Genomic DNA, 72,089 nt, shown 5'->3' on the forward strand with positions numbered 1-72,089 from the left:
TAGAAAGAGGGGTGCTGCATTAATTTAGGGAGAAACCAGACAGACCAAACATGCTTGTAACATATGGGAAGAGGCACATCAGGCAAGAGTCATTCTGGAAAGATGAGCAGAGGAGGGAGGGTGAAGAGGCAGAATTCTCCCTCCATTTTCTGATCCCTCTGGCTGATCTCACCCAAACAAACTCTTCTTAGAACTTAAGAGCCACAACTGGATGGAAAGCTCATAAAGAAGCTCAGAACAACATGGAGGCATAGGGAGAAAAAGGATGGGGAGAGTGGAAAAAGTTGTCTAACTAAGCTCTGTATCACTTAGGGACCTAAAGAAGCAGCCCTACTCTGCAACTTCCCCAAATGTGAGAAGGCATACTCTCCTCCGTTGGCAGGAAGGTGATGAGCTACCACATAGGATTAGGGGGATGAATACCAGAATAAGTAAGTGTAGATCTGGGCCTGGTACAAAGAAAACATCCAAAGAAGAGGCCTGTGTGAACAACTTTGTACCAAATCCTCAATGCAGCGGTGAGAGACAATGCTTTATCAAAGCCCTTGGTAGTAGACCCTAGTGGTTCAGGGCAGGTAGACTGCACTGATTAATAAACACATAAGACAACTCTGAAAGCCAAAAATTATTGGGGTGGGAAGGGAGTACATGGCAAAACGGTAGAAGAAACTGATTTTTTTTTGGTATGTCTTATTGCGTTAGAAGCCACTTTTAACATAGCTATGTCTTTTTTTCCACCTTGAGGCTTCTTAATAATGTGGACATTTTTTCATTCATAGAGAGCATTTGCCTGAATCAACAAATATATGAACTGTTAATTTAGTTGTCTTGATTTTTTTTATTATTATTATTATTATACTTTAAGTTTTAGGGTACATGTGCACAATGTGCAGATTTGTTACATATGTATACATGTGCCATGTTGGTGTGCTGCACCCATTAACTCATCATTTAGCATCAGGTATATCTCCTAATGCTATCCCTCCCCCTTCCGCGACCCCACAACAGTCCCTGGTGTGTGATATTCCCCTTCCTGTGTCCATGTGTTCTCATTGTTCAATTCCCACCTATGAGTGAGAACATGCGGTGTTTTGTTTTTTGTCCTTGGCAATAGTTTGCTGAGAGTGATGGTTTCCAGCTTCCTCCATGTCCCTACAAAGGACATGAACTCATCATTTTTTATGGCTGCATAGTATTCCATGGTGCATATGTGCCACATTTTCTTAATCCAGTCTATCATTGTTGGACATTTGGGTTGGTTCCAAGTCTTTGCTATTGTGAATAGTGCCACAATAAACATGCGTGTGCATGTGTCTTTATAGCAGCATGATTTATAATCCTTTGGGTATATACCCAGTAATGGGTTGGCTGGGTCAAATGGTATTTCTAGTTCTAGATCCCTGAGGAATCACCACACCGACCTCCACAATGGTTGAACTAGTTTACAGTCCCACCAACAGTGTAAAAGTGTTCCTATTTCTCCACATCCTCTCCAGCACCTGTTGATTCCTGACTTTTTAATGATCGCCATTCTAACTGGTGTGAGATGGTATCTCACTGTGGTTTTGATTTGCATTTCTCTGATGGCCAGTGATGATGAGCATTTTTTTCATGTGTTTTTTTGGCTGCATAAATGTCTTCTTTTGAGAAGTGTCTGTTCATATCCTTCACCCAGTTTTTAATGGGGTTGTTTGATTTTTTCTTGTAAATTTGTCTGAGTTCCTTGTAGATTCTGGATATTAGCCCTTTGTCAGATGAGTAGGTTTCAAAAATTTTCTCCCATTCTGTAGGTTGCTTGTTCACTCTGATAGTAGTTTCTTTTGCTGTGCAGAAGCTCTTTAGTTTAATTAGATCCCCCTTGTCAATTTTGGCTTTTGTTGCCATTGCTTTTGGTGTTTTAGACATGAAGTCCTTGCCCATGCCTATGTCCTGAATGGTATTGCCTAGGTTTTCTTCTACGGTTTTTATGGTTTTAGGTCTAACATGTAAGGCTTTAATCCACCTTGAATTAATTTTTGTATAAGGTGTAAGGAAGGGATCCAGTTTCAGCTTTCTACATATGGCTAGCCAGTTTCCCCAGCACCATTTATTAAATAGGGAATCCTCTACCCATTGCTTGTTTTTGTCAGGTTTGTCAAAGATCAGATGGTTGTAGATATGTGGCATTATTTATGAGGGCTTTGTTCTGTTCTATTGGTCTATATCTCTGTTTTGGTACCAGTACCATGCTGTTTTGGTTACTGTAGCCTTGTAGTATAGTTTGAAGTCAGGTAGCATGAGGCCTCCAGCTTTGTTCTTTTGGCTTAGGATTGACTTGGCGATGCGGGCTATTTTTTGGTTCCATATGAACTTTAAAGTAGTTTTTTCTAATTCTGTGAAGAAAGTCATTGGTAGCTTGATGGGGATGGCATTGAATCTATAAATTACCTTGGGCAGTATGGCCATTTTCACGATATTGATTCTTCCTACCCATGAGCATGGAATGTTCTTCCATTTGTTTGTATCCTCTTTTATTTCATTGAGCAGTGGTTTGTAGTTCTCCTTGAAGAGGTCCTTCACATCCCTTGTAAGTTGGATTCCTAGGTATTTTATTCTCTTTGAAGCAATTGTGAGTGGGAGTTCACTCATGATTTGGCTCTCTGTTTGTCTGTTATTGATGTATAAGAATGCTTGTGATTTTTGCACATTGATTTTGTATCCTAAGACTTTGCTGAAGTTGCTTATCAGCTTAAGGAGATTTTTGGCTGAGATGATGGGCTTTTCTAGATATACAATCATGTCATCTGAAAACAGGGATAATTTGATTTCCTCTTTTCCTAATTGAATGCCCTTTATTTCCTTCTCCTGCCTGATTGCCCTGGCCAGAACTTCCAACACTATGTTGAATAGGAGTGGTGAGAGAGGGCATGCCTGTCTTGTGCCAGTTTTCAAAGGGAATGCTTCCACTTTATGTCCATTCAGCATGATATTGGCTGTGGGTTTGTCATAAATAGCTCTTATTATTTTAAGATACATCCCATCAATACCTAATTTATTGAGAGTTTTTAGCATGAAGGGTTGTTGAATTTTGTCAAAGGCCTTTTCTGCATCTATTGAGATAATCATGTGGTTTTTGTCTTTGGTTCTGTTTATATGCTGGATTACATTTATTGATTTTCATATGTTGAACCAGCCTTGCATCCCAGGGATGAAGACCACTTGATCATGGTGGATAAGCTTTTTGATGTGCTGCTGGATTCTGTTTGCCAGTATTTTATTGAGGATTTTTGCATCAATGTTCATCAAGGATATTGGTCTAAAATTCTCTTTTTTGGTTGTGTCTCTGCCAGGCTTTGGTATCAGGATGATGCTGGCCTCATAAAATGAGTTAGGGAGGATTCCCTCTTTTTCTATTGATTGGAATAGTTTCAGAAGGAATGGTACCAACTCCTCTTTGTACCTCTGGTAGAATGTGGCTGTGAATCCATCTGGTCCTGGACTTTTTTTGGTTGGTAAGCTATTAATTATTGCCTCAATTTCACAGCCTGTGATTGGTCTGTTCAGAGATTCAACTTCTTCCTGGTTTAGTCTTGGGAAAGTGTATGTGTCGAGGAATTTATCCATTTCTTCTAGATTTTCTAGTTTATTTGCGTAGAGATGTTTATAGTATTCTCTAATGGTAGTTTGTATTTCTGTGGGATCGGTGGTGATATCCCCTTTATCATTTTTTATTGCGTCTATTTTATTCTTCTCTCTTTTCTTCTTTATTAGTCTTGCTAGCAGTCTATCAATTTTGTTGATCTTTTCAAAAAACCAGCTCCTGGGTTCATTGATTTTTTGAAGGGTTTTTTATGTCTCTATTTCCTTCAGTTCTGCTCTGATCTTAGTTATTTCTTGCTTTCTGCTAGCTTTTGAATATGATTGCTCTTGCTTCTCTCATTCTTTTAATTGTGATGTTAGGGTGTCAATTTTAGATCTTTCCTGATTTCTCTTGTGGGCATTTGGCGCTATAAATTTCCCTCTACATACTGCTTTGAACGTGTCCTAGAGATTCTGGTATGTTGTGTGTTTGTTCTCATTGGTTTCAAAGAACATCTTTATTTCTGCCTTCATTTCATTATGTACCCAATAGTCATTCAGGAGCAGGTTGTTCAGTTTCCATGTAGTTGAGTGGTTTTGAGCGATTTTCTTAATCCTGAGTTCTAGTTTGATTGCACTGTGGTCTGAGAGACAGTTTGTTGTAATCTCTGTTCTTTTACATTGCTGAGGAGTGCTTTACTTCCAACTATGTGGTCAATTTTGGAATAGGTGTGGTGGGGTGCTGAAAATAATGTATATTCTGTTGATTTGGGGTGGAGACTTCTGTAGATGTCTATTTAGGTCCGCTTGGTGCAGAGCTGAGTTCAATTCCTGGATATCCTTGTTAACTTTCTGTCTCATTGATCTGTCTAATGTTGACAGTGGGGTGTTAAAGTCTCCCATTAGTATTATTGTGTGGGAGTCTAAGTCACTTTGTAGGTCACTAAGGACTTGCTTTATGAATCTGGGTGCTCCTGTATTGGGTGCATATATATTTAGGATAGTTAATTCTTCTCATCGAATTGATCCCTTTACCATTATGTAATGGCTTTCTTTGTCTCTTTTGATCTTTGTTGGTTTAAAGTCTGTTTTATCCGAGACTAGGATTGCAACCCCTGCCTTTTTTTGTTTTCCATTTGCTTGGTAGATCTTCCTCCATCCCTTTATTTTGAGCCTGTGTGTGTCTCTGCACGTGAGATGGGTTTCCTGAATACAGCACACTGATGGGTCTTGACTCTTTATCCAGTTTGCCAGTCTGTGCCTTTTAATTGGAGCATTTAGCCCATTTACATTTAAGGTTAGTATTGTTATGTGTAAATTTGATTCTGTCATTATGATGTTAGCTGGTTATTTTGCTTTGATGCAGTTTCTTCCTAGCCTTGATGGTCTTTACAATTTGGCATGATTTTGCAGTGGCTGGTAGCAGTTGTTCCTTTCCATGTTTAGTGCTTCCTTCAGGAGCTCTTTTAGGGCAGTCCTGGTGGTGACAAAATCTCTTAGCATTTGCTTGTCTGTAAAGTATTTTATTTCTCCTTCACTTATGAAGCTTAGTTTGGCTAGATATGAAATTCTGGGTTGAAATTTTTTTCTTTAAGAATGTTGAATATTGGCCCCCACTCTCTTCTGTCTTGTAGTTTCTGCCGAGAGATCAGCTGTTAGTCTGCTGGGCTTCCCTTTGTGGGTAACCCGACCTTTCTCTCTGGCTGCCCTTAACATTTTTTCCTTCATTTCAATTTTGGTGAATCTGACAATTATGTGTCTTGGAGTTGCTCTTCTCGAGGAGTATCTTTGTGGTGTTCTCTGTATTTCCTGAATTTGAATGTTGGCCTGCCTTGCTAGATTGAGGAAGTTCTCCTGGATAATATCTTGCAGAGTGTTTTCCAACTTGGTTCCATTCTCCCCGTCACTTTCAGGTACACCAATCAGACGTAGATTTGGTCTTTTCACATAGTCCCATATTTCTTGGAGACTTTGTTCATTTCTTTTTATTCTTTTTCTCTAAACTTCTCTTCTCGCTTCATTTATTTCGTCTTCCATCACTGATACCCTTTCTTCCAGTTGATCGCATCAGCTACTGAGGCTTCTGCATTTGTCAGGTAGCTCTTGTGCCTTGGTTTTCAGCTCCGTCAGGTCCTTTAAGGACTTCTCTGCATTGGTTATTCTAGTTATACATTCATCTAATTTTTTTTCAAAGCTTTTAACTTCTTTGCCATTGGTTCTAATTTCCTCCTGTAGCTCGGAGTAGTTTGATCATCTGAAGCCTTCTTCTCTCAACTCGTCAAAGTCATTCTCCATCCAGCTTTGTTCCATTGCTGGTGAGGAGCTGCATTCCTTTGGAGGAGGAGAGGCACTCTGATTTTTAGAGTTTCCAGTTTTTCTGCTCTGTTTTTTTCCCATCTTTGTGGTTTTATCTACCTTTGGTCTTTGATGATGGTGACGTACAGATGGGTTTTTGGTGTGGACGTCCTTTCTGTTTGTTAGTTTTCCTTCTAACAGACAGGACTCTCAGCTGCAGGTCTGTTGGAGTTTGCTAGAGGTCCACTCCAGACCCTGTTTGCCTGGGTATCAGCAGTGGTGGCTGCAGAACAGCGTATATTGGTGAACCGCAAATGCTGCTGCCTGATGGTTCCTCTGGAAGTTTTGTCTCAGAGGAGTACCCGGCTGTGTGAGGTGTCAGTCCACCCCTACTGGGGGGTGCCTCCCAGTTAGGGTACTCGGGGGTCAGGGAACCACTTGAGGAGGCAGTCTGCCCATTCTCAGATCTCAAGCTGTGTGCTGGGAGAACCACTACACTCTTCAAAGCTGTCAGACAGGGACATTTAAGTCTGCAGAGGTTATTGCTGACTTTTGTTTGTCTGTGCCCTGCCCCCAGAGGTGGAGCCTACAGAGGCAGGCAGGCCTCCTTGAGCTGTGGTGGGCTCCACCCAGTTTGAGCTTCCAGGCCACTTTGTTTACCTACTCAAGCCTGAGCAATGGTGGGCGCCCCTCCCCCAGCCTCACTGCCTCCTCACAGTTTGATCTCAGACTGCTGTGCTAGCAATGAGCGAGGCTCCATGCACGTAGGACCCTCCAAGCCAGGTGCGGGATATAATCTCCTGGTGTGCCGTTTGTTAAGCCCATTGGAAAAGCACGGTATTAGGGTGGGAGTGACCCGATTTTCCAGCTGCCGTCTGTCACCCCTTTCTTTGACTAGGAAAGGGAATTCCCTGACCCCTTGCGCTTCCCAGGTGAGGCGATGCCTTGCCCTGCTTCGGCTCATGCACGGTGCACTGCACCCACTCTCCTGCACCCACTGTCTGGCACTACCCAGTGAGATGAACCCGATACCTCAGTTGGAAATGCAGAAATCACCCATCTTCTGTGTCACTCATGCTGGGAGCTGTAGACTGGAGCTGTTCCTATTTGGCCATCAGTTGTCTTGATTTTTATGTTTCCCTGTGGCTTTGCAGAGAGCTGGTCTAATTATTATATATATGTATATAAATAAATAAATTATATATATATTATATATATATTTCACTTCATATATTGTTAATGTCACCTAGTTGAGGCAGTTGTAGCCGCCTTCATTTTAGAGATTAGTGTCTGCTGCCTAAAGCAATCCATAGATTTCCTGAAGCCAAACTGTTGTGATCCTAGAGACCCTTGCAGGGAAGTAAGAGCAAGTTCCCTCTTCCCCATGTACTTTTCCAGAACCACGATGACCTCGGGAACTAGATCTCATAGGAGAGGATGCATCTCTAGGTGGAGGTTACAGTCTGTGAAATTTAACCACAAGGCAGAGGGTGGGCAAGAGATATTTCCTAATGGTCAAGAGCATAGGCACTGGAACATTGTACGTGAGGTCTCTGGACTCATATCAGTATGACCTTAGGAAATTTAGGGATTGCTTCAGGCAGCAGACATTCCTTTTTTATTTTTTTATTTTTATTTTTATTTTTTTGGAGATGGAGTTTCACTCTTGTTGCCCAGGCTAGAGTGCCATGGCACAATCTCAGCTCACTGCAACCTCTGCCTCCTGGGTTCAAGCAATTCTCCTGCCTCAGCCTCCTGAGTAGCTGGGATTACAGGGGTCCGCCACCATGCCTGGCTAATTTTGTGTGTGTGTGTATGTTTTAGTAGAGATGGGGTTTCACCATGTTGGCCAGGCTGATCTTGAACTCCCGACCTCCAGTGATCCACCTGCCACTGTCTCCCAAAGTGCTGAGATTGCAGGCATGAGCCACTGTGCCGGGCCACTAATCTTTAAAATGGAGGTGACCATAACTACTTCAGCAATGTGGCATTAAGAATACATAAAATAAATAATATAAAATAACTAGATCAGTAATTAGCAGGAATAAGTTCTCGATAAATGGCTAATAACAATACTATTGTCACTTCTGTGGTTTTTGTGAACAGAGCTCAGAATTAGGGTAGCAGGTTGACCAAAAGAGCTAATCTTTGCCCAGGAGACAATCCTACCTTACTAAAGGATTCCCTCCTTTCTATTCACTGAAATTTCTGAGCTCTTAATATTGATGAGGCATTACAAAGGTTATAAAGATTATTGAGGCTTGCCTGTTTTTCAATCATCGGAGCTCAAGATTCATGAGGTGAAAAGACACATTAACAAAAATTCTGTGAGACAGAGCAAAGAGTAATTGCATTTGATAGTGTTAAGTACCGTTTTGGTCATTCAAAAAAGGGAATTATTTTACCTGACTGGGGAGTTAGAATAGACTCTATGAAGCAGGGAGGTTTTTGACAGCACTGGAAGAAAGCATGGAGTTTGGATAAACACAGATATGAGTAAGAAGGAAGGATATTTTTTGTTTGAGGAAACAGAAAGTGCAAAGATACATAGATTAGCTTATATATTATAAAAGGGCTGAGAAATGAGGCTGAAAATGTAGGCTAGGAGTACAGGGTAAAAGGTTTTAGGACTTTCTGAATTCTATAGGCAATGGAGAAACATTAGACATCTTTCTTGAGTGGATTGTAAATTATCTGAAGATGGAATATTTGAATATTTCAACATCATAATATAATGATTGGCAAATAGCACTCAGTAATTGTTTGAGTAAATGGTGGATAGTGGATGGATAAATGAAGACATGGATGGATGGATAGATGAATAAATGAATGAAATAATGGTTATGGAAGATGTACACCCAGCTGTCTTGTACTCATCTGCTTGCCAATTAAATCATAACATTTAGTAAATATTAAATAAATTAATTGTTCACAGACTGTGCTATATATTATTTGTGTTTTGAACTTGGAGCAAATTCTCTCTTTACCATAGTAAGCCCAGGAAATACTATCTTGCCCACATTTTGGAGAGATTCATTTTCAATGTACTGTACTCTACCTATTGGAAGTCAGGGATTTTTTTTCTTAGCCATTTTTGTTGAGTCATTGTCTTTATTTTGATAAGAAGGAGCACAGTTCTTTAAAAATTTGGACCCCCAAAGCCAATTTTTATGTTTCCCCAAGCACTGCAATTGAGGCCATTCTGCCTGGCTATTAATACTCTAATGGAACATTGTGCCCTCTTACAGAGGGGAAATCAGACATTGTGCTGAGCTGATTAGAAGTGATGGCATGGAGCTTCTTCCTGAGAACGGAAGTGTTGTAACCTCAAATACCAAGGACTATAAATCTCAGCAATATATAATGGTAATTAGTTTGAAAGGCCTAATCGACACAGAGAATGGAAGCCAAGTGCAGAATACTCAGAACTGGAAGCTCCAAGCCTCTGCCTCCTTCCAGAAGGAGATGTGTCATTTTCTCCCTCAGTGCTGGGAACAGCAATAAAGGATTTCAAAAGTTGAGCCTCGCTAAATGTCCAGGCTAGAAGCCCTGGGTGGTGGTCAATAGGGTCTAAGATTGAAATCTACCTGCAGCACATTAATCTGGGGACCTGGTAGGAACACAGATTCCTAGTTATCATGTTTGACATATTGAATCAGAATCTGTAAATTTGAGCCCAGTAATTAGTGGGAATTTTAACAAGTTTCCAGCTGACTCTTATGCACAATGATGTTTGAGGACCATATTGGCAAACATCAATCCCTATATACTCCATGAGATTTTCCTAAGTCCCCTACCTCTATATTATAATGAAAACATCTCTGATCTTGAAAATGTCCTTCCTTCTTACTCATATCTGTGTTTATCCAAACTCCATGCTTTCTTCCAGTGCTGTCAAAAACCTCCCTGCTTCATAGAGTCTATTCTAACTCCCCAGTCAGGTAAAATAATTCCCTTTTTTGAATGACCAAAATGGTACTTAACACTATCAATATTATATATTATAATGAAAACATCTCTGATCTTGAATTTAGCCACCCCATGCTTAAATTTCCTGTGAGCCACCTACTTAATGAGCAGGCTTCAGGAAAGCTCTGCTTTCTTTCTTTAATTGTATTTTCTTCATTTTGCAAATGAAGAAATTAATGTTCAACAGGCTAGATTCTCATCAGGATCCAAAATGATTCGATAGTATATGAAAATGCTGGGACATGGCAGAGATCCAATAATAGTTGTCACGAGCTTGAAAACCATGTATAACTTCAAAGGGCATTAAAGACAGATTTGGCTATGCACCTCTGAATTTGAAACTAACAAAGTCAAATCTGTTTTGAATATCGACACAATACAATTGAGATACAAAGAGTTGGAAAGAACTTGACTTGATTTCCAGTTTCATTGTTTGTTAGCGACAGAGACTTAGGCAAGTCACTTAGCTTCTTTCAGACTCCAATTTGTCATCTGTAAAATGGGCATATACCACCTGTTTCTCATACCGTGAGAATTAAGGATATTTATGAAATGTAGTTGGCATGTGTATTAGTTTGTTCTCATACTGCTGTTAAAAAATACATGATACTGGGTAATTTATAAAGAAAAGAGGTAAAATTGGCTCACAGTTTCACAGGCTGTACAGGAAGCATGGTGGTATCTGTTTTGGGGGAGGCTTCAGGGAGTTTTTACTCATTTGGGCAGGTAAAGCAGGAGAAGCCATCTTACTTGAAAGGAACAGGACCAAGAGAGAGGAGGGAAATATAACACACTTTTAAACAACCAGATATCATAACTCACACACTATCATGAGAACAGCACCAAGGGGTTGGTGCTAACCCATTCGTGAGAACTTTGCCTTCATGATCAAATCACCTCCCACCAGGACCCACCTACAACACTGGGGATTACAATTTGACATAAGATTTGGTGGGGACACAGATCCAAATCATATCATTCCACCCTTGGCTCTTCCAAACTCCATGTTCTTCTCACATTGCAAAATGTAGTCATGCCTTTCCAATAGTCCTCCAAAGTCTTAACTCATTCCAGCATTAGCTCAAAAGTCCAAAGTCCAAAGTCTCATCGGAGACAAGACTAGTTCTTTCTGCCTGTGAGCCTGGAAAATCAAAAATAAGTTAGTTACTTCCAAGCTACATTGGAGGTATAGGCATTGGGTAAATACACCCTTTCCAAAAGGGAGAGATAGGCCAAAGGAAAGGGGCTACAGTCCCCATGCAAGCCTGAAACCCAGCAAGGCAGCCATTAAACCTTAAATCTCCAAAATAATCCCTTTTGACTCCATGTCTCACATCCAGGCACACTGGTGCAAGGGGTGGGCTCCCAAGGACTTGGGCAGCTCCACCCTTGTGGCTTTGCAGGGTTCAGCCTCCATGGTTTCTCTCATAGGTTGACATTGAGTGCCTGTGGCTTTTCCAGGCACGCCGTGCAAGCTGTCAATGGATCTGTCATGCTGGGGTCTGGAGGATCATGGCCCTCTTCTCACAGCTCCACTAGGCAGTGTCCCAGTGGGGATTCTATGTGGGGGCTCCAACCCCACATTTCCACTTTATACTGCCCTAGTAGAGGTTCTCCATAAAGGTTCCACCCCTGCAACAGGCTTCTGCCTAGACATCCAGGCTTTTCCATGCATTCTCTGAAATCTAGGCAGGTGTTCCCAAGCCTTGACTCTTGCACTCTGTGCACCCATGGGCTTAACACCACATGGAAGCTGCCAAAGCTTACGGCTTGCACCCTCTGAAGTAATGGCCTGAGCTGTACCTGGGACCTTTTTAGTCACAGCTGGAGCTAGAGTGATTGGGATGCAGGGAGCAGTGTCCAGAGGCTGTGCGGGGCTGTGGAGCCCTGGGCCTGGCCCAGGAAACCATTCTTCCCTCCTGAGCCTCTGGGTCTGGGAGAGGCTGCTGTGAAGGTCTCCAAAATGCCTTTGAGGCCTTTTTCCCGTTGTCTTGGCTATTACCACTTGGCTCCTTTTCACTTATGCAAATTTCTGCAGCTGGCTCGAATTCCTCCCCTGAAAAAGGGCTCCTTTTTATCTTACTGCATAGCCAGACTGCAAATTTTCCCGAGTTTTACACTCTGCTTCACTTTTAAATATAAATTCCAGTTTCAGGTCATTTCTTTGCTCATCTATATGAGATAAGTTGTTAGAAGCAGCCAGCTTACTTCTTGAACTCTTTACTGCTTAGATAGTTTTTCCTCCAGATACCCTAAATAATCATTCTCAAGTTCAAGCTTCCACAGATACTTAGGGCAGGGGCACAATGCCTCCAAGTCTTTTGCTAATGTGTAACAAAAGCAACCATTAGTCCAGTTCCCAATCAGTTCCTCATTTCCATCTGAAACCTTCTCAGCCTGGATTCACTGTCCATATCACTATCAGCATTTTCATCACAACCATTTAACAAGTCTCTAGAAAGTCCCAAATTTTCCTTCATCTTCCTGTCTTCTTCTGAGCCTTCCATACTCTTCCAACCTCTGCCCATTACTTAGTTCCAAAGTTGCTTCCACATTTTCAGTTATCTTTATAGCAATGCCCCATTCTGTATTAGTTCATTCTTACACTGCTATAAAGAAATACCTGAGACTGGGTAAATTATTTTTAAAAAGAGGTTTAATTGGCTCATGATTCTCCAGGCTGTACAGAAAGCATGGTGGCATCTGCTTCTCAGGAGGCCTCAGGGAGTTTTACTCATGGTGGAAGGCAAAGCAGGAGCAGGCATCCTATATGCAGGAGTAGGACCAAGAGGGAGAGGGAGGGGCTACATACTTTTAAACAACCAGATCTCAGGATAACTCACTCACTGTCACAAGAACAGCACCAAGGGGGTGGTGCTAACTGATTCATGAGAATTCTAGCCCCCTGCTCCAATCACCTCCTACCAGGCCCTACTTATACCACTTGGGATTACAATTCAACATGAGATTTGTGGGGACACAGATTCAAACCATATCAATATGAATGAATTCTAATAGATAAAACCAGTGATTATGCCACAAGCTGGCTTGAGGTGGGACTACTGTAGCTTCTCTTCACCTTCTTTAGCCACAATCCAATTCTTTGCTGTCGAACAACTGAAGTTTTCTCAATTACATATAATATTTCATGGAAGCTGAGTTTTAGGTTCCCAAGCTACCTTTTTCCAAACAGATGGCTACATAAATCCCTTGCTACACACACCTCAGTAATGAAACTATGGAATCACTACAAATTGTACCTAAGTATTATTTAATACCTATGTGTACAAGTCCAATACTGCATCGCTGTAAAGAAATACCTGAGGCTGTGTAATTTATAAAGAAAATATTGAATTTTCTCATGACTCTGCAGGCTGTACAAGAAGCATGGCATCAGGATCTGCTTCGAGTGAGGGCCTCCTAAAGCTCACAATCATGGCAGAAAGTGAAAGGAGAGCAGGCAGTCACATGGCAAGAGTGGTAGCAAGAGAGAGAGGTGGAGGAGGTGCCAGTCTCTTTTAAATAGCGAGATGTCTCATGAACTGAGAACTCATTCATCACCAAGGGGATGATTCAAAGCCATTCATGAGGGATCCACCCCCACAATCCAATCACCTCCCACCAGCCCACCTACCCAACATTGGGAATCATATTTTGACATGAGATTTGGAGGGAACAAGTATCAAACCATATCACTATGTACACTTGAAGAAGTAGTTAACCTCTCTAAGTTTATCTTTCCTTCTCTGTAAAATGGTTACAGTAATTGTACCTTTATTACGTACCTATATTAGCTAGGATAAGTAATGTTCAATGTTGTAATAGGTAAACCTTGAAATTCGAATAGCATTCTTATCACAGTAAAATATTATTTTTTTCTGATGATTTCTGATTACTAGCTAGGAAAAAGTCACTTAACTTCTCTGTTCCTCAATTTCTTTGTTAGTCAAATAATAATTGGCTGTTTTTAGGAGTTCTTTGTCCGTGCCACTTTTCAATGGCCTGGGCTCCTTCCACTTTGTTGCCTCTACCTTCAACACATTATCTCGAAGTTTACTGTAGAAAGAGAAGAGAGAACATGGGTATGGAATGCAAGAGACTCAAGTGCCTTGACCCAGAAGTGACACACATCCTTTCTGCTCATGTTTTGTTGAACAGAACCATTCACGTTGCCCACCTAGATGCAAGTGGGGGCTGGAAAAAGTCCCTGGCAAGGAAGCTGCTTACCAACAACAACTTTCCATTATGGAAGGAGAGCACAAGTCTCTGTCTCAGCCAACAATTACTGTCTTATTAGGTTGTTGTGAAGACTAAATGAGAAAACAAACATCGAATGCTTAGTACAGAGCCTGGTACATAGAAGATAATCAATAATTGTTAATGGAAACCATCATCTTAAAACTGCAAGTTTAATTTCATTCTTTGAAAACACTGGTGGAATCCTTTGGATACTAATGTATTTATTTTTTATTATTTTTATTATTATTATTATTTTGAGATGGAGTCTCACTCTGTCGCCCAGGCTGGAGTGCAGTGGCACGATGTCTGCTCACTGCAACCTCTGCCTCCTGGGTTCAAGCAATTTTCCGCCTCAGCCTCCCGAGTAGCTGGGATTACAGGTGTGCACCAACATGCCCGACTAATTTTTGTATTTTTAGTAGACACAGGTTTCACCATGTTGGTCAGGCTGGTCTCGAACTCCTGATCTCAGGTGATCTGCCCACCTTGGCCTCTCAAAGTGTTGAGATTATAGGTGTGAGCCACCACGCCAGGCTGGATATTAATTTAAACACCAGATTGGCTATCATGATGCTCTATCTGATTTTTGTTTAATTTTTATTAATTTATTCAAAACACATTTACTGAGTGAACCAGACATTCCCTATGACCAGGCATTATGTAGAATGGAAAGAAAATGAGTATGAACATGCAGAGAATTACATAAGTGGTTATTTAAATTATAATTTTGATGCTACATGAAATGGAAATACAGAATTTTTTTTAAAAAAAGTTTCTATCTAGAGGACTTATTTAGGATGTGGAATTCAATACAGTCTTCTCTGAGACCCGAAGAATAAATGGAAATTAGCCAAGTGAAGTGAGGTACAGGTTTTAGGCAGAAGGAATGAATGTGAGTCTTCTCTTCTTACTAACTCTGTCCATCATTCAGTTTGGACAGCAGACCTGATGGAATATTCCAAAGCATCATCAGCTTAAAAATATAAATGCATTTTAAAATTCTGGTAAATGTCTACAAGGAAAACTCACAACTTACAAAGAACACATAACATCCAAACACTTTAGTAGCCCCAAGGAACTTACAAATGTTTTCATCCACTTACAAACATTCTTCTATTCTTTGGAATTGTCGAACAGTTTTTCTGTACATAACTTTTCTCAGCCTGGTTCAAACCTCTGAGTGTGTTTGAAACAGAAACATTTCTGTGATTTATACTACCCTTGGACAAATATCCAATCGTCACCAGTTCTATCACAGCTCTCAAAATGCAGAAATAGTGTGTGCATGTAGATTGCTAAGCACACACACAACCACACACATGCATTGTATTAGTCTGTTTTCACACTGCTATACAGACCTGCCTGAGACTGGGTAATTTATAAAGGAAAGAGGCTTAATTGACTCACAATTCAGCATGGCTGCGGAGGCCTCAGAAAACATAATCATGGTGGAAGGGGAACAAAGCACCTTCTTCACAAGGTGGCAGGAAGGAGAATGAACGCAGGGGGAACTGCCAAACACTTATAAAACCATCAGATCTCACTACCATGAGAACAGCATGGGGAAAACTACCCCCATGATTCGATTGCCTTTATCTGGTCTTTCCCTTGATGTGTGGAGATTATGAGGATTATAGGAAATTACAATTTCAAGATGAGATTTTGCATGGTGAAACAACCAAACCGTATCATGCATGCACACACGGAGTAGGAAAGTGTCACTGGGGGTGGTAGAGAGTACTAAGTAGACCTAAGGAATTCAGGCCCAGGCTCTGCCACTTACTGGTTGTAGGGTCCAAATTTCTTAGCGTGGCATTCAAAGCCATTCATGATTTGAAACCTACCAAAATTTGACAGCTGAGCTCCTTCGTCCATTCTCCCCTCTGTGTGCCCTTGGTTACAGACAAAGCAAGCCTCTACAGGTCCTTGGTATTTTCTTTATGCATTTTTTTTAATACATGGTGTGGACATCCACTACCTGAGATGCTCTCCATAAGCACAGGCTTCTGTCCTCACCACTGCCACACACACTTCTACTCAACTCCTACTCAGTCTTAAGATGGATATCAGCCTCTTTCATTAATCATTTTCCAAGCTTGATTTGCCTCATACACACTGCACCAAGTAAATTAGGTTCCCATTCTATGTGGCCCTATCCCTGAACTTACCACACTAGTGCTATTTTCTAACCACTTATGTGTCTTCCTCTCTCAGTAATCAATACAATTACCATGGCATGGGCAGACTGTGTGTGTGTGTGTGTGTGTGTGTGTGTGTGTATGTGTATATATATATATATATATATATATATATATATATATAGTTAATCTCGGCACCTAACATTGGGTCTTATACATGATATGGGCATTTAACACAAGGTTGTTAATCAAGGGCCTATTCTAGTCATTTGTCCAGTCCAAACCTCAGTTTTCTCACCTGTTGAAATGAAAAATCATACTTTCCCTATGTAGTTCATCTAGCCTCATACTAAATGAAAAAAATGTATGTAAAATGCTTAGCAAAGATTCTGTCACATGGTAAGGATAAGTGAGTGATTGAGTCAGCAAACATTTGAGTGCCTACTATGCCCTGGATCATGAATGTAAAAATATTTTGCCAGTGATAAGCACTCATAAATAGAATCATACATTTAATAATCACAGTGTGATTGTTACAATATTAAGACAAATGGGTACATATGTTTTTTGCCTGTTTAATTATAATAATGCTAATAATATGAATAACCCTGTTCAAGTTCTTGAAGAATAATGAGAAGAGTAAGAAATGTAGAGCTTGCAAACATTGGAGTTCTGAACAAGATGATAGCACTCAATGCATAACCAGTTATGAATTCCAGGGTTAGTGAATTTAATACATTTTATATCATTGCAAATGTTTGCTCTACTCCCAGGGAAGATTAAAAATAAAAAATTCCTGTGTTTGGCTCAGGAGCTTCCTTCTCTCCTGGCAGTATGCATCAGACTAAATGTCACAAGAATATTTCAGCATATGTGGGTAAATATTTACACTCATTTTAAGCAGATATTCCAAATTCCTTGTTGTTTTTCAGCAGAGGCCTAAACCTGGTGGTAAAAGTCGTGAATAGAACTTTTTCATTCTCACTAAGTGAGAAGGGGATTTTCAAGCATTCTTTCCTCCAGGGTGCTCTATTTTTCTCCTCCCATTCTCTTTGGGTTGAACTATTGGAAGGGAGAACTGGCCCTCTGCCATGGATCTCTCTACCACACCACTTCGAATTATTGCTCCATGGTCCCTGGGAGCCACTAGGAGATTCAGCTGCAAACTCAAGAAAAAAATTATATATATATGCAAAATATATACATATATATATGCAAAATATATACATATATATATGCAAAATACAGTGTTTTGGCCTTGGATTACAAAATGTGGACAATGACTAAACTTCTGACTCTATGAGTAATGAGAAATAATGGCTGGAGCAAATTAAAGATTGTACTGGTTCTAATGTGGAGAGCAGAAGGGCGTATCAATGGGAGAACATTGCTGGGATGACAGGTTGATACTACACAAAGCTTGGGTGATAGACATTTTTGTTTACGTTACACTGAAATGCTGTCTTTATGTGTGTGTGTATGTGTGTGTTTTCCTGGATATTTCCTTTGCTTTCCAAAATCTCCCAGTATTAGAAGCCCTCCTTTGCAGAAAAGACATAAAGATCTCTGTTAATAGAGTAAAAGAAGACACTAGGCAAAGCTTCACCCTGGTCCAATAGGCAGGTGAATCTTCACTGGTGCCATAGAATTGACCCATCATGAGGCAAAATGACTCAGTTTTATGCCCTTGTATTTGTTGGTTATTGCCTGAGGGGTCCCCAGGAAGTTTGAGGGTGAGGGCTATCAGCGGTATGTAGAACTCCTTCAAAACTAGGTAGATGAGGATTTGAGACTTGATTCTCAAAACAATGGGTAGCCACGAATGGATTCTGAGTAGTAAAAATTCGTCACCACAGCTGTCCAGTGGGAGAGTAAGTCAGCAATGCATACTACATACATTGAAGCAGGAAAAGCTGCAAAAGGATAAAGTAAATTACTTTATAATTCTGCAGACATCTGCATACCATTCAGGTTACGTACCATGGGTTTGTTAAAGTAGTACATGTGACACAAAGAGTTAACCCTAATGTGAACTACGAACTTTTAGTTAGTAACAATACATCAATATGTGTTCATCAGTTGCAACAAATGTACCCCACAATTGCAAGATGTTCATAATAGGAGATACTGGAGGTATAGAGAAGATGAAGGTAGTGTATGAGAATTTTCTTATATTCTGGTCAATTTTTCTATAATCTAAAACTGCTCTTTAAAAATCTATTTAAAAAATTTTTAAAGAAACCCAAGGCCAGGCCTGGTGGTTCACACTTGTAATCTCAGGAGTTTGAGACTAGCCTGCTCAACATAGTGAGACCCTGTCTCTATAAAAAAATTTAAATAAGAAATTATGCAGCCATGGTGGTACACACCTGTAGTCCCAGCTGCTTGGGAGGCTGAGGTGGGAGGATCACTTGAGCCTGGGTGCACAGAGCCATGATTGTGCCAATGCACTGCAGCCTGGCTGACAGAGCAAGACTCTGTCTCAAAATAATTAATTAATTCATTTTTAAAAATTTAAAAGATGCTTTAACCTATCCACTTCACCTGGCCAATTCCTATTCATTCTTCAGAAATGCAGCTCAAATTTCGAGCATATCTCTCTGTCCTTCTAATGGTCTGGACCTTGTCTACATTATTTTAACCATCCTGAACTTATCCTTGATTTCATTATTAAAATTATAAGGTTGATGACTACTCTCATTACCCTGTGACTGGAATGAAAAGTAAATTTTATTGTACTAAACCACTGAGATTATGGTATTCCTAATAGCAACTAATGTGGCTTACCCCAACTAATACTTGTGTTAAAAAATATTAAGCATCTTCAAGGTCTAGACAGTATTTGTATTAGTTACCCTTTATTTTCTACTTCCTAGAGAGTATTTGACTCATAGGAGGTATTCAATAAATATTAACAGATTGCATGTTCTTACTACAAATTAATTTACCATAGCTATATGGTACTGCTTAAGAATGTTGGTGGAAATAAGACAGCCCTTAGTTGAAGTACTAATTCTTCCTTTTGCTTTTACTTTGTGATATTGACCAATTCATTTTATATTTTTAAACCTTTCTTCTCCTGTGTAAATTGAGAATAACAATAGTTCCTGTGCCATAGGGTTATTGTGAGAAGTAGATATAATATTGTATGGTCTTAGCCCAGGTTCTCCAGAAAACAAACTTGTTGCAAGAAATAGGTGCTAATGCTTAGTTTGGGCAGATACAATCCCAGGGTAGCAAGAATGTAGGAGAAGGAAAGTGAGGCATGGAAAGGTAGACAGAAATTCAAAGTGACACATTACTGTGCTGTTCACTGTTTCATGATGAACTGTAAAGAGACACAGCTGTACCATGAGAGGTGGACCCACATGGTCATATGAGCCATCTCAAGGCAGTAGTATAAAGAATCTACATCCCAGAGCATTCCATGTGACAGGATTTATTCTTTTGGCTCTTGTTGTACGTAGTTAATACTCCATATTTCTGGACTGCTGTGTCTATCCCTTTGGACAGTTGCTAAGAAAACTTAATTTCCCACCCAAACCCACACTCCATGCTATGCATTTCATTTGTATCTGAAAGTGGAAAGAAAAACCTGAAATTCAGGGCATGTAGTTGGTGGGTTTGGCTTTGCATGGAAATTCAAGGGGTAGGGGGCTGATCCTCCTGGGGAAGCTGCTTATCAGCTCCAAGAGGAGGAGCCAGACAGACCCAAGCAGATCTTCTTGGCCATTGTATTAGTTAGGGTTCATAGAGAAGAGACCATAACAACATAATCAATAGGATACAGATATAGATATAGATGATATAGTTATAGATATAAATATAGATACAGACATAGACATAAATATGGATATAGGTATAATATTTATTATGGAAATTGGCTCATGTGATTATAGAAGCCAATAAATCCTACCACCTGCCATCTGTAAGCTGGAGAACCAGGAAAGCTAGTAGTATAATTCAGTGTGAATCCAATGGCCTGAGAACAATGGGTAGGATTCTCCCAGTGGTGTAGTATAAGGGCTAGAGAATCTGTGAGTTGAGGTGGGGGGCCCCACTAGTATAAGTCCTGGAGTCTGAGGGCCCAAGAACCAGATGAATGATGTCCAACGGCATGAGAAAATGGATGCTCCAGTAGAAGAAAAAAGAAGAAAATTGCCGTTTCTCCAACTTTATGTTCTATCAGGCTCTCGACCTATTAGTGCTGCCCACCCACATTAGTGAGGCTGATCTTCCTTACTCAGTCTACAAATTCAAATACAACATCCTCAATGACACACCCAGAAATAATGTTTTACCAGCTATCTGGGCAACCCTTAGCCCAGTCAAGTTGACACATAAAATTAACTATTATGGCCATAGAGGGAAGCTTGTGAATAACCTTTAAAAATGATGTGATTTACTGTGATTGCTGAGGTGCTACAAGCATTTTGAGGTCCAGAAGGGATTAGCACTAAGAGAACCCAATATGGCACAGAGATGTGTCCAACACAGCATGCCAATAATTGAGCACAGTGTCTGGCACATAAAAGGCACCTAATTTAATAAATATTAGTTATTATTTTCTCTTTTATTATGCAGTTAAGAACTTTGATGTAAAATTATTATCTTTATGCCAAAGAGCATAGATTGAATAGAGGAGAATAAGACTTTCAGCAAACTTTGAAACAGAAGATATTTTTGGATCATAAGTTGTGTTGTTATGAGGACTTCATGAGTTAATCTATGTAGGTTGCTGAATATAGTGTATAGTACACAGTATGGACTGAATAAACATTGAATTTTATTGAAATATTTGAATAAGTGAGTAAGTGAACAATGAATGTCAATCTTGGTTAGTGTGAATTGTAGAGCATTAGAGCTGGAAGAGTTCTTACATATTGGCTATTCAAAATTCCTCTTTTTATAGAAGACAACATTGAGGCTCATGGAGCCAAAACTACTTTTCTAAGATCCAATAGTTAGCTAATGGCAAAACACTCAAGGATAATTGATAATATTTTAATGTCTTGCTCAAGTTATCTATTGATAATACTCTGATAATACAAATAAATCTGATAATTATCATAATAATAGCTATCATTTCTCTACTACTCAGAATGTGTCAACCACATTACACTTGTGTGGGGCATTTACTATCCCCATTTCACATATAGGGAATATGTGATTTCAGTAATGAAGTACCTTGCCCAGCTTTCAAAAGAAAGGTCAGAAATCAAACACAAGCTTTGCTGTGTCTAATTCTCTTATGCTTTATCTCTGTGCTATGCAGATGTGGTGTTTGATGATAAATATTTCATATTGTCATCCTGGCAAGATTCATGTAAAAGGAGGAGATGGAAGTCCAATAACATATGACAAGAAACAGGGGCATAGAAAGAAAGCAAGAGAAGTAAGCCATGGACCAGCAGAAAATTTCAAACCAAGATTCCTCTTCCCTCCATCTGCTGAATTTGCCATTTGTTACAACAACAAAAAAATCCCTTCTGGGAAAGACTCACTCAACTCCAGATACTTTTCCAAGACATTCTTGGAGCTGAGACTAGCATATCCAATTTGGCAGTGTGAAGTGTGATTTTAATTAGGCCATTTCCCTCTGGGGCCTGGGGGCTTTGCTGGCTGAACTTCATAAAGGAGTCTGTGGGTGGGCAGTACACAAGGAGCTCAGAGGTGAGGAGCATTCAGGACAAGCCTCCCAGAGGGGCCTGGCTGTCGTTTTGTGAAATTTCCTCTATTTCTTCCTCCTCTTAAAGTAATTGGAAATTGCTGTACTGGGGAGAAATGTGGCTTCCCTTGGATAGGAAAGGGCTTTAGAACTTTTGGATAAGAGCCAGCTAATATCCAGGGCATTTGTTTTCCAGCCACGGGACCCCTGTGTGGATCAATCACTCAATTCAGACAGGTGTCCACCTTTCTTGCTCTATGCAATTCCTTCTAGGCCAAGAGAGGGCTGGTTATGCCACTACCCAAGTAAAAAGTTCATGTTTCTTCTGTCCATGAAATAATGTAGTCCCAACATTTTCTTCTTCAGCATGTCTAGTGATTTAAGGGTTTTGATTTCTACAAGGGAGAAACATGCAGAGATATATCATTGGCGTCTGACTGTATCTCTTCCATGCTACAAACCCAGCTGCACAAGCCAAGGTTGTGCAGCGGGGTTTGTGGGTGGGCCTGGTCACTCAAAAGGGACTGACTAAAAACTGCCCAGAGGATGAAAACCAAGTAGCTCTCAGAAAACCTGAGACTTGGGAGAGAACCTCTTGCAAATCTTCCTTGGTTCATTATCATTCTTTTGAAAACTGGACATTCATCTTTCATTTTGAGAGGTTTGAGGGAATTTCTAAAATGCAAACCCACTCACATTGATTTTCTGCTTTAAAATACTCTAATAGGTCCTTAGAATACTCATGTTAAGGACCTTGCTATTGCACCAAGCTTTCTTTTTCTTTTTCTTTTTCTTATTCTTATAGATTCAAGACATTTGTACATTTATATTGGGTACACACGTATTTTGTTACATGCATAGAATGTACAATGATGAAGTCAGAGTCTTTTGGGTATCCATCATCCTATTTTTTGGGAACATTTCAAGTTTTCTCTTCTATTTCACAATAGCACCAAGCTTTCTTTTTGCTGTGACCTTCACATTGCTCTTCAGCTTCCTTTGCTCTTCTTCGGCCCCACCCCCATGCTTCCCAAACCAAATTATGCCCTTGATATTTTCATACATTATTTTCCCGCTTACTGCAATACCCTTTGAGCCCCCTCTCTCTCTGTCAGTGGGCTCACCTTCCCCTTCATCCTCATCTCTAGTCCTGTACTTGCTTGGACGAACTTGCTAGGCTAACTTTTCATTCTTCATATCTCAGATTAGAAGTTCCCTACTCTGAAAAACCTTGCCTAAATACTCTTCTTTCACTCATTGAAAAATCTGGAGCACCCAACCACGCTCTCTTGCAAAGACCTGTCTTAACATCTATTTCAGCACTTAACATGCTATATTGTAATTACCTGTTTAATTTGCTCTCCTCCACTAACTGTAAGCTCTCATGAAACTAAAGACCAGGCTTGTGCTTTTGTTTTTGTTTTTTTTAATCATTATATCCCTAGTTCAGTGTCAGGTATATTGTAGACATGCAATAAATATGTGCTAAATTAATGAATGAGATCCCAGAGGGTATCATGTAAAACCTTTAATAATCTTTGTCACTTCCTGGGGATTAAATACTTCTCTTAAAGAAATGCAGAATTGGCCAGTCGCAGTGGCTCATGCCTGTAATCCCAGTGCTTTGGGAGGCTGAGGCGGGCAGATCATCTGAGGTCAGGAGTTTGAGATCAGCCTGGCCAACATGGTAAAACCCCATCTCTGCTAAAAAAAAAAAAAAAAAAAAAAATGTTAGCAGTTAGCTGTGCTTGGTGACAGGCACCTGCAGTCTCAGCTGCTCTTGAGACTGAGGCATGAGGATTGCTTGAACTCAGGAGGTGAAGGTTGCAGTGAGCCGAGATCATGCCACTGCACCCCAGCCTGGGTGACAGAGTGAGACTCTGTCTCCAAATTAAAAAAATGCAGAATTTGGAGGGTTGGTGCAACTTTTTTTCAACTTTTATTTTAAGTTCAGGGATACATGTGCAGGTTCTTTGTATAGGTAAACTCATGACTTGGGTGTTTAGTGTACAGATTATTTCATCACTCGGTATTAAGCCTAGTACCTGTTATTTTTTATGATCCTCTCCCTTGTCCCACCATCCAATAGGCCCCAGTGTCTGATGTTTCCCTCTATGTGTCTATGTGTTCTCATCATCTAGCTCCCACTGGTAAGTGAGAACATGCAGTATCCAATTTTCTGTTCCTGCATTAGGTTGCTAAGGAAAATAGCCTCCAGCTTTATCCATGTTCCTGCAAAAGACATGATCTTGTTCTTTTTTATGGCTGCATAATATTCCATGGTGTATATACATTACATTTCCTTTATCCCATCTATCATCGATGACCATTTAGGTTGATAATTTATAAGTAGACAGTAAGGACTGTTGGCAGTAAACACTGAGATTTTGGAAAATTTTTGGTAAACACTGAGTTTTGGTAATATTTTAAAATACTGACTTGAAGTATGGCAAGTTCAAGTGTGAGTGTGTTGTATTTGGCCTGGAATCCTATTTATGTGGTTGCTCAAAGAATATGCATAAACACATTAATCTGATTTGATACCTTCGTATTCACCAATACAGAACTAAGGGCCTAGGACACAGGAATTTTGGTAGAGATGAACCTACGTATATCCAAGAGGTCATGAAACTTAGCTAAGGTGAGAGAAGCCGCCTTTCTGTGTTTCCTCAAAGGGGAGGGTACTGAGCTGAACCTAGAAAATTATTCAGCAAATTTAAGAATGAAGGAATTGCCAAAAAGAGAATCTGGTTAGAGGAGAGCTTATATGTAGTTGAACTAAGACAATAAGAATAGCTGGAATACAAGAATTGTTCAGAATGAAATTTTATAAATCTTGTCTTTCCAATCTGTGTAGCATCCTATACTTTATGGAGCATAGATGGATTCCTAAAAGTCCTGGGTAAGTTCAAAGCTGGTGCATAACCATCTCTTCATCAGTGTTAACAATGTGAATGATAGAATGCACCATAATCTTTTGAGAAGTGTCTGTTCATGTCCTTCGCCCACTTTTTGATGGGGTTGTTTGTTTTTTTCTTGTAAATTTGTTGGAGTTCATTGTAGATTCTGGATATTAGCCCTTTGTCAGATGAGTAGGTTGCGAAAATTTTCTCCCATTTTGTAGGTTGCCTGTTCACTCTGATGGTAGTTTCCTTTGCTGTGCAGAAGCTCTTTAGTTTAATTAGATCCCATTTGTCAATTTTGGCTTTTGTTGCCATTGCTTTTGGTGTTTTAGACATGAAGTCCTTGCCCATGCCTATGTCCTGAATGGTATTACATGAAAAAATGCTCACCATCACTGGCCATCAGAGAAATGCAAATCAAAACCACAATGAGATACCATCTCACACCAGTTAGAATGGCGATCATTAAAAAGTCAGGAAACAACAGGTGCTGGAGAGGATGTGGAGAAATAGGAACACTTTTACACTGTTGGTGGGACTGTAAACTAGTTCAACCCTTGTGGAAGTCAGTGTGGCGATTCCTCAGGGATCTAGAACTAGAAATTCCATTCGACCCAGCCATCCCATTACTGGGTATATACCCAAAGGACTATAAATCATGCTGCTATAAAGACACATGCACACGTATGTTTATTGCCGCATTATTCACAATAGCAAAGACTTGGAACCAACCCAAATGTCCAACAATGATAGACTGGATTAAGAAAATGTGGCACATCTACACCATGGAATACTATGCAGCCATAAGAAATGATGAGTTCACGTCCTTTGTAGGGACATGGATGAAATTGGAAATCATCATTCTCAGTAAACTATCGCAAGAACAAAAAACCAAACACCGCATATTCTCACTCATAGGTGGGAATTGAACAATGAGAACACATGGACACAGGAAGGGGAACATCACACTTCAGGGACTGTTGTGGGTTGGGGGGAGGGGGGAGGGATAACATTGGGAGATATACCTAATGCTAGATGACGAGTTGGTGGGTGCAGTGCACCAGCATGGCACATGTATACATATGTAACTTACTGCACATTGGGCACATGTACCATAAAACCTAAAGTATAATAATAATAATAATAATAATAATAATTACAATAAAAGAAAAAGAAAAAAAAAAAAAAAAAAAAAAAAAAGAATGCACCATAATCTTATGGAGATGGTTGTAGAAATAAAAACCTCATGTAAGAAGCAATTTCTAAGCATCAGGCAAAGCACTGACATTTGACTCCTGTCTTGATAAGAGTTCTTCAGAGAGAAACAACTGATAGAATAGATAGATAGATAGATAGATAGATAGATAGATAGATAGATAGATTGATTGACAGATACATGTACATACAGACAGGAAGAGAGAGAAAGGAAAAGTAATTTATAAATGAAATTAGTTCACTCCACTATGAAGACTGATAAGTCCTACAATAGGCTGTCTGCAAGCCAGAGAACCAAGGAGGCCTTGAGTATGGCTCAGTCAAAATCCAAATGCCTCAAAACAGGGAAGCTGGTAGTGTCACTCAGTCCAAACCTGAAAGCCATAGAACCCAGGATGCTGGTGGGGTGACTCTCAGTCTAAGGCTGAAGGCCTGAGTGCTCAGGGGGCCACTCATGTGAGTTCTGGGCTCCAAAGGCCAAATAACCTGGAGTTCTGATGTCCAACAGCAGGAAAAGAAGGCAAAATGTCACCTTTACTTCACCATTTTTTCCATTCAAACCTCTAGCTGATTGGCTTACCTGACTGCTCACATTGAAGGCAGCTCATTCCCACTCAGTCTGCCAACTCAAACATGAATCATCACCAGAAACACCTTCACAGAAACACCTAAGGCGACACAATTATGCTAGTCAAATGCCAAAATACCTGGGTTTCCCTTTTAGCAGAAAAGGGACCAGCACAGTGCCTAGTGAAGCATTGAGAATAATTAATTATTTACCAACTATATGGATATTCTTTAATCTAGGCCAGTTTGCACCCAAAATCAATCATCACAACTTCCAAGTTCAAATAACCACCATGACCCAAGTTATTACTCTCACTGGCTTCTATTCTGATACATTCATTTTTTCATCAGAGAAAGGAAAGAAATTCTTTCTTTTCTTAGGTATCCTCTATGGCTTCTTAACTTAGCAGAAGTTAACAATAGCTGCTCATAAAAATAATAGGCATAATTATTTCTATTTTCTAGTGTAGTAATTCCCAATGTGACTTCCTCAGAACACCTGTTGTAAGAGACGTTAATGAACACAAAGCAAAAACCAAAATGTTTCCAGGCCAAAAGTTTGGGAAATTATATATTATAGCCCCCTCTTAGGAAATCACATTGCATTTCAGGATGTTTAGAATGTTGATAAGTCCTTTTAAAGAAAACTATCAGTCTAAAAGAAACTATTTGACCATAGAATTTATCTTTTTTGAGAAATACTAAATTAATATTTCACAGAAAAACATCTATGGAAGCTCTAGAACCTCACCTAAGGACTATGATTGTATGTTCCCAAATATTTTTACCCAATATTATGTTTATATATTTTAAAATCAATTATTTGTCTATTGACTTGTCAAAAATTATTTTATGAACACACAGAGTGGAATGATAGACACTGGAGGCTACAAAAGATGGGAGGGTCTGAAGAGGGCTGAGGGGTGAAAACTTGTCTACTGGGTACAGTGTTTATCACTCGGGTGATGGGTACACTAAAAGCTCCCTTTTTACCACTACACAATGTATACATGTAAGAAATCTTCACTTGACTGAAAATATATAAAACTTAAAAAACTAAAGTGTAAAAAAATTATATTAGCTAAATAATCATTTATTATTATAAAAGTTTGTGGTCTATTTTGTACTGTCTTTACTGATTGGGATAAAAAATATATTCTGCTTTATTAGGAACTAGAAAATTAAATTCCACAAAAATGTTCTCTAAGTGCAGGATGCTGAGTTATACATTGATAAAAGGTCAGAAATAAGAATAATATTATTTTAAATAGTAATGGCTACCTTTTACTGAGCTCTTAAACATGGGTCAAAAATTATCTTGAGTATTTTTACAACAGTTTTCTCATTTAGTACTCCCAGCAGCCCTATGAAAATGGTGTTATTATTATTCCTCTTTTACAGATGGAGAAACTGAGGCTCAGAGAGGTTAAATAACTTGCTCAAAGTCATAAAGCTAATAAGTGGTGTAGTCTGTGATTAATTGATGCTCTTAACCTCAAGGAATTGGTCATCTATATCACAGAAGTGATGGAGTTTAAACATACCAAGTCTATTTTAAATTGCTTCCAGGAAAATAGTGCTTACTGTTTCAGCTAAGATCAGTGTGGATTCTCTGCCAAGGATAAGCAAAAATTTATGGAGCCTCCCGGCCTTCATTTAAGCAGCAACATACAAGGATGAGATGCAACAGATGCAGCCGAAGTTGAGCACTGGCTCCATGGATCAACATTTTCTGGTAGCACACAAGAGAAGATTTTCTTTTATTCAAGTGTGAGGGCAAGCAAGCTGTAACCAAGTGGTTTACAAAATTTACCAAACTCAAAATTATGAGTTTGACTTTGAGGTGTAGCAATCTATCAATGGTATAGTCATACATAATTTTAATTAACTTCTTGAAATGCATATGAGAAAATATTTGTAATTTGAAATCAAAGCAAAATGGGCAATGGCTCTCGGTTAACTTAGAATTGTGAAACAGGTGAAAGAGATTGTCCTTGTTGCAGAAGCTCCACATGGGATATGAGGAACCTACCCACCTTCTGACTAATAGAAGTCCTTCAAAAAGGCAGTAGAGCTGCTTTGATTTGAAGGCAGAGGAGCTGTAAAACAAACATGATCATGGCATTTTCTTCTGAGAATACTTAGTGACTTTCCATCACACTCAGTGTCATGAATCCATATATTTGAATTATGAGGACTTACATTATTGGGCCCTTAATTCTCCAGTAATATCTACCACACTCATTCCTTAGACATCTTAACTCCCCAGCCAGATTGAATTCCCTGCAGTACCTGGAAGATTCCCAGGACTCTCTTGACTTTTCACATGCCTTTCTTTTAAAGCCAAAATTCTTTCCCACTCTTTCCCCATTCTGCCTGGCTACTTACTATCATTTCATTTATTTTTTTTAATCATGATTTTTTTCACTTAGTCAACAACTTGTTTTGGGTATCTAAAATAATGTCAGAGCAAGGCAGACTTGAGAAAATTGACCAAAAGAAATGAAAAGCAGAGGAGCCAAGATGGCCGAATAGGAACAGCTCCGGTCTGCAGCTCCCAGCGTGAGCGACGCAGAAGATGGGTGATTTCTGCATTTCCATCTGAGGTACCCTGTTCATCTCACTAGGGAGTGCCAGACAGTGGGCGCAGGTCAATGGGTGAGCACACCGTGCTCCAGCCGAAGCAGGGGCGAGGCATTGCCTCACTCGGGAAGCACAAGGGGTCAGGGGGTTCCCTTTCCAGGGGTGACAGACGGCACCTGGAAAATCAGGCCACTCCCACCCGAATACTGAGCTTTTCTGAGGGGCTTAGGAAACGGTGCACCAGGAGATTATAGCCCGCACCTGGCTCAGAGGGTCCTACGCCCACGGAGTCTCGCTGATTGCTAGCACAGCAGTCTGAGATCAAACAGCAAGGCGGCAGCGAGGCTGGGGAAGGGGCGCCCGCCATTGCCCAGGCTTGCTTAGGTAAACAAAGCAGAAGGGAAGCTTGAACTGCGTGGAGCCCACCACAGCTCAAGAAGGCCTGCCTGCCTCTGTAGGCTCCACCTCTGGGGGCAGGGCACAGACAAACAAAAAGACAGCAGTAACCTCTGCAGACTTAAATGTCCCTGTCTGACAGCTTTGAGGAGAGCAGTGGTTCTCCCAGCATGCAGCTGGAGATCTGAGAACAGGCAGACTGCCTCCTCAAGTGGGTCCCTGACTCCTGACCCCCAAGCAGCCTAACTGGGAGGCACCACCTAGCAGGGGCAGACTGACACCTCACACAGCCAGCCGGGTACTCCAACAGACCCGCAGCTAAGGGTCCTGTCTGTTAGAAGGAAAACTAACAGAAAGGACATCCACACCAAAAACCCATCTGTACATCACCATCATCAAAGACCAAAAGTAGATAAAACCACAAAGATGGGGAAAAAACAGAGCAGAAAAACTGGAAACTCTAAAAAGCAGAGTGCCTCTCCTCCTCCAAAGGAACGCAGTTCCTCACCAGCAATGGAACAAAGCTGGACGGAGAATGACTATGACGAACTGAGAGAAGAAGGCTTCAGATGATCAAATTACTCTGAGCTATGGGAGGATATTCAAACCAAAGGCAAAGAAGTTGAAAACTTTGAAAAAAATTTAGAAGAATGTATAACTAGAATAACCAATACAGAGAAGTGCTTAAAGGAGCTGATGGAGCTGAAAACCAAGGCTCGAGAACTACGTGAAGAATGCAGAAGCCTCAGGAGCCAATGCGATCAAATGGAAGAAAGGGTATCAGCCATGAAAGATGAAATGAATGAAATGAAGCGAGAAGGGAAGTTCAGAGAAAAAGAATAAAAAGAAATGAGCAAAGCCTCCAAGAAATGTGGGACTATGTGAAAAGACCAAATCTACGTCTGATTGGTGTACCTGAAAGTGACGGGGAGAATGGAACCAAGTTGGAAAACACTCTGCAGGATATTATCCAGGAGAACTTCCCCAATCTAGCAAGGCAGGCCAACATTCACATTCAGGAAATACAGAGAACACCACAAAGATACTCCTCGAGAAGAGCAACTCCAAGACACATAATTGTCAGATTCACCAAAGTTGAAATGAAGGAAAAAATGTTAAGGGCAGCCAGAGAGAAAGGTCGGGTTACCCTCAAAGGGAAGCCCATTAGACTAACAGCAGATCTCTCGGCAGAAACCCTACAAGCCAGAAGAGAGTAGGGGCCAATATTCAACATTCTTAAAGAAAAGAATTTTCAACCCAGAATTTCATATCCAGCCAAACTAAGCTTTGTAAGTGAAGGAGAAATAAAATACTTTACAGACAAGCAAATGCTGAGAGATTTTGTCACCACCAGGCCTGCCCTAAAAGAGCTCCTGAAGGAAGCGCTAAACATGGAAAGGCACAACCGGTACCAGCCACTGCAAAATCATGCCAAAATGTAAAGACCATCAAGACTAGGAAGAAACTGCATCAACTAACGAGCAAAATAATCAGCTAACATCATGACAGGATCAAATTCACACATAACAATATTAACTTTAAATGTAAATGGACTAAATGCTCCAATTAAAAGACACAGACTGGCAAACTGGATAAAGACTCAAGACCCATCAGTGTGCTGTATTCAGGAAACCCATCTCACGTGCAGAGACACACATAGGCTCAAAATAAAATGATGGAGGAAGATCTACCAAGCAAATGGAAAACAAAAAAAGACAGGGGTTGCAATCCTAGTCTCTGATAAAACAGACTTTAAACCAACAAAGATCAAAAGAGACAAAGAAGGCCATTACATAATGGTAAAGGGATCAATTCAACAAGAAGAGCTAACTATCCTAAATATATATGCACCCAATACAGGAGCACCCAGATTCATAAAGCAAGTCCTGAGTGACCTATAAAGAGACTTAGACTCCCACATATTAATAATGGGAGACTTTAACACCCCACTGTCAACATTAGACAGATCAACGAGACAGAAAGTCAACAAGGATACCCAGGAATTGAACTCAGCTCTGCACCAAGCAGACCTAATAGACATCTACAGAACTCTCCACCCCAAATCAACAGAATATACATTTTTTTCAGCACCACACCACACCTATTCCAAAATTGACACATAGTAGGAAGTAAAGTTCTCCTCAGTAAATGTAAAAGAACAGAAATTGTAACAAACTATCTCCCAGATCACAGTGCAATCAAGCTAGAACTCAGGATTAAGAATCTCACTCAAAACTGCTCAACTACATGGAAACTGAACAACCTGCTCCTGAATGACTACTGGGTACATAACAAAATGAAGGCAGAAATAAAGATGTTCTTTGAAACCAACGAGAACAAAGACACAACATACCAGAATCTCTGGGATGCATTCAAAGCAGTGTGTAGAGGGAAATTTGTAGCACTAAATGCCCATAAGAGAAAGCAGGAAAGATCCAAAATTGACACCCTAACATCACAATTAAAAGAACTAGAAAAGCAAGAGCAAACACATTCAAAAGCTAGCAGAAGGCAAGAAATAACTAAAATCAGAGCAGAACTGAAGGAAATAGAGACACAAAAAACCCTTCAAAAAATTAATGAATCCCGGAGCTGGTTTTTTGAAAGGATCAACAAAATTGATAGACCGCTAGCAAGACTAATAAAGAAGAAAAGAGAGAAGAATCAAATAGATGCAATAAAAAATGATAAAGGGGATATCACCACCGATCCCACAGAAATACAAACTACCATCAGAGAATACTACAAACACCTCTACACAAATAAACTAGAAAATCTAGAAGAAATGGATAAATGCCTGGACACATACACCCTCCAAAGACTAAACCAGGAAGAATTGAATCTCTGAATAGACCAATAACAGGAGTTGAAATTGTGGCAATAATCAATAGCTTACCAACGAAAAAAAGTCCAGGACCAGATGGGTTCACAGCCGAATTCTACCAGAGGTACAAGAAGGAACTGGTACCATTCCTTCTGAAACTATTCCAATCAATAGAAAAAGAGGGAATCCTCCCTAACTCATTTTATGAGGCCAGCATCATCCTGATACCAAAGCTGGGCAGAGACACAACCAAAAAAGAGAATTTTAGACCAATATCCTTGATGAACATTGATGCAAAAATCCTCAATAGAATACTGGCAAACCAAATCCAGCAGCACATCAAAAAGCTTATCCACCATGATCAAGTGGGCTCCATCCCTGGGATGCAAGGCTGATTCAATATATGAAAATCAATAAATGTAATCCAGCATATAAACAGAACCAAAGACAAAAACCACATGATTATCTCAATAGATGCAGAAAAGGCCTTTGACAAAATTCAACGACCCTTCATGCTAAAAACTCTCAATAAATTAGGTATTGATGGGACATATCTCAAAATAATAAGAGCTATCTATGACAAACCCACAGCCAATATCATACTGAATGGGAAAAAACTGGAAGCATTCCCTTTGAAAACTGGCACAAGACAGGGATGCCCTCTCTCACCACTCCTATTCAACATAGTGTTGGAAGTTCTGGCCAAGGCAATTAGGCAGGAGAAGGAAATAAAGGGTATTCAATTAGGAAAAGAGGAAGTCAAATTGTCCCTGTTTGCAGATGACATGATTGTATATCTAGAAAACCCCATTGTCTCAGCCCAAAATCTCCTTAAGCTGATAAGCAACTTCAGCAAAGTCTCAGGTTACAAAATCAATGTACACAAATCACAAGCATTCTTATACACCAATAACAGGCAAACAGAGAGCCAAATCATGAGTGAACTCCCATTCACAATTGCTTCAAAGAGAATAAAATACCTAGGAATCCAACTTACAAGGGACATGAAGGACCTCTTCAAGGAGAACTACAAACCACTGCTCAATGAAATAAAAGAGGATACAAACAAATAGAAGAACATTCCATGCTCATGGGTAGGAAGAATCAATATCATGAAAATGGCCATACTGCCCAAGGTAATTTACAGATTCAATGCCATCCCCATCAAGCTACCAATGACTTTCTTCACGGAATTGGAAAAAATTACTTTAAAGTTCATATGGAACCAAAAAAGAGCCCACATCGCCAAGTCAATCCTAAGCCAAAAGAACAAAGCTGGAGGCATCATGCTACCTGACTTCAAACTATACTACAAGGCTACAGTAACCAAAACAGCATGGTACTGGTACCAAAACAGAGATATAGATCAATGGAACAGAACAGAGCCGTCAGAAATAACGCCGCATATCTACAACTATCTGATCTTTGACCAACCTGAGAAAAACAAGAAATGGGGAAAGGATTCCCTATTTAATAAATGGTGCTGGGAAAACTGGCTAGCCATATGGAGAAAGCTGAAACGGGATCCCTTCCTTACACCTTATACAAAAATCAATTCAAGATGGATTAAAGACTTAAATGTTAGACCTAAAACCATAAAAACCCTAGAAGAAAACCTAGGCATTACCATTCAGGACATAGGCATGGGCAAGGACTTCATGTCTAAAACACCAAAAGCAATGGCAGCAAAAGCCAAAATTGACAAATGGGATCTAATTAAACTAAAGAGCTTCTGCACAGCAAAATAAACTACCATCAGAGTGAACAGGCAACCTACAAAATGGGAGAAAATTTTCGCAACCTACTCATCTGACAAAGGGCTAATATCCAGAATCTACAATGAACTCCAACAAATTTACAAGAAAAAAAGAACCCCATCAAAAAGTGGGCGAAGGACATGAACAGACACTTCTCAAAAGAAGACATTTATGCAGCCAAAAGACACATGAAAAAATGCTCACCATCACTGGCCATCAGAGAAATGCAAATCAAAACCACAATGAGATACCATCTCACGCCAGTTAGAATGGCAATCATTAAAAAGTCAGGAAACAACAGGTGCTGGAGAGGATGTGGAGAAATAGGAACAGTTTGACACTGTTGGTGGGACTGTAAACTAGTTCAACCCTTGTGGAAGTCAGTGTGGCGATTCCTCAGGGATCTAGAACTAGAAATTCCATTTGACCCAGCCATCCCTTTACTGGGTATATACCCAAAGGACTATAAATCATGCTGCTATAAAGACACATGCACACGTATGTTTATTGCAGCATTATTCACAATAGCAAAGACTTGGAACCAACTCAAATGTCCAACAATGATAGACTGGATTAAGAAAATGTGGCACATATACACCATGGAATACTATGCAGCCATAAAAAATGATGAGTTCATGTCCTTTGTAGAGACATGGATGAAATTGGAAATCATCATTCTCAGTAAACTATCGCAAGAACAAAAAACCAAACACCGCATATTCTCACTCATAGGTGGGAATTGAACAATGAGAACACATGGACACAGGAAGGGGAACATCACACTTCGGGGATTGTTGTGGGGTGTGAGGAGGGGGGAGGGATAGCATTGGGAGATATACCTAATGCTAAATGATGAGTTAGTGGGTGCAGTGCACCAGCATGGCACATGTATACGTATGTAACTAACCTGCACTTGCGCACATGTACCATAAAACCTAAAGTATAATAATAATAAAAAAAAGAAAAAAAATTCAAAAAAAATAAAATAAAATAAAAATAAAAATAGAAAAAAAGAAATGAAAAGCAGTTTAAAATAATAGAAAAGAAAATGTTTATGAGAGACAAAAGAAATAAAACATAAATATAATTGTTGTCACTGAAAATGTGATCTAGACAAATAAAATATAAAAATAAAATAAATCAAACATTTGATTATATCACTCTTTTGTTTAATACATCAAAATGTGTGCTTTACTAAGGCTGAAATATATCTCCAAATACACATGAAATCCTCAAATTTTCTTCAGTGCCCTTCCTCTCTAGTGGGGGAAAATAATAATTATTATTAAATTAATAACTTGGAGTGCTGTGAAAATAAATTAGATTTCCTCAAAAGATAGAAAATTCTCCACCACAAACAATGTTCCTCACTACAGATAATGTTCATGGAAGTGCTAAGAGTACGGGAACATTTCTGGTAAATACAACACCATCATATGCAAAGGCAGGAAGGAGGATAAGTGGAGATGGAAGGTAAGAAGCAAAAAGAAGAAAGACTCCATTGAAAAGTACACAGGAGCATACCATGAAGAAATTAGTCAATACAGAAAGGTTTGGGGCACTTTTGTCGAAAATTGGCATTTTTTTTTTTTTTGAGACAGAATCTTACTCTGTCACCCAGGCTGGAGTGCAGTGGCATGATCTCAGCTCACTGCAACCTCTGCCTCCCAGGTTCAAGCAGTTCTCCCACCTCAGCCTCCCAAGTAGCTGGGACTACAGGCACGTGCCACCACACCTCACTAATTTTTGTATTTTTTAGTAGAGACGGGGTTTCACCATGTTGGCCAGGCTGGTCTTGAACTCCTGACATTAGGTGATCTGCTCACCTCAGCCTCCCAAAGTGCTGGAATTACAGGTGTGAGCCATCCCCACCCCCTGGCCAAGAATTGGAAATATTTTGACATTTTATACAGAAGAGGAGACATACTCGAATATTTGATTTGTTTTAATTTTCTTTCATTTTTCCTGATTGTATTCACAGTGACACCAATTATATGTATATTTTATCTCCTTTGTCTGTCTTTCATAAACATTTTCTTTTCTAACGGTTTAAACTGCTTTGTATTTCTTTAGGTCAATTTCCTTAAGTCTGCCTAGCTCTGACCTTATTTCCACCAATAAAGATGGTGCTTTTAATGCAGGTTTAAATGACTGTTATATTTTTCACTTTTATTTCATTACTGATCTTGCTTGCTGCCTTGCTATTTGCTTGTTTGTTTACATTTTTGTTTTTCCTTGTGTCCTCAAATATTTTTTGATCCCTTAAATAATTTAAAAAGTTGTTCGCATTTTATAAATTCAGCCAAATATTTGATAACAAATGTAATTTCATCTGACAAGATTTTCAAAGGTATTCTTCAATTGCCTTCCCTTTGTAAGTTTTGTTTTACCTTTTCTTTTTGTAGGTATTAGTCCAAATTCTATGCTGTTTCCCCTTGTATTATAATCCTCATTGAATAATATTAGATTTTTCTTTATCAGTTTTGTAAAAAAATTAGTGGTGGTGGGAGAAAAGTCCTAGGAGTAGTAGGAGAACTCACCAACTCATAGTCTAATCCCTTCTAATATGGAATAGTATGTGTATGTGTGTGCATGAAGGGAATGTCAAAATGAGAGACAGGAGCATAAGGTTCATGTTTCTCCTGTTTGCTTTCACTGAATTCTGTTGAAATTGGAGAGAAGAAGAAACTAGAGATACATTTACTTTTCCATCTTAAAACTCACGTATGCAACCAAAGAATTTCAAAAGATCATTCTAGCTACACTAAACAGGTTGAAAGTAACATGGGAAAGGAAGCTGTAACAAAAGTGTAGATAAAAAATGATGGTTGCTGGATTGGAAATAGAATGAAGGGAATGGAGGTAAGATTGACAAAATGTGATGATTTTTCCAGGCTCTACCCCCAGTAGCCTGTGATGTTTTCAAGGATAGAAGCTATGTGCATCCATATATATATATTTCCAAGCATTTAAACCAGTCACTAAGTAAATAACAATAAGTCTTCATTAAAACCAGGCAAGAATTTATATTTTAATTCCTATTAATTAAAATATTGTCGTGAATTAAATATTTTCTATTTCTTTTCAGAAACAACTCAGGTCATAGCAAGAGGATTTGTTTTCACAGCAAAAAGGATTTGTGTGAGACCTTTTTCTTGGGGATTGTTGTGAGACATTTTATGTCTGTTTTCCTAAAAGCACTTTAATGCTTTGGAATTAACCATTGTGGATAAGTCATTTCACTTTAAATGCCTGTTTGCACCTTTTAAAAATGGGAATAAAAGTAATAGTATTTATTTGATAGGTTTTACTTGGAAACAGTAAGTAAATGTTCAGTGTGCCTCCCACAGGCCTTATTTGGTCTAGATATTTCTCAAGGGAGCTCCCACTTGCTCTTTCTTCCTCCTTTCTCAGAGAAGCTATCAGGCCTGTTTAGACTCTCATCTTGGACGTTTCATTATAATTTTCGCCTCCCTTTATCATAGTCCTTCTCACAGAGGTATGCAGTTATATGTTTATGTGCTTGTTTGTACCTCCATTAGGTCAGAGACTATGCCATTTTATTCTTATCTCTACGAATACCTAGACATAGTAAGTCTTTAATACATTTTAAATGATTAAAAGTTGATTCTCAATTGCAGGTCTCATTTATCATAGGTGGGGATGCAAACACCCCTCCTGGCCCCTTTTCCTAGAAACCTTAGTTAAAGAAAGGCCACCCACAGCCTTTGGTCTTTGGGATGAACAGTGAGGCTCATCAGTAACAGAAGAAAAAAAAAGTTGTGCCCATATTTGGAAAAACATGTCTCTCAGACATATGGGTTTCTGTGAGCAAGAGTCACAAGCTATCATGTTTTGATGAGTCATAAATATCTTCGGTATCAACTAGTTCCAGAAGAAAATTGCTTTAATTCATGGAATAATACATTCCACCAGAGAAAAGACATATTTCTGAAACAGAATATAGCACCTTAGGAAAACAGATTCTTTAAAGGTATAAAATAAAGAAAAATTGCAATATCATCTAATGGCAAAATATTTTTGTTGTTGTTGTTTGTTTTGTTTCGTTTTGTTTTGCTCTTTTGAAAGGGTAATTTGTTACTTAGTAAGCTCTTTATTTTTATTTGGGAAATTAAATAGTTGTAACTAACCCAATGGAATTGTGTTTTGTAAATGTTGGCCTCTTATAAATCAATTTTACTTCCTTCTCTCTAGTGGTGTCGTAGCTCATCCTAGCAAGACAGTCAGTTGGCAATTGTTTTCTGAACTCCTGCAGGGTTCTCAGCAGCCCATTAAGTGATGGATGGCTAGAAAGTTGATGACTGAGAATTTGAGGAGGTGTGTCTACAGTTAGTCTAGTCACCATTTTATTGAAACTGGCAGAATAATTATTGCGTTTCTTGAACTCTAGAAATTATTTTATGAAAGCAGAATATTTATAAGCTAATTAATTCTTATAATCAAACTAAATCATATTAACCAAATTTTACTCCTTTTTTATTATAATGAGTAGATTAGCTGTGTTTTTGTGAAGACTTACTATGCACTGGATACATTTAATTAATGTAGATATCATTTAACTCTTTTTTAATGTTGTAAGGGGTGAGTTGGCCAAATTCAGCCTGGTCCAGGGAAAGTCGGAATTGTCTCATTTGATTGATAGATCGATTCCATTTTTCTTTAAACAATTTTTTTAATTATGAAATCACTACATTATGTATTTTTCAAAGACCAAAACATTTTAAAAAGAAGTAGCAATCCCCTTTTGTTACTTGGATTATCATTTTTGGAATGGTACTTTTTAACTCTCTTACCTTTTCTTAAAAAATATATAATTTATTTCTTTGTTGTTACATTTTCTTTTGAGTTCTTACAGAGCACAAGGATTTATAATTTTTGCAAATACACCCATCATCTTTCAATCATGATCTTACAAGTTTAATTATATCACAATTTCTGGTTTAAATAATTAAACCACTCGAATAGATCTAGGATATACCCAGATTAAATATCTGGGCATAAAGTTTATGCGACTGCACAAACTTTCTTTATTCTATTCGATAAAATTTCATTCATTACTTGTATAGTCCTGACTATGTAAATATTGTGGTTGGCTGAGTGCTGTGATTTAAATGTTTCCCCACCAAATTTCAGGTGTTGCTGATGTGATAGTATTAGGAGATTCAGCTCTTAGGCTGTGATTAGGCCTTGAGTGCTCAGCCCTCATGAGCAGGATTAAGGTGCTTAAAAAAGGGGGGCTTCATGCATTGTTAGGTCCCTTGCCCTTCCACCTTCCTGCCATATGAGGACATGATATTTCTCCTCTTCAGAGGATGTATCCCTCCCCAGAAAATCAAAACTGCTGGTGCCATATTTTGGGTTTTCCATCATCCAGAATTGTGAGAAATATTAAAAACAAAAATCATATGATCATCTCAACAGATGCAGAAAAATCTTCCAATAAAATTCAACATCACTTTATGATAAAAACTGTCAACAAACCGGGCATTGAAGGAACATACTTCAAAATAATAAGAGCCAACTATGAAAAACCCACAGCCAGCAACATACTGAATGGGCCAAAGCTGGAAGTATTCCCCCTGAAAACCAGAACAAGACAAAGATGCCCTCTCTCACCATTTCTATTCAATATAGTACTGGAAGTCCAAGCCAGAGCAATCAGGCAAAAGAAATAAATAAAGGGCATACAAATATGAAGAGAGGAAGTCAAACTATCCTTGTGTGCAGAAAATATGATTGTATACCTAGAAAACCCTGCAGTGTCTGCCCAGAAGCTACTTGATCTGATACACAACTTCAGCAAAACTTCAGGATACAGAATCAATGTACAACAATTAGTAGCATTCCTATACACCAACAACATCCAAGCCGAGAGACAAATCAAGATGCAATCCCATTCACAATAGCCACAGAAAAATAAAATACCTAGGAATATAGCTAGCCAAAGAGGCAAAAAACCTCTATAATGAGAATTACAAAACACTGAACAAAGAAATCATAGATGACACAAACAAATGGGAAAACATTTTGTGCTCATAGATACAAATAATCAATATTGTCAAAATGCCCATACTGCCCAAAGTGATTTACAGAATCAATGCTATTCCTATCAGACTACCAATGGGATTCTTACAGAATTAGAAAAAACTATTTTAAAGTTCATATGGAACCAAGAAGGAGCCCAAATAGCCAAGGTAATCCTAAGCAAAAAGAACAAAGCTGGAGGCATCACATTACTGGACTTCAAATGAAACTACAAGGCTACAGCAACCTGAACAGCATGATACTGGTATAAGAACAGACACATAGACCAATGAAACAGAATAGAGAGCCCAGAAGTAATACTGCATACTTACAACCATCTGATCTTCAACAGAACTGACAAAAAAAGCAATGGAGAAAGAACTCCCTATTCAATAAATGGTGCTGAGATAACTGGCTAGCCATATGCAGAAGATTAAAAAGGAACCTCTTCTTATACGATATACAAAAATTAACAGAAGAAGGATTAAAAATTTAAATATAATGCTAAAAACTGTAAAAACTCTGGAAGATAATCTAAGAAGTACCATTCTGAACATAAGACCTGGCAAAGACTTCATGACAAAGATGCCAAAAGCAATTGCAACCAAAACAAAAATTGACAATAGTATTTAATTAAACTAAAGAGCTTCTGAACAGCAAAAAAAAAAACTATCATCGGAGTAAACAGACAACCTAGAGAATGGGAGAAAATTTTTGCAAAATATGCGTCTGACAATTGTCTAATATCCATAATTTAAAAGGAACTTAAACAAATTTACAAGAAACAAACAAGCAACCCCATTACAAAGTGGGCAAAGGATATGAACAAACACTTTTCAAAAGAAGGCATACATGCAGCCAACAAGCATATGAAAAAATGCTCAATGTCACTAATCATTAGAGGAATGCAAATCAAAGCCACAATGAGATATCATCTCACACCAGTCAAAATGACTATTATTAAAAAGTCAAAAAACAACAGATGCTGGCAAGGTTGTGGAGAAAAGAGAAGGCTTATGCACTGCTGGTGGGAATATAAATTAGTTCAGCCATTGTGGAAGGTAGTTTGGTAATTTCCCAAAGAACTTAAAACAGAATTACCATTTGACCCAGGAATCCCATTATTGGGTATATAGCCAAAGGAATATAAATCATTCTACCATAAAGACACATTCACACGTATATGCATCACAGCACTATCCACAACAGCAAAGACATGGAATCAACCTAAATGCCCACCAATGGTAGACTGGATAAGGAAAATGTGATACACACCATGAAATACCATGCAGCCATAAGAAAGAACAAGATAATGTTGGAACCAGAGGCCATTATCCTAAGCAAACTAATACAAGAACAGAAAACAAAACACCACATATTCTCACTTGTAAGTGGGAGCTAAACCTTGAGTAGCTATGGACACAAAGAAGGGAACAAGACATGGGGGTCTATTTGAGGGTGGAGGATGGCAGGAGGGTGGTGATTGGAAAACTACCTATCAGATACTATGCTTATTACCTAGATGACAAAATAATGTGTACAGCAAACTCCTACAGCATGCAATTTACCTATATAACAAACCTGCACATGTACCCTTGAACCTAAAATAAAAGTTAAAATAAAAACAGAACGGTGAGAAGTAAAGTTCTGTTTATTATAAATTATCCAGTCTCGGATGTTTTGTTATAGCAGCATAAATGGACTAAGACACTAAACCACCAGTTTTTGCTCTGTGATCACATTCTATTTTGGTATCCTTTTTTTGTGTGTTAGTTTTTATTGGTGTTAATGATTGCCTTGAGAACAGCAAGGGGGTTGTTTGTCTCCATGATTCAATCACCTCCCACCAGTCCCCTCTCCCAACACTGGGAATTGCAGTTCGACATGTGATTTGGGTGCAGACACAGAGCCAAATCATATCACATCCTCACAAACACACCTGTTCATGTTTTAACAGCTACCTGAGCATCACTCAGCCCAGTCATATTGGCACATAAAATTAAACATCACACCTTTATTTTCAGTGGAACCCCTTTCAATAATGCTTTTTCCATTAAAAAATGTGTGGTCAAAACTAGTAGTTACTCAATCAGTTATAATGTTTTAAAACTTGAATATATCTCTTCCAGCATCTTCTGTCTTCTGGATTCTATGTGGATTAGTTTTTCCCTAAGCCTTTTAGTCATCTATTATCCTGAGATTTTTCTTCTACACAATCCTAGAGATTTATATTTCCTCTTTTCTCCTACATTGGAACCTAAGATTTCTTGAGTTCTTGTTTTCCTTTCTCTTGATTTACTCTCTGTTTTTTTGGAGCATATCCTCCAAATTATTTTTGGAAAAAGTATGAATAAAAGCTAAATTCTTCAAGATCATGAATGTCTAAACCTGTTTTCATTTGAAAATTAACATGTAGAGATAATTCCCATATAGGAATTAAAGTTGCAAATCATTTTCCATCAGAAGTTTTAATGTATCACATGCATTACATGAGTAGGAAAATTCTAATAATATTCCTTTTTTTCTATACTTTGTTTATGCCCTATTATACCTTTTCTTATTTTTCCTATAACTTTTGGTTTCTCCTTTATGTTTCTGGGGTACTGAAAGTTTGTGATGACGTTCCTTATTGTGTATATCTTTTGATCTATTGCAGCAGTTAGCAAAGCTTTTTTGGAAGGATCCAGATAGTAAGTATTGTAAGCTTTGCAGGCCATAAATTCTCTATCTCAATTACTCAGCTCTGCCATTGTAGTGTGAAAGTAATTGCAGGCAATATTAAACAAGTGGCATGGCTGTTTTTCAATAAAACTTTATTTAGAAGAATAAATGGCAGGCTGAATTTTATCTATGCTCCATAATTTCCTGCCTCTGATCTATTTGTGGTAGACCTAGGGGGCACTTTCAACATGAAAACTATTTAGATTAGGGATTTGTCACTTTTCTCTGACATTTTTCTTTCTTCCTTTTCACCTGTCTTCTATTTCTGGAACTACAATTAAACAGATTATGGTGTAAAAAGTTTGATTTTATGTATTTTCTCCTATTTTTCATATTTTTATATTTTTATTCTTTTGTATCTTCAAATTTATTTAATTAGGAAATTTCAGAGAATGAGAATCAATAGGATGAGAGGGTATCTGTCTATCTATCTATCTACCTATTTCTCTATCTATCCATCTGTTTCTCTATATTCCAAATCTAAAATGTGGATCAGCATGCTTGAGACTTAAAAGGGTTTATGATCCAGTTTCATTCCAAAGGTGGCAGCCAGAGTTCCAGGGAGAGCTGATGATGCAGATGAAGTTTAAAGGCAGTCTCTTGAAGAATTTTTTTTTTTTACTCAGGGGAGGCTCAGTATTTTCTGTTCTAATCAGGCCTTCAATAGATTAGTTGAGACCAACTCCCATTATGGAGGGCATCCTACTTTAGTCTCATTCAAAAACACCCTGTCAGAAACATCCAGTATAATGTCTGACCAAATATCTGGGTATCCTGTGGTCGAGTTAAATTAGCATATAAAATTAACTAACACATCTTTCTTCTATCCTATCTATTTAAATTTTGATTCTGCTATTATATATTCAATTTTCGAAAGCTTGTTCTTATTTTCTGAATACTCTTCTTTCATAAGATCCTACCTTTGTTTTTATTTGAATGCTGGATATTATCTTATTTCTATAAGAACACTATATTTGTTTAGCTTTCTCTTTTTTCTTTTTAGTTTTTCTTCTGGTTTTTACAGAAATTCTATTTTTTGAGCTTCCATTTTTAGTTTGCTCTGGTTTCTGCCTTTCATGTTAGAGGATTTACTCAAATATCTGCCAGTCCTTGAGTATTTATTCATCAACAAGATTTAAGGTAGTGAAAAATTAATTTGAATTTCAGGTTGTGTGAGTGGGACTTTCTGACTGGTGGGCCTCATTGAATGATGCTAAAACAGGGACTTGACCATATTATTGGAGATTCCCTCAAATGTGAATATCTGTACAGTTTTAGTCTGGTCAAATTTCTTAGAGAGAAACCTTTCACCTCCTTGACTTTGGGCATATAAACCAGCTTCCATCTTGAAGGAAGTCAAGTTGTAGAAAAGGGAGTTTAGCAATCTTGCCATTCAGGTTGTAGATTTTTGCTTAAGTTTCCTATTTTTAATACATGTCTTACCTCAACCTCAGCTTTGTCCTGGGTACCCACATCAAGAGCATCTTTAGTTTCACTTCTCCTAAGAGTAAGATTCCCACATTCTTTCGGCCTGGTTTGGGGAAGAGCAGCACCTGGCATTCTGGCCAGGAGAAGATAATCTGGAATTATAAAACTTTTTAAAAATTAACTTTCAATGAATCCTCCTCTCTTCAACTGTCTCCTCATTCCTACCTTGTAAGATACCAGGTGACTTTCTTGAGCCTTTGCAAAGTTTTGTGGCATGAACCTTCTTGTTTCTTTTGATCTTCTTCATGCTCCTTCAGTCATTTGGGTTTCTGCTTCCTCACCACTGATGATATGGTTTTCATTAATCCATCTGCTTCCCATCTTCCTAAATTTTGTTGACATACCTCATCTGTTTACTTACACCTTCTCTTTTTTTCCACTGGGTACTTCAGGGTTTATACCATGTTTATTCCTTTACAGGCATGATCATGGCATTTCAGAAGATTCTAAGAAAAATGTATGTTCTAAATACATCATGCTTAAATGAAAAACAATAACAAATTTTTATTGTTTTCCTGATACATTCCACATACTTTTATATGCATCATAAATAGAGCAAGAAACAAATGACACATGGTCTCTGCCCTCTCAAATTTTTATTGTAGTAGAGGGAAATAACAAATAAAGAAATAAATGTACAAAATAATTTTTGGTACTCGTAAGTACTGTTTTTAAAAGATAAAGCAAGGTAAAAGGTAACTGGGTAATGATGGGAGGAATCTATTAAGATAGGGAATCAAAAAATCTTTCTCTGAAGAGATGATATTTAAACAAAAACCCAAATTAGTTAAGGATATGAGGCAAGTTAGAAATTGGGGGAAAATATTTCCAAATAGAGGGGTCAGCAAAGGCCTCATGGCAAGTATAAACTGAACACTCAAAACAGCAAAAAGACAAGTGTGGCTGGGAGGAAATGAGCATGAAGAAACAGACCACAAAACCACAAACATGAGGAAAGACCAGATCATTTGGGACCTTCTGGGTCTTGGGAAGAAGCTTGAAATTTGTTCAGAATGAGAAGGAAATGTTAAAATCTAATTTTCTTTTTTAAAAGAAATGTTAAAGAAATTTATTTTTGCCATTCTACAAAGACTAGGCTCTTGGGAGCTTAGAGGGAAAGCAGAAAGACTTGCTGAATACTACTGAACTAATCCAGATGAATGAATTTCATGTCTTGAACCTGGCTGGCAATGGAGGATAAAGGTAATGAGGTGGTATCAATAAGGCACAAATGGTGATACCTCTTGCATTGCCAGTAAGAAAGACTGGGAGAGAAACAGGTTGAGGAATAGATCAACAAAAGTCAAAAGTTTCCTTTTAGTACATACTACTTTTGAGCGATGTCAAGTAGCAGCTTAACTATCTCAGTCTGGAATTTACGGTAGTCAGTAATAACATTTAAAGTTGTGGAACCAGATGAGATTACATAGAACAGAGATCTGCAAACTATAACCATCAGTCCAAATATGGCCATTGGTTGTTTTTATTAGAACATGAAACCGTTTGTTTTTGTATATTCTATATGGCAATTTTTGCACTGCAATGGCAGAGTTAAGTAGTTGCAACAGAAACCATATTGCCCTAAACTTTAAAACATTTGCTATCTTGTCTTTTATGGAAAAAGTTTGCTGATTTTTGACCTAGGGAGTAATTGAAGACAAATAAGAAAGTCAAGGATGAAGTTCTGGAGTTCACAGACATTTAAAGATGGGAAAGATGAAGGTGACCCAGCAAAAGACACTGAGAGGAAACAGCCAGTGAGGAAAGGAAAACCAAATGAGTGTGATATCCCAGGAACCAAGAACATTCTTAGAAAGAAGAGTATTTAACTATGGCAGGTGTTGCTGAGAGTCAATCCAACATGAGGATGATGGGACTTGACAGGATGAATTTGTGGTGACCTTGACAAGAACAGTTTCTATGGAGCAGCAGCAATGAAGTCTAATTGTTGTATGTGCAAGAGAAAATGGAAGGTAAGGATGTGAAAATGATGAATATAAAAAAATATTTTCATTTTTGCTGTAAACACAAGAAGAAAAATCAGATTGTAGCTGAAAGGAGAAAAGATGTGAAAGAAGAAAGCACAGGTTGGTTTGCTAAGAAGGAGACTTTAAGACAGAGATCAGAGTACAGAAAGGTTGTGTTTTCAGAATCAACATCTATGGAAGGGAAGGCAAGATTGGATAAAGAAACAACCAATGGGTCAAACAAGAAATCACAAGGGAAATCTAAAAATATATGGAGACAAATGTAATGGAAACACAGCAAAACAAAACTTATGGGATGCAACAAAAGTAGTTTTAAGAGGGAAGGGCGTAGCAATAAATGTCTACATTAAAAAACAAGAAAGAGGGCCAAGCATGGTGGCTCACACCAGTAATCCCAGCCTTTTGGGAGGTGTAGGCTGGTGGATAACTTGAGCCCATTAGTTCAAGACCAGCCTGGGCACCAAGGCGAAACCTCATCTCTACAAAAAAAATACAAAAATCAGCTCACCATGGTGATGTGTGCCTGTAGTCCCAGCTACTCCAGAGACTCAGATAGGAGGATTGCTTGAGCCCCAGAAGTGGAGGTTTCAGTGAGCCAGGATTGTGCTACTGCACTCCAGCATGGGCAACAGAATGAGACCCTGTCTCAAAACAAAATAAGAAGAAGGAAGATTCAAAGTAAATAATCTAACATTACACCTCAAGGGACTGGAAAAAGAGGAGCAAACTAAACTCAAAGTTCGCAAAAGAAAAGAAATAGTAAAGATCAAAACAGAAATAAATCAAATAGAAAATGCAAATACCATAGAAAAACAAATAAAACTAAGAGTTTTTTAACAAAAATAAAATCAACAAACCCTTAGCTAGACTAAGTAAGGATAAATGAAAAACAATACATAAAATCAACAATGAAAGTAGAGACATTACAACATTTGCCTCAGAAATAAAAAGGATCATAAAGGGCTATTATGAACAATTACATGCAAACAAATTAAATAGGCTAGAGGAAATGGATAAATTCCTAGAAAAATACAACCTACCAAGATTTGAATCAGGAAGAAGTAGAGAGTTTGAACAGAACAATAACAAATAAAGAGATTAAAGAAGTAATAAAACACCTCTCAACAAAGAAAACCCGAGAAGCAGATGGCTTCATAGCTAAATTCTACCAAACATTCAAAGAAGAATTCATTCATACTAATACTCCTGAAACTCTTCCACAAAATAAAACTAGAGGGAGTACTTCCAAACACATTTTATGAGAAAGGTATCACCTTAATATCTTAGCCAGACAGATATATCACAATAAAAGAAAATTACAGGCCAATTTCTCTGAGAATCATTGATGCAGAAATCCTTAATAAAATATTAACAAATTCAATGTAACAAAAAGATTATACATCAAGATTAAGCGGAATTTATCCTCAGCAGGCAAGTCTGGTTTAACATATGCAAATCAATAAATGTGATACATCATATTAACAGAATGAAAGCTTAAAACCACATAATTATCCCACTTTACACAGAAAAAGCATTCAACAAAGGTCAACATTCTCTCTTGATAAAAGCCATCAACAGTTTAGGTATAAAAGGAAAGTTTCTCAACATAATAAAGATCATTTATTTAAAAAAACTCACAACTAACGTTATGATCAATGAAGAAAAACTGAAAGGATATTTACTACAATCCTACACAAGGCAAGGATGTTTACTTTTGCCTTTTTTATTCAACATGGTACTGGAAGTATTAGCAGGAAGACTAATCAAACAGGAAGAAAATAAAACAAAAGGCACCCAAATTGGAAAAAAAAGAAGTAAAATTATTTCTATTTGCAGATGACATGATTTTATATGTAGAAAACCCCAGAGTGTATACACACACACACACACACACACACACAAACACACACAAACTGTTAGAACTAATAAATGAATTAAGTAAAGTTGCAGGATACAAAATCAACACCCAAAAAATTAGTAGCATTTTTATACATAAATAACAACTTAGCAGAAAAATATGTCAATAAAACAATCACATTTATGATAGCATATAAATACCTGGGAATAAATGTAACCAAGCAAATAAAAGATATGTACAATAAAAACTGTAAGATATTGATGCAACAAGTTAAATAAGATACAAATAAATGAAAAGACATCCTATGCTCATAGATTGAAAGAATCAATATTGTTAAAATGTTCTTACTATTCAAAGCTACATACAGATTCAATCCCTGTAAAAATAGCAATGGCATTTGTCACAGAAATAGGAAAAATAATCCCACAATTTCTTAGGAACTAAAAAAATTGCCACAGCAATTCTAAGAAAGCAAAAGAAAATTGGGGCATTATAATTACTGATTTAAAATTATTTTATAAAACTACAGTAATTGAAACTGTATGGGTACTGCCATTGAAACAGACATATCGACCAGTGGAATAGAATACAGAGCCCAGAAATCAATTCGAACATATAGGGTCAACTAAGTTTTGACAAGGGCACCAAGAGAACACAATTGGGAAAGAATAGTTTCTTTAATAAATGGCACTAGGAAAACTTTATTTCCATATGCAAAAGAGTAAAATTGGATTTTTATACCATATGCAAAAATCAACTCAAAATAGATAAAAGAGTTAAATGTAAGACCTGAGACCATAACATTCCTTGAGGAGAACATGGGGGGAAAGTTCCTTGACACTGGCCTTGGCAATGATATTTGGATACTATACCAAAATCTTAGGCTGTATAACAATAAATAAATAAATATTACTACATCAAACCAAGAAGCTTCTACATAGTAAAGGAAACAATCGAAAAAATGAAACAGCAGCCTATGGGTTGGGAAAAATATGTTTACAAACCATATCTCTGATAAGGGGTTAGTATCCAAAATGTATAAAGCACTCACACACCTCAACAGTAGAAAAACAATCAACCCAATTAAAAATTGGGCAAAGGACCTGAATAGAGAAGAAGGCATAAAAAATGGCCCACAGATATATGAAAAGGTGCTCAACATTTTAGTCACAAAGAAAATGCAAATCAGACCCACTATGAGTTATCACCTCACATTCCTTAGGATGGCTATTATCAAAAAGTCAAGAAATAGCAAATGTTGGCAAAAATGTTGGTGTGGAGAAAAGGGAACCCTTGTACACTGTTGGTAGAGATGTAGATTGGTGTAGCCATAATGGAAACAGTGTGGAGCTTCCAAAAGAAATTAAAAATAGAACTATCATATGACCCAGCAGTTCCTTTTCTGGTCATACCAAAAGGAAGTGAAATAATCACTCCATAAAGATATCTGGACTGTCGTGATCATTGCAACATTATTCACAAATAGCCAAGATATGGAAACAACCTAAGTATGCCTTGACAAATGAATGGATAAAAAAATGTGTGTGTGTGTGTCCTCGATATTCATTCAATTTTGTCATTCAATTGCTTATTGATTATCTGCCTTATATACACACACATACACAATGAAATATTATTCAACCTTAAAAATGAAGACCCCAGCATTTGTACCAAAATAGATGGATGTGGATGATATTCTGCTAAGTGAAATAAGACAGACACAAAAAAAGTTGCATAATCTCACTTATATGTGGAATCTTTAAAGAAGAGTAAAAATATACAGAGATGGAGTACAAAAGAGTTGTCACCAGGAGCTGGGGGTGGGAAGAAAATGGGGAGAAGTAGGTTAGAGGTTACAAAGTGGCAGATATGTAGGATGAACAAGACCAGTGATCTATTGTATAACATGAGAATAATAGCTAATAAAATTGTGCCGTATTTGCAGAGAAAAGGAAAGTGTGCAGTTTTCTATACCGTTGTAGATCCATGTCAAAAATTAAAAGTGAACATTCAGAATGATAATGGCTACTGGACATATTTCTAAATTGGATAAATGTGGAATTATTTTAAGCTTGTTTTAATTGGTACATCTAGAAAATATTTTTTTAACGTTCTCATAAAAAGAAGGTTTTTTTTGCTCCAATTTTCCATTTTTATCTACATGGTATATAAAACACATCTTTTAAAGTTGCAATGGAAGAAAACTTTTGGAGGTGATTGATTTCCCTATTACCTTGATTGTAGTGATGGTTTCACAGTTATATGCATATATCCAAAGTCATTCTATTTATACATAAATAAGTGCAGTTTATTTTATATCCATTATACCTCAGTAAAGCTGTTTAATAATAATAACACAAAATCGCAAAGAAACAATCTTCTTTGGTAATTTTTTCAAATAAATACAGTGATCTTAAAAAATGATTGAAGAAGTTGACTGACACAAAATCCAATAAAATCTTCAGTCAACTTCACTGGGAGCTCTGAAGCTGAGATGGCCTTCAGAGACATCCCTGGATGATGGAAGCATGTCAGACCTTTTGATGCATTAATTGATCAATCGCTAGATGAGGGTTGCTCAAGGAAGGGAACACCTGTGGACAAGGTGGCCCTGCTCCACTCGGGCAATTCCTGAAGAAGGCTGACAATGTAGAGCTCTCAGCCAGCAGCATTCCAGGCAGCTAGAAGACTAAATCTTTCATTCCCAAGGATGGAGCTGGGAATGAAGGCAAGATGAAGCTAGAATTCACTTCAGAAGCGGTTTTAAAATAGGGAACCCGCTACTGTTTTCTTCCCCCATTGCTTCAATGCCTCTCTTGCATTGTCCTTCATAGTCCTGAAAATTTTAAACTTCCCCTTCAGACTCGAAAGAAACTGGACTTTGTCTTCTGCCTTATCCAAAAATGATGGGAAATGCTCTCTGTTTTACTATCCTGGCTTGGCTTTCTTTCTTCTAAAGAACATTAATATGATTACTAGCTTTTACTTAAGGAATTACGGATCATTGTTTTGATCCAGAGGTGCTTCTCAAAAACTGTTGGTCCTCCTCCATATAAAATCTAACATAAGGGAGAACAAGTGTAATGGGAATTCAAGGGCTGGTAGCTTTGGCCTTTGAAAATAGAGCTGAGTTAGAAACTAAATTAGATAGGAAGGAATTTTTATACTGCTTAGTGTCTCTTAAATTGTGTCTATCATGTTCCTTTCATCTAATAAATGTTTCTTACTTATAGTCTCTTTAACATCAATTTGGAATCACAGGTGGAAATAAATTTATCAGACCTCTAATCCAATCATCTCCCCAGTACAAATACACCTTATATAAATGATTTGGCTAGGTGTTATCCATCTCTGTTTGCAAGCATTGACGAGTGGGGACCTCAGCAAATGTTCAGTATTAAGTAAAAATGATTCTCCCTATAATTTCTATCCCCTAGTTCTAGTTCCACATTTACAGAGTAGGTATAATTTCTCTTCTGCATCAGAGCCTTCCAGATTTCTAGGTAACTTTCAATCCTCTTTCCCTACCTATGTACCTTTAATACTCCTCTTCTGGTGGCTAAATATGTCCCTGATGTTCATTCAATCTAGCCACCCAACTGCATATTGATTATCTGTCTTAGGTCAGGCACAGAGCTAAATTCTTGAACTATATATAAATCCCAAACATCAGAAGATAATTTATAGTATTTTCATTATTCTGGTTGCTCTCTTGGGTCATTTCTAACTAAAATGGGGTGTTTCCTCTTGGTTAAAAATTTATTCCTCACTCTTCCTTCTTTCTCAGGTTAGATTCTTTCCATACAAAATCTTAACTAACAGACACCATTTACTGAAGACCAACCCTATAAGATGTGCTATGCTCACCACTTTACAATCATTTCCTCAGTTCATATTTACAAGAAACCTGGAGGTTTTATTATCCCTTTTGTAACAGGCTAAGAAACTAAGTCTTTGAAATGTTAGGCAACCTTACCAAGATCTAAGCCAGTCAGTAATGGAACTGAGTGTCAATCCCAGGTCTGTATGGATTGATAGGACCTGAGCTCTTAGCTACAAGGCTGCTCTTCTCTATAGCCTTGGCTCAAAATAGCATTCAAATGCCAGTAACCCCCAAATGTATATCACTTCTGTTGTGGGTGAAATTATGTCCTCTCAAAAGATACACTGAAACACTGATTGCCTTAATACCTCAGAATGTGAACTTTTTTGAAAATAGGAATGTAGCAGATGTAAGTAGTTAAGATGAAGTCACACTGGAGTAGTTGGACCCTTTATGCAACACGATTGCTATCCTCATAGGAAAAAGGAGATTTGGACTCAGATAGAGTGAAGGCCATGTGAAGACAGGGGCAGACAATGGGGTGATGCTACTGCCAGCCAGTGATCACTTGGGACCACCGGAAGCTGGAATGGCAAGACAGAATCCTTCCCTAGGGCCCTTCAGGGGGCACAATCCTGCCAATACCTTGATGTCAGACTTCTGGCCACCAGAACTGTGATACAATAAATGTCTATTGTTTTAAACCACCTAGTTTGTGGTACCTTATTATGGCGTCTCTGGGAAATTAATCAATCCCCTCAGGCCTCTGTTTTGAGCTTCAATGTCACATTTCCAATGGCTCCACAATATTTTTCCTTGACAGCATCATAGGCAGATACTATTTAAATAGCCAATGCTGATTTTGCAAGCTTGCCTTCTCTCCCTTCTATGATCATCTTCCAGTGCTTCCTCTTCTCTGTGCATCACACCAATATCCACACAGTAACTTACACTTGACAGATTTCCACTTACTTTTCAAATATGTATTGTGTGGATGCAGGCACTAGGAGAGGTACTAGGGACAAAGAAGAAGAGAAAAATTAAAGTAGCTATCCCTGTGCTAGTGCTTACTATAAACATGACATCCTTCTAAAGGCTTTGGATATACTACCTAATGGATTCCTCGCAACAACTCCATGAAGTAGGACTACTCATATATCCATTTGACAGATGAGCAGATGAAGACACAGAGAAGTCGAGTAACTTTTCTTGGATCACACAGCTGGCCAGTAGCAGAACCAAGATTTGAAACCAAGCAATCTGGACCCGTGTTTGTGTATTTAATGACTGAGATTTTCATTTTCTTGGGAGGGAACAGCTCCTGCTTCAAGGATTATACATCCTTGTGGAGGAGCTAAAATATTTAAGAAAGTACTTTATAAGTGAGTGAATATAATGTTATAAACTGTGATAAGTGATGGGGAGGGAAATTAAACAGCATTAGGGGAAAGGCAAGAGGATCAATTTCCCTGGAGAAGAGATGCTCAAGCTGAGACCTGATGAAGGAGCAACATTTCGCCAGGTTAAAAGAGGAGCTAAGGGATTTTTTAGGCAAAGGGAACAGCATATACACTGCCTTGTGATGGAATCAGACCAGACATTTCTCCCTTCCTCATACCCCAAGTCCAACTGATTGCTGAGTGTTATTGAATTTGTTTTCTAAATATTTGCCATTTCCCTACGAGTCCACAGTCTCTTCTAGACTACTATAATAACCTTTTGTCTGCTCTCTGTGCATCTACACCTGACTCTCCAATCAGAATGCCATACAGCAGAAATGGTTATAATTTACATGCAAGTTTTATTGGGTCTCTCTTCTGCTGAAAACTCTTCAGTAGGTTCCCCCCTCCATTCAGCATGGAATCCTAACTATGGGTCATGATGCTGTGGACATCTGAGATTTCAAACTTCTAGTGTCTTTTCCTCAGCTCTGATAATAGCAATACATATCTCCTGACTTCGCATTTGGAGAATGGTTCTTCACCAAATGCTTCAGGAAATCATGGTGGCTCTCTCAGTTGTGGGATTTTCTTTCCAGACTGCAAGGGCAAGCCCGTGACCAAGAACTGTTTATTCATTGCACTGCATCTCATGCTGCTTTGCTTGATGTTGATGCTGAAGATCAAGTTTAGGCCAGAAGCAAGATGCAGAGGTTTATATATACTCAGTAGAGGAAAGAAAGTTCTCTTCTTCCATTGGAATCTGTGGCTAGGAAGATGTATGGGGCCATATGTAGCCAAAATCCCTCAGCCTCTAACACCTAGAAGAGTCCTTCTGCAGGATGAGAGAATGTGGCTGAAACAAAGATAAAAACAGGCATGAGAGTTAAGGAGTGTCTAGGCAGCAGGATTTGAGCTCCTGGATCTGATTATTTCCAAGGCTAGTGTTACTCCTATTTTTTTTTTAATATGAGCAAATATATTCCTTGTTACAACTCCCCCCACCCACTCCCCCCACACACACCTCACCCCTTTCCCATGCACATTTTCTTATTCTCATGAAAGTTAGGTTATTTTTTTCAGTAACTTGCAACAAGCTGGCCATGATTATAAAGGCATGGCCTTCAGCACCCTGTCTGATCTGTTTTGGGTCTATTTCACTCCATTACATCCATTACATCCAAATTTGGCAGCCTTTCCTGGTCCCTACACCTTCTTCATGGGCTTCACAGATTCATATGTTTATCCTGGAAGCCTGTCTCCAACACTACTCTCATCCTTTTCTAACTCCTGTATAGAAGACCTTCAGGTCCTCAGCTGGTCTTCTCTCACCAAACAGGTAAGGTAAGCTTGGTCAGTGCATTCATATCTTTAATTACCACACAAATAAATATTTGTGTAGTTAATTGTTAAATTTATGTCTCTTCCACCAGAATGTATAAATTCCACACAGGCACAGACCTGACATCTTATTTAAAATTCAATCAGAAAAAAAACTAGATAAGTTGAAGTTAAACAAAACTAAAAGCTTTCATGCATCAAAAGACAGTATCAACAGTTAAAAAAATCATAGAAAGAGAGAAAATATTTGCAAATCACACACCTGATAAGGGATTAGTGTCTAGAATATATAAAGAACTCCTACAACTCAACAACAACAAAAAAGAAGCTGGTAAGTTGGTTTAGAAAAATGGGCAAAAGGTCAATGATAGACTGGACAAAAAAGTGTGGTACATATACACCATGGAACATTATGCAGCCATAAAAAGTAACAAGATCATGTCCTTTGCAGGGACGTGAATGGAGCTGGAAGCCGTTATCCTCAGCAAACTAATGTAGGAATGGGAAACCAAATACCACATGTTCTCACTCAAAAGTGGGAGCTGAACAAAGAGAACATATGGACACAAAGAGGGGAACAACACTGGGGCCTGTCGTTGGGGTGGAGAGGTGAGGGAAGGGAGAGCATCAGGATAAATAGCTAATGCATGTGGGGCTTAATACCTAAGTGATGAGTTGATAGGTGCAGCAAACCATCATGCCACACGTTTACCTATGTAAGAAACCTACACATCCTGCATGTGTGTCCTAGAATGTAAAACAAAGTATAATTTAAAAAAAAAACTTTCCAAAAAAATGGGCAAAACACTTGAATAGACATTTCTCCAAAGAAGGTATACAAATGGCCAATAATCACATGGAAAAGCCCTCAACATCTCTAATTCCTAGGGAAATGCAAGAAAAAAAAAATCACAATAAAACACCACTTCATGTCTATTCTGAAGGTTACTATTTTTTAAAAAAAGCAGAAAACAAGTGTTGGTGAGGAAGGTGATATGTTGGAACTCTCACACATTGTTGGTGAGAATGTGAAACAATAAAGCTGCTGTGAAAAGCAATATGGCAGTTTCTCAAAAATTTGAAAACAGAATTACCTTTTGATCCAGCAATTCTACTCCTGGGTATATATCCAAAAGAGCTAAAGCAGACACTGAAGCAGATGTCTGTACACCCATGTCCACAGCAGCATTATTCAAAAGAGCCAGAATATGAAAGCAAACCAAATGTCCATCAGTGGATCAATGAATAAGCAAAATGTGGTATGTAAATGCAATGGAATATTACTCATCCACAAAAAGGAAAGAACTTTTGACGCATACCGCCACATGGATGAACCTTGAAGACATTATGCTAAGTGAAATAAGCCATACTCAAAAGAACAAATATTATAGTATTTCATTTACATGAGGTACCTAGGAGTAGTGAAATTCATAGAGACAGAAAGAACAATTATTTGCTAGGGACTGGGAGTAGGGAGAATGGGGAGTTATACTTAATGGGTACAGAGTTTCAACTGGGGAAGATGAATCAAGTTCTGAAGATGGATGGTGGTGGTGGTTGTACAAATGTACTTACTGTTTGTAAATTGCACACTTAAAAATTGTTACAATAAAAATTTTATGTTACGTATATTTTACTACCTTAAAAACTCCACTCTGACATAGAAGAAAAAAATGTACAAACTACTTTAAAGCCAAAAATAGGACAAAGACATTATATATATATGAGTATAAGCCTATTTTCCTGAAGAAAAAAATGCAAATATATACCCAGAAAAAAAAAGTCTAAGATCAATCCATTAATTGTGGTTATTTCTGGGTTGAAATTATGGGTGATAGACTTTTAGTTTCTACCTTACACACTTTGTTACTACTTAAATGTCTTAAAATAAGTATAAATTGCTTCTTGTGTTAAGAAGCAATCAATAAATATATTTTCATTTTGAAAAATAAATGCAAAGCCTGAAATGAAGTGCAAAACTTTCTGTGAGGGCTGGCCAGAGCAGATTGAAGATGGCTACCACTTGCCAAGTTTGGGATGCTGTTCTTCTAATTTAAGATGAATATATCATATGTCAGGCCCCCAACAAGGTGTTTTCTGGCTTCATGTTAATTCTGGAAAGGTAATTACTCCCACAACCTGGCAACCTACTCTCTGGGGATTTTTCTGGACAGAGCATGTTTTTCAATACAAAAGCAAAAATGATGGGGAGGTTGGAACTTCAGGAGACTAAGCTTAGAAGTAACCTTTTGTGGCTGGGCTATTTTAACCCTTCTCCATTCATCCCACACATTGTATACCACAAGTTTGCCTAACCAGGAAACCCGATCCAAGAAAATCAGGCCACAGGTGGAAAGTGAGAGGTGGCATTCGGCTGGGAGAAAGGATGTTATTGTTGGTGAATCACATCCAGTGGAAGCTTAAGGGGCAGCTAGGGCACTTCCTTGGTCTTGATTTTGTCACTGATGGGACATAAAGTTCACACTGAAGTCAAGGATGAGACTCTGCAGATCGTGTTGAGGACAATGTCTAGATATGCAGAGAACAAAGTAGATTCTTTAATGATGCCATGGCTTTCAGTGAATGGGAAAAGGACTGTGAAGAAGAGTTTCAGGTGTGAGTTTGTTTTGGAGAGAACATGGGGAAGGAGATAAAAAAGGTCCTTATTCGTAAGTCAGACACACCTAGTACTAGTTTTAGGTCTGCCTTGATTAGATCTGGGGTTATGAGCAAATCATTTAATATCCATTGAATTCCATTTTCCTCTGTGAAATGAGGAAGTTGTACCTAGTGACTTTCAAAGTGTATCTTAGTGTAGAGGCTACAGCTTAATTGGGCTTCAACTCTCAGCTGTGCACTTACTAGCTGCGTGTCCTGCTTAGTCCTCCTGCATAGCAAGGTAGGCCAAGCCTGGGGCCTGGTTCGCTGCAGGTGAGGTGCTCACACCAATGCTGTTCACACCACCATGAATGTAAATGTGTCCTACCCACCATATTGCTTTCGTGGTGTCAGTAATAATTATGTGTGTTTATGTATATAGACTACCCAAATTATGGCTAGTCATGTTCATGTGGACCTACCTGAGTGTGCACAAGGCTTTAGAGGTCATTCTTACTCCTCAGCTAATTGAGGCACAGAAAGGTTAATCAACTTGCCCAAAGTCACACAGTCTACTAAATATAAGAGCTGGGATTTGAACTCAGATTGTGTTTTGTCAGATTCTTTGCTCCTGACTATTGTGCTACACTGCTGCTTTTGAATGGAAACATCTCAACAGCACCTCATTCATTTCTTCTGTGTAACACAAATCAAAGGTAATTTAACACAAGAAAACACTTTTTAACTGCCTTGACATTTGTGCTACTCCAGACCTTTCTGCAAAGTGTTCAAACCCCCGCCACATTCGAATTATCCTAGCTGGAAGTTTGCATTTAAGAAGCTCCTACTTGAGCTGCAGCATGCATTTGATGTGCATTTTTGAAAATGTGGGAGTTTTCAAAATATTCTAAATTACCTACCTAAGGAAATAAGACAGAGAAAATGGAGCAGTCATGCTGATTAATATTTGAACATAAACAACTATAAGGAAAACCTACAGAGAATGTGAACTGATAGAATTCCTTGCCTCATACAATGTGTTTCTAAGCCATGGGGGTTTGCCTTCCTCCATATTTCCTGTGTACCCTTCTCATGGCTTTCCCGCTGCTTCAACCAAAAATCTAGATGAGCCCTCATCACAGCAACTCCATGACTGGTTTCTCCCTCACATACTAAACCAAAGCTGGTGGCTTAATTCCTTGTTTTTTCCACTTCTTTGCTCCAGAACCATCCATGATTCCTCTTTCTCTGCTGATATTTAAGTTTGGCACTCAAAGTTTCTGTGATCTATTTCTAAGCCACAGTCTCTATATGATGCCCCACCTATGTTTCTCCTTTGCCTATTCTTTGTTTCAGCAAATCTTGCCCATCCCTTGTTCATTGAACATGTTCTCTATCCTTTATGCTTTTGCATATACTATTCTTTTTCCCTGGGATGTCCCTCTCTTCATCCTACATTCTTAATTTCCACTTTTTTTCCAAATCCTACACCCAGTGTTATCTCTTAGATGGCCCCTTACACACAGACTGCCACTGATACTGTTTCTTAATCTCTGAACCCCAGTCCGCATGGCTGGTTTCTCTGTTACAGCTCTTTCCATTTTGTTCAGTCCCCAAAGTGGAAAGTTTAGGCATGTGATTGCCTTACTACTACATCTAGCTACAGTCCTCTCCCTCACCCAAGACAGAAACAGAACATGCTGAGTGTCTGGGTGAACTGAATATAGGACCCAGAAATTTTGATGTTCCTATTTCTGCATCAGGAATATGTATTCAACATTCATTCCACACATATTTATTGAGTACCAAGAAGTGTACCAGAACTCGGAGACTCATTCAGAGTAAAAGCCAAGCCTTACAATGGCTTACAAAGCCCTGTGCAATGTTTTAGTCTGCTCTGACCTGTCCAGCCACACTGGCGGCCTTACTGTTCCTGGAACATGCATGGTGTAGTCCAACCTCTGTGTTTCATACCTGCCTCTCCTTCCTGCCCATGATAATCTTTCTCTAATACCAACCTGCCTCATCTTTCACCTACTTCAAGGTTTTGCTTACCTGCCACTTCTGCAATGAGGCCTTCACTTACCACACAAGGTAATATTGCAATCACCCCTGATCCTGACACTTCCTATCTTCCCCTTGATTTACTTTCCTCCCCAGTGCCTACTGTCTTCTGACTTACTCTATGTTTTTACTATTTCTTTACTGATTCTTCCACTATAACATTAGCTGAACCCCTTAGGCTTAGAAAAATACCTTACACATAATAAGAGTCCTATAATTATTTGCTGAATAAATCGATGATTACAAAGTTAGAAAAGACGTGATCAGTCTTCACCCTCTTGTTCCTCATGGACCACTGAGAGGATGTGGTCGACTCAACACCCAATAGGAGAAGTGTTCTTGTAGGGAAATAGGGGCAGCTGATACAGACTAGGACAGTCACAGAAAATAAGCAAGTCATTGTTCCTGCCTTAAAAGAGTCATAGTTTTCTAGATAAGCAAATGATAATTAATAAATAAATAGCAAGCGATGTGAAAATGACCTTGTCCAAAGATAAAATAAACTCTTTTTGTGCACATCTTATCCTTCCCACTTGTCTATAAACTCCTTGAGGAATTGGTTCACAGCAAATGCATTATTTTGTCCCCATGTGCTCCCTTCTCATCTCCCAGTTACAATGTCTGGAGGGAGGGAGCATGAAAGATGCTTGAATGAATGGATTCTGAAACAATATGCAAGCATGTGATCCCTCTCCCCCTTAAGCATCATAAATACCAGTGGTGATTTGGCTGTGAGATGACTATATTTTTCTGTTTATCCATTTGGCTGGCACAGTAAGAAGGGATTTCACAGTCATTCACTCACTGATATATGGTGTGATAAAAGCAGGCGTCTGCCTGTGAGCAGCAGTTCTCCATAAAGCTATTCTGAGAAAAACAGGTCCAGTAAGCTGAGCTCACACCCATTACTGGAGATGTATCCAAATTTATTACTGGAAGTAGTATTAGGGGGAGAATTGACACAGTCTTATCCTGGTCAATTTCATCAATGATTTGGAAGACATGAGGTCATCTAAGCCATGGAAACCTTGTTGCCTTCATCCACCCACTGGAAGGCTTAATGTGGGCTCCTGGATGGTGAGGGGATACTGCCTCTTTTAGAATGACATTCTTGTTTTAGAGAAATAGATGATAAAACTGGGGCCCAGAGAGAGGAAGTGATTTGTCTAAAGTCACAGAGCTGCAGCAAGGTTAAGCCTGAATTAGATCTCACATGTACCTTCTGAAGAGTCCAGGATTTTGCTTTACTAGTCTGCTTCTAGTTGCCAGCTTTTCAAAATAGTTTTGTGCCCAAAGCAAACTCAAGACACACACTTGGTAATATTTTATGTGGTTGTCTCATTTAAAATGAAACATGGCTTCTTCATAAAAAGTTTCCAATTACAAGATTCTTGGGGTAAATGGCCCCATAAAGATTAAAATGGTGATGATCTTAGTAGAGGTATCAGAAAGGCCACTGTGCTCTCATTAACACACACACACACACACAACACACATACAGTCTAATAATGCTATATTAAATCACACTGGAGACAGAAGTCAGGCCATTACAAAGGGAGCTAATAATCACAAATATCATCCTCACAAAAGACAAAAGTCAGGGACATTTAGTCTAACTCACCATCTGATACATACTTGTCATTGCTAGCATATCACCAATGACAGAACCTAATACCCACTGGAAGCTTTCAGTTTTAATACTGATAGTATTAGTACAGCTATTTTTTTAATATTTAGTTCTTCTGTAACAAGATGCCAGAACAAAAATAATAAAAGTCCAGAAAAAAGACAATTAAGTCAAGAGAAGACTTAGTGTCAGTGTGATACACAAATCAACTTATCTTCTATCCAGCACATATAACATATCTGCCAGTAGTTACCTGTCCCAAGTGCTAGGGATACCAAGATGAGTAAGACCTGGCCTCTGCCACTATCTGCCAAGGTAGTTTAGAATTGTGGTTCTGAGAGTGCTAGTAGCCAAAGTAAATAAGGAAGTTTGACTAATACACTTATAGTGTCTATACGGACCAGAAAATTGGGAGGAGGAAGGGGACCATTATTCAGGGCAAGAGAGATGCCCAAGAGTCATGGCTCTGTCCTCAGATGCCTGGTCTGGACACCTAATTTTAAACTTCCATAGAACATGTTTGAGATTACTTGGCTAGCCAAGATCAGGATCTAGACTTTAAGTTCCCCCCAATCAAGGATTATTCCTGATTCATTCCTGTCTCTCCAGTAATTAGCTAGACTTGACACTTAGATGATACTGAGCATGTGTATCCGGAATTATATTGAAAGTGGCATTGGAATAATTACACAAAGAAACAGAGAATTAGGAGACAATAAAATGTGGTTTAGACTCCAAGTGCCAATAAACTGCAGACTCAAGAAACTGGTGATGGATGGAATATCAAGAGAGATGTCTTGGGAGGAGCACAGTTTGTGCTGGATTTTGATTAATGATAATCCTTCTCATCTGTTTGGTAATTTATAAGGCATTTCTGTATTCACAATTTCAATCTAGCTCACAATAAACTGTGAAGTTGACAGAGCTTATTTATTACCCCCACTGTAATGGGGGCAACTGATCCTCGAAAGAATTCACCCACAGATGTGCCTCACTACAGTATTATTTGTGCTTCACATAAGCATTTAGCCATGATTGCATTCTTAATGTGTTGTAAATGTGAGCAAAAATTAGACAATATGGTAAATTGCTTGCCAAGATGATCACAATAATTCCACTGTCCTTGTATGTCCACTGTTTTTTTTTTTTTGTTTTTTTTTTGAGACGGAGTCTCGCTCTGTCGCCCAGGCTGGAGTGCAGGCAATCTCGGCTCACTGCAAGCTCCGCCTCCCGGGTTCACGCCATTCTCCTGCCTCAGCCTCCCGAGTAGCTGGGACTACAGGCCCCCGCCACCACGCCCAGCTAATTTTTTGTATTTTTAGTAGAGACGGGGTTTCACCGTGTTAGCCAGAATGGTCTCGATCTCCTGACCTTGTGATCTGCCCGCCTCGGCCTCCCAAAGTTCTTGGATTACAGGCATGAGCCACCGCGCCCGGCCCCCGTCTGTCCACTCTTTTCAATATGTCTTGGCCACCCTTCCTATTAAAAAGTAAAGGTTTCTTCCCTCCACTTTGATTTTGGTCTTGGCCAAATTGTGAGTTTCTTTGGTCCAAAAAATATTAGCAAGTGTGACAGTGGCGGAGACTTGAAATGTATTTATGCATCACACTTTGCACTCTTGCCTCTGATGAAATCCTGACACCACAACTTGTAGGAGCTCAGGTTCACCTGATTGAGAGGCATGCCAGAGAGTAGTCTGCCAACTGCCAGTCCTGAGGGTGAGGCCAACTGAGATCATCCAGCTCTAATCGAATTGCCAGCTAACCTCAGTCGTTGTAAGTAACCCAAAATGAACCCAGCAGAAGAAACACCCAACAAAAATTGCTGACTCATAGAACTGTGAACAAATAAAATAGTGTTCAAAGCCTCTAAATTTTATAGTGGTTTTTAGAAAATGATAGATAACTGAAGCCCAGGATATCAGTAAAACATGAAACAATTAAAAATAGACCCTTCTTGGAATCCCTGTGCCACTAAAAACAGGAGAAAGCTTTTCTAATGAAACTAAGCAGTTTGCAACTATTACTCCTCTCTATTTATGGACAGATTAAAAAGGTGAATTAATCTGGAAAAGCACCCATTTCTGATGTTAGGAAGCTCTCAAAGCAAATTATTTATGTAGGACCATTGTGCCTCGCATCCACTGAGATATTCATTCCAGAGATCCTGTTCAACCACAAGTCTCCAAATACCAGTCACTGCAGGAATAGGGTGAGAGGATAGCCTCTAGAATTGATTTGAGGAAAAATGCCTTTCATTACATTCAAGATTGTGATAGCACAGGGACCGTAACAAAGTCTTGCCTTAAGATACAACCTACGCTTGGTCAAAGAGATCAAGGAAAAGTAAAAGGGGCTTTATAAGAAATAATCACATAATTCACAGTGCTCACAGGGGCACTTCTGAGCACAAACAAAGCACTTAAACTATTAAAATAGTTATATATTTTTTCAAATATTTGTTTGTTGTCTGACAGACTGGTTTTATTATACTGTCAGACCTATAAAATCGTTCTTTATAAAAGCTGTTTCCAAAAATCAAATTATTTTTTAAAATAGCTTAAGTTCACATATACTTACAGAAATTACTTTTTAAATTAGTGTATTGATTATTCGAACAGAGGAAATGATAACTTTCATCAGTGGATATTTAGCTAATATAATGACTTTCTTAGTCATATTTATATCTAATTTAGTATCACTGATTTTTATTAATGCTTTTTGCTCTCAATATGGTCCTTTTAGTTTTGATATTTCCGCTAAATTGCTTGCAGTTTTTCTCAGAGATCTGCATTATGGTCAAGAAATTTAAAATTTTTGATACCCTCAATTGACTTTACTTAGTAAACCTTAATATTGAGAAAATACACTCTACAGATGCCAAGACACCTGCAAATCTCAGAGCAATTTATGCTAAGTAGGAAAAATTATCAACTCTATTTTTTCACATTTAAATGTGTAAATATTTCAGCCCAAATATGTTTTACAAGTACTCTTTTCTCTCAATTTAACCAGATGGCTCTTTCAACAAATATTTTTACAAGACCAAAACTTGTAAAATAAGTATCTCTATTTATGATGCTAAATTTAGGTGCTACAAAATTGTACATCTTCTCAATTTCATTCTAATTCAGCACTAAATATAAATTTATCTAATTAACAATAGGATCTCCTTTAAAAGATTGTAGCTACACGACTAGATGCCCCCAAATGACGTTCTACTATACCTTCTGCCACTGCCCATATTCAAGCACCGTCATCTAGTCGTTTTCTCAAAATAACCTTTACAAATCTCTTGAAATGGTTTCAAGAATCACAGTCTTTAATTTCTGTTTTATTAAAGATGCACTTTCATTATTTGATTTTATTAATACTGGAAGGCTTTATCACAAAATTAAAAACCATTGCCAAACAAAGCAATATATAATTATAGATTTACATAAAAAAATAAATGATTTTTAAAAAGACTGCAGCAAGGGCACTTCAGACCACTTTCTGTGGAAGGACTACTCAGCCTTTATTTCCCATCTGTATTTCATGCACACATCACCTCTTTATTTCTCACTGACCTGCCTGGCCATTTCCTCCATTTCCTGGGCTGTGGCAGGGGCCATGGAATTATTGCATGGTACACCCGTGGCCAGCAGGGGCAGCATTGTTGAATTATTTTTTTCAACACCTCCAGACACAGGAAGGGTAGGTTTTCCTAGACAGTCCTGCTTATGTGCTGACTCTGAAAGGAAAATGTTGGTTATTTTGTGTGGAAAGGGTCTGAAAACAACAACAATAACAAAATGGACTAAGGATGATTGTCGTTCAGGTGTAACTCTAAAAGGAAGTCTGTGTTAAAGGAAGTCATCTGCATTCAATGTGTCTCATACACTACCAGCTGAGGCCATGGTAAAGTCTGAATATAATGTGGAGGCCTTACACACCTCCCTAATTAAAATGCAACTTTTAATAATGATACTTCACTAAAAAGAAAAAAACCTTGAACAAATTGTAAATTGGATGGGACAATAGGATAATTTGTCCCAGGTGAATTAAGGTATTTGGTCACCTGAATTTAAGGTGTTTATCTTCTGTAAGGTGTATCCAAATATACGGTATCTGACTTAAAAATTTCAGCTGAAAATATTCTTATTTGATCAGCCTTGAGTAGATAAGGGAAAATAATTAGTACAAATATTGAGAACCATAAAATGTTTGCCTTCATAACCAAAATCAGACAATTTTTTATGCACATTCTACCTATGTTAAAAATGTGTTCAGAAAAGAAGAATGACTTCTCTCTTCTTTGTACAAGCACCATACAGAGGCAGGCTGAAATACAGATCATGCCCTCCTTCTAGTGTTTTTGCTTTTGTTGTTGTTTTCGTTTACTGTTTCATTGGATTTTGTTGTTATTGTTTTAAGATGTTTAAAACCCTTCAACAGATGCTCCATAGTTGCTAGGTCAATGTTCGAAATCCTCAACTTTTTCCTCAAGGTCCACCATGATCCGGTCCCCATCTATCACTCTAGGCTCCTCTTTTACAGGCCTCTCCTTTATGTTCTTTCTTCTAGCTATGCGTGATTATTTTCATTTCTTATAGCATGCTACATGCCTATATGACTTTGCATATGCTGTTTCTATCTAAAATATACTTTAGCTCATGCCTTTTATTCATTTAGCAAGTATTATTTTTTAGTGTCTATGACGCATTAGACTATGTGCTAGACATCCTAATTCACTTCTGTATCCCTAGTGTCCAGTACAGGGCCTAAAGCATAGTGTGTTAGTATGTACATAATGGGTAGATAAATAGGCATTAAGTGAATTAGGCATTTTTATTTATTTGAAGAATGTACAGGAAGTGCAATGGGATGAATCACATTTTTCCAGGTTAAAGGGATCACATGAGCAAATAGCATAGAAATAGCCTCACAGATTTCCTTCTTTTCCCCCTCTTACTCTGGCATTCTGTCATTTTGGTCTATCACAGCCAAAAAGGGCAAAAACAATGGTAGGAATGTGATCTTGACCTCACACCATATAATCATTCTTAAATTCCAGCTAATTACATAAGATGTCTTAATAGAAAATTAAAAAGCAGATGATCAGATGGTTACAAATGACAGTATCACTGGTGGAAATATGACCCATCTTCAAGGACAAGTTTAAATTTCACCTCCTCCAAGAAGCTTTGCTTCAATATGCAAACCCACTACAAAAGGTTGTGGTCACTTCTTCCTTTTTGTTCTCCATAACCCGTTATATGTACCTTTACTTATTTTTTTCTTGTATTTTAGTGATTGGCTTCTTCTTGTGTCTTTCCGTCCTTTAGCACACTATGAGCTATCTGAGGACAAAGTACCACAACTCATTCGTTTTTGCAGCAGCTGGCAACATGTCCTCAGTATTTGGTAATTTGATTGGAAAATTTAATCTATTATTTGGATGCATTTTAATATCAGCATTCTCACTCAACAGCTTGCAAAACGTAGGACTATTATATCTTATATGTGGGTAATGCTTTTCACCCATTTGTCATCAGCCTTCAGCCACATCAATCTGTATGTGGTTCCTGAAATACACCAAACTTTCTTTTATACTTAATATACTCCACAGAAATTGATTCTTCTGCTCATAACATCTGTCTTTTCCCCTGTTGTGTGCACTTGTACACACACATACCACACATACCTCCTTCATGGCTGCCTCTTTCTCAACTTTTAAGCCTTAATTTCAAGGTTAGCTGCTCAGATAGGCATTCCTGGACCACTCTACACAGACTCCCATTTCCCAATATCATTATAGCCCAACCCCTTCAGAGCATTTTTCAGTTTGTAACTATATACTTATTGTTTGCCTACTTGTATCTCATCTGCCTATCCAACTATATTATAAGTTGCATGTTGGCATGTAGGCCTGTTTTATTCACCACTGTATACCTGGTGCTAAGCACAGTATTTGACATATATTCAGTGCTCAATACATACTTGTAGAATGCATGAGCTTCAAAGTGCTTTTACAAAACTTGGTGCCTCTTCCAATGCTTCCTGCACTCCTGAAAATTAGAGATGAGGGATGAAGCCATTCTCATTTTACACAGAAGGATGCTCAGCCATAAAGGAATTACTAACACCCCACAATAAATCTGTGGAGAAGCTGTTCCAATCTCCTGGCCTGTAGCCCATTACATACAATTCCAGGACAGGACTCCTACTCCTTCTCCAGTTTGTTTCCAGTTTGAAAACAAAGTTAACAAGTGCCTTTAGCATGACTTTGACAAAGGACTTCTCAGGAGACACTTTGAGGAATCTCAAATGCCCACTTGGGCAAGCAGCCTTCAATCAGAAGCAGGCATGTGTTGCAGGCTATGAAAGGGGAAACCTTCTCTGTGTCACAGCTGAAAGCACTACTCTAGATATTTAAAGCAAGCCTTCTTTTAAAAAATTAATGACCTGAAAGGGGAGAGAAGAAGCTGCCTATGTAATGTGGAAAGAGGAGCTGAATGACCACAGTCCTGGGCCCTCTCCAGATGATATCATCAGCCTAGATAATAAACTTGTAACAATGTGGCTGAAAGAAAGGAGACATAATTTCAAAATTAGTCAAAGAAGCTGGTAGCAGTAGAACCAAAAATAAGGATTTTTTTTTAATCTGGTAGGCACAAACCTTCTATCCCCTGGGTAGTTAGATTATCCAGAGAGTAGAGCAGAAACCACAGTCATTTCTGAGTCTTGGAGCCTACTTGTTCCCAGCCCATCAGAACAGGCAGAGTGGCAAATGGGCCTGTCTCCTTTGTGTGTCTGCTAAACATGCCTTTCTAGTTTAAAAAAGGATAAATGAGAGAATGCTTAAGTTATGAAAAGTCAGTCACTCACTTAACATGAACCATTACCTAGGAATTCTCATAGATCCTCATAATTATAAATGTGTGATAAGTTAAAAAAAAGGAATGAATGCATAAGGTTGAACGTTGTAATTAATTATGATGTAATTAATTGTGAAGCACAGATCACTACCTCTTTCATGTCAACTCCAATATTCTGTGGTGATTCCCCTGCCCCACAGATAGACTGGCAGCAAGAGGGCATACATATTTATAATTTGGTCATCTTAGCTAAGCACAGTCAAAGGATATACTGGCAAAGTGCATTTTTTTTTCTGTTACCTTCTTTCTCCAAGCCACTTGTCACTTCTCTCCTAACCTACTATAGAAATCTTGTGATGGTTTTCCTATCAACATACTTCCTCCCCTCCAATACAATTTTAATAGTCAGTTGGCATTTAAAAATATTAGTTGGGGAGTTGGGGCATGGCGCACCATGCCTGTAGTCCCAGCTACTCAGGAGGCTGAGATGGAAAGATTTCTTGAGCCCCAGAGTTCCAGACCAGACTGGGGAATATAGTAAGTCCCCATCCCCTCCCTCTGAAAAAAATGTATCTATGAGTTCATTTTTGTTACTGCCTTGCCTAAACACTTAAATGGTTGCCCATTGCTTCTTGAATAAAGACCAAGCTCCTTCTATGGGTGGCCTATTATACCTTGTGTCTTCTGATATTCATCTACCTCTCCCATCGCTCCTTAATTTTCTTGAAAGTTAAAAGATGATGTGGCTAAAGTGAACAAGGAAGCCACATGTCTTTAAGAAAGACACATTTCTATGGTCTTTTTATATCTCTGAGCTTTCACATTTACTACTGTTCCTTTCGTGTGGAATGTTCGCTTCCTTACTCAAACCTGGTTAATTCTAATACATGCTTCACCTAAACACACACATACACACACACACACACACACACACACACACACGCATCTTTTCTCACAATAACCTGGCATCTCCCTCTCACTTGGTCGACCACTTTCCATTTATAACTGTAAGCCAGTTTCTATGACTAATTGTTTAATTGCATGCAAGGTGGGGGTGGAGGGGCAATGCCCATGTTATGTACACTGCTTCTTCCCAGAGATTACGCAACAGTGTGGTCAGTAAATATTTGCTGAATGGCTAAAAGAAAATTTACCACATTTTTTATGACTTTGGGAAGTCAAAGACGTGAGTTCAGTTCTGAGGAGCCTCAGTACATTACACTATCCCATAACAAAGATGATAATGATGATGAAAATTATGATCACCTACCCTTTATTTAGCCCTTTATATCTAATACTAGGTATTAGGCAATGAGATAAGAATTTTCTCTATATTTCTCACTTAACTCATTCAAAAGTGATATGAAAACAGTGGCTCAGAGAGATTAAGTGCTTTTTCAAGATCATATAGCTAGAAAATGCCAGAACTTTGATTTAAAACCAGGGCTACTCAACTTCATAATCTGTTTCTTTTATAGCTCACTATACTTCTACTTTAGAAGTAGTTTCCCTACAGTCTGGGAATAAATAACTCAAGGAACATAGCCATGGATGTATGGCAGAGATGTGATCCTTGTGGATAAAGGAGAGAAAGTCACGAAGGAGAATGGGGATTTTGTAGAAGAAAGAGTGCACTATGTGATGGTGTGCACATGAGGAGTAAACACGATCTCACTGATATTTTCTTGACAGTAAAAACTGAGTTATGATGGTGTGTTAATATTTAGAAATATTAGAACATAGGGTGTAAGTTGTAAGAAAGAGATTGATATCTGTCTTTTGAAAATCTTGCCAGATGACTGGTGGAGAAAAGTTTAACAGAAATCAAACATCTGGTAGAGATTTTCCCAGACTTGCAACCCTCTTCTTACCTACCCCCACTCTAGCCTCAGTAAAGTTCTTCCTGTAGAAATTTCTAAAATTAATGAGAAATCAAGTATTTTTAAAATGAATCAATAGCTTTTTAAAATCTGTTTTTATTCTTCTAAAGTAGCTTAATAAAAATAACTTTATGAATTTTCTTAATATTTTAAATCTTAGAAAAGTGAACATAAAATATTCAGTGAAGACACATAAATGAATGAAGTTTACCACTACATTATTTTGAGAAAAAAGGATTTGCTTATCAAATAAATAAACAACTTTGATATCATTTGAAAGAATGTTTAAACACTGTAAGAGAATGAGCTATTCTCAAACACTTTGCATATCAACTACTGATAAACTTATAAAAAATCACTCTTTTTTATTGACTAAGATATGTCCCTAGAGACACCTACTTGGCAATTTGTTTGAATTAACATATTTTTTAAAGACAATCTACATTTATTTTTAAACTTTGTGTAAAAATATAAACTTTGTGTAATTCAAAGCAATACAGATTTATACCAATAGCTCTGTATTAGTCAAAATTAGGAAGGCTTCAGAACGTTTACATAATGTCTTCCATTTGGAATTCTAACAAGGGCCACAGAATCTAAAGGCTCTCTTTTCATTCCTTCCTTCCTTCCTTTTTTCTTTTTTCTTTCTTTCTTTTCTCTTCCCCCTCCCTCCTTCCTCCCTTCTTCCTCCCTCCTTCCCCCTTCCTTCCTTCCTTTCTCTTTTTCTTTCTTTTTTTCTTTCTTTCTCTCTCTCTCTTTCTTTCCCTTCCTTCCTTCCTTCCTTCTTTCCTTCTCTTTCTTTTCCCAGACATGAGGCTATTATGAAATATTTATTACATTTAACTGCCTTTAAAAAGAAATTCTACTTCTATTAGATGACTTCTGTAAGAATCTAACCCTAGAATTGGCTGAGAACTTTTCCAGATAATATACCTTCCCCCAAACAAAATTTGTTATTCAAAATACAGTAATTGAGACAGCATCACAGATTCTCAAATCAAAGGAACAATTTTGAGAGGAAAACTCTGACCTGGTATTGAGGAATGCACAGTGCATTTTATCATTGAATCTTAACAGCAACCCTTTAGGTTGGCCTGGTTATTCACATGGTGACAGAAGCTCAGTATTCTGATGGAACAAGGCCAAGGTTACATATTGGAAGGAGCTCAAGCACAACTCACACCCAGGTCTCCCAGGCTGTGAAGACAAACCTAATTTGCCTTTAACCAACTATGAAGACATTGCAGGGGTAAGGTGAAAGCATAAGCAAAGGACTGATTAAAATGCCCATGATACTTCCTCGCTAAAGTTCAACTTCCTTTGCACCAATGTCAAAAGCAGTTGATGAAATAAATAATATCTTGCTTATTTTTTACATTAGATTAATTCATTTAACATTTCAAAGTTAAGAACATCTAAAAAAGATTAGAAAAAGATTTATATACTGAATATCACCAATTGCCCAAATCAATACTAGACAAAAATATTGAAGATTTTCGTTTTGAAAGTAAACAACAAAAATAAAGATTTAAAACAAAATCAAGAAAATAAAATGTTACTTTCATCAAAAGCCTTTGAATTATCTTTTTCCCCATGATAAACCTATCCAATATAGCCTTCCTAAGTATAATTTGAGTTATCGCTTTCCTCATCAATAAAATTCCTACGTAACAGTGCTGCTGCGAGGGTTAGAGGAGATAAAGTATTTGAGCACAGTGCACTTGGCCTGGTTCACGAAAAGCATTCCGTCAATGTTTGTTCCTGTGCCTTTATTCTATTATTGTCTGTTCATTTCCACGTTCAGACCAATAGTGACATTTCAGGGATAGTATAATAGCAACAGATAATGATGACGATATTGCAATGTGTCCAAATGAAAAAGCATTCAACAAGACTATGCTTTATGACCTGTAAATTTTCCATGATTATTCATGTTCATCTAAAGGGAATGTTAGAGGCTTCCTGATCCAAAAGCCACACATTACAGGTTCAGAGATTGGAGATGGCTTTCCTAAGGTCATCAGTGTTTAAGTGGTAAGTGTTTAAGAAAAGTTTATTTTGAAGAGGTCTGGAGTGTCATAACATTCTTGATAATTCACTTTCAGAAGACATAAAGTGACAAAAAATTAAATTCCAAATTAGGATCTTGAACTCCATTACATAACTTAGCCATCTTAAAAACTCCACTTTGCCCATTGGATTCTGGTTCTGAATTCCATGCTTCTTAAACCTGGCTGTAGTCAACC

The sequence above is a fragment of the Pongo abelii genome, chromosome 13 (genome assembly GCF_028885655.2).
Source record: "Pongo abelii isolate AG06213 chromosome 13, NHGRI_mPonAbe1-v2.0_pri, whole genome shotgun sequence".
Taxonomy (NCBI): domain Eukaryota; kingdom Metazoa; phylum Chordata; class Mammalia; order Primates; family Hominidae; genus Pongo; species Pongo abelii.